The sequence below is a fragment of the Manihot esculenta genome, chromosome 13 (assembly GCF_001659605.2).
Source record: "Manihot esculenta cultivar AM560-2 chromosome 13, M.esculenta_v8, whole genome shotgun sequence".
Lineage (NCBI taxonomy): Eukaryota > Viridiplantae > Streptophyta > Magnoliopsida > Malpighiales > Euphorbiaceae > Manihot > Manihot esculenta.
This window is the reverse complement of record NC_035173.2, coordinates 17,837,109-17,909,197: the sequence shown is the minus strand read 5'-3', so window position 1 is coordinate 17,909,197 and position 72,089 is coordinate 17,837,109. Positions and strand designations below refer to the sequence as shown.

Here is a 72,089-nt window from a genome sequence, read left to right as displayed (position 1 = left end):
CGGCGGCCGAAGGTTCCTTCCAGAGACGAAACTCATGCATGTTCGGCGGCACCTTCGGCGGCCAAAAATCCCTTCCAGAGCCGAAAGTCCACTTTCGGGCGCAGGGTTCGACAGCCAAAGGCTGGCCTCCACAGGCAGGTTCGGCGGCCGAAAGTCCCTTCGGCTGCCGAACCTAAGTTCTTCCAAATGGCAGAACTCAGCCTCTTCAATGCACAATTGCCTCCCAAACCTCACAACTCAAAACAACACTTTCACAACATGCATACACACATACATAAGCTTCTAGGGGCTTCAAACTATCCTAAACCCCAACTACAACACATCAAACATGCATAAACAACCCACATTGCTCAAAACTCAACATAAATCCATAAACTCCATGAAAATCTAAACATGCATTTCTACCCCATAAACTTTCATAAAACTCATTTAAAACATAAAAGAAAGGTGGGATCTAAGCTTACCTCTTGAAGATCGAGAGGAAAGACGATCCAACTCGGAGATGGGAGAAATCTCACTCCTTGGGTCTCCAAGCTCCAAAACTTGCTCTTTTGCTCAAATATCTTCAAACCAAGGTAAAACTTGTTAAAACTTGAAAGATTGGAGGAAAAATCATCAAAAACGACCGTGGGAGAGCATGAACTCACCGTTGGCTAAAAATGGGGAGAAAACTCGCCCGTTTAGGCCATGGGGTCCTTATATAGGGGCTGGCCAGACCACCTTCAGCAGCCTAAGGTGCCTCCAAAACTCATGCAAGTTCGGCAGCCGAACATGAGGTTCGGCGGCCGAACCTGAGCCACTTTCGGAAGCCTAACTTGCCCCCCTAAACTATCCAATGTTCGGCGGCCGAACTTGAGGTTCGGCGGTCGAACCTGGAAATGCCTCCATGGCCTTTTTCATTCAAAACTCAGCTTCTTTCTTACTTAAAATCATAAAATACATTAAAACATTATCTTACCCTTCTAGAGGTTTCCGACACCCGAGATTCCACCGGACGGTAGGAATTTCGATACCGGAGTCTAGCCGGGTATTACACACCTTGAGGAGATGGTGAAATCATTGGCAAATTCTGTGCAAAGCCTCCAACAGCAAATGGATCAAATAGCCACCTCAGTAAGTGCAATAATGTTAAGAAGTGAGGAAGAGCTTCAAGATGTCATGACTGATGATGAAAGTTTGCAAGTACAAGGACAAGCCGCTAAAGAAAAACAGCCAGAAAACTGTTTGTCCAAACAAACTGGTCAAACAGAACCTGTTGATGGTTTAGATATCATTGATTGTTTGAGCCAAGAAGATTTTTATATAAATCAAAAGGATATGCTAAACAATGATTTTTGCAGGGAGGCTAGCCAAAAAGATGAAGAAAGCCAAAAAGAGCCAAAACTGAAAGATAAAGTTTGCAGCATTCAGCAAGTGGACTGCGACCAAACGCAGAAAGACGAAGGTCCACCCGCACCTCTTCAGCTCAGTTCGCAGACAGGCCATGCGCACAAGAAACAAATGGAATTCCAAGCGCCCAAACCAAAAGAGCTTGCAGAACAATGCCTGCCCAAACCATCAGATAAGGTAGAATTTGTTTTGCCCAAATTCAATACCAAATTGCAGCCACCTATGGAGAAATATGAAGTGGAGTTCGAAGTGCTGCTCAATCATCTCAAAAATGCAAACATAAGGGCTAGAGACACACCTCACCTGAAAGAGGAGAAGCTAATCATGTTACTTCATGAGTACATGAAAGAAATAGGATGTGTTATGACCAAATTAAAAGGCGTGCTACACTTTTTACTTAATTCAGTTGGGACCCTTTTTCCTCCCCCAATTACTTGAGCCTTGATCAAGTAGAAAAGGTCCAGCCTGTGACCTTAAACTAGGGCGCTACTGGGAGGCAACCCAGCAGAGGCAACTTGCCTAGTGGATCGCTGTGACGACCCGAAAATCGAACCGCTACCGGCGCTAGGATCCAGATCGGCTTAAGGCCGCCGGGACTCGTAGCAAGCCTGACATATAACCTGTAAACTTGTATAATCACATACATGATCAACAACATACATAAAAATTAAAACTTTTCTTTCCATTCATACACCAAACTCAACCTGTGCAAGTACTATATATAACATTGATCCCTCTGTGGGATCTCATCAATGCCCCCAATGGGTGACATAACGTATGCTGAGTTGGTTAACATAAACATCATATAAAAATCTCTAAGATCATGTATAAAAAGGGATACAACAATCTATGGTCAAGCACACCTCTAACATCCATAAACATCATCTCATTACATATCTAAACTGTACTTTGACATTACATCATAATCATTTATCATGTCCACACTAGCAATTACATAACTAAGACTTCATTACTCTATCCGGACTCCTGCTCTATCCTGTACCTGCAAGCTTGGGGCTAAAAGGGAGAGGGGTGAGCTAAAAGCCCAGTGAGCAGAACTATAAAACATATTAACACTATGCTCTATGAAATGCATCATAACACAGACAATTCACATAAGGGCTGGGTGAACTTGTCACCAATTAGTCCAAGCTAACTCTGTGCCAGGCCGTAGCATGGGGTCCTGGTCTTCCTGTCATAACATACATTACTTACCATTGTCCCAGGGCCTCCTCTGGGCTCCTGGTCTTCGAGTCCCATAACCGTGCCAGGCCGTAGAATGGGGTCCTGGTCTTTCCTTACTCTGTGCCAGGCCGTAGACTAGGGTCCTGGTCTTCCTGTCATGGACTAATTGGGTCATCCAACATTCACCCACATCAACAACAATCGATGCAATGCGGCATATTCGTGAAAACTAATGCAATCATCCTATTGTATAATCATGATGCATGAAACATGATAAAACATTTAATTTCTCAATTTAAAAGATTAAGTTTAGTTCCACTCACCTCTGGCTGACTCTGACAACACCGAAGCAGCTGAACTCACTGCTGGGGTCCTCGGTTCCTTGGGTCCGAACCTACACAGGTGGACTCAAATGTGGGACCAAACATACTAGAACATAACTATAAACTACTCCCCAAAAACCCCCTAAAACATCAAGAAACAACCATAGAAAAACATGCAAAGGAGGCCTGGACAGGGCACTTTCGGCGGCAGGTTCGGCGGCCGAAAGTCCCTCCAGAGCCGAAAGTCAGTCAGGTTCGACGGCACCTTCGGCGGCCGAAACTCCCAGACAGAGACGAAACTCATGCATGTTCGGCGGCACTTTCGGCGGTCGAAACTGCCAGACAGAGACGAAAGTCTCCTTTCGGGGGCAGGCTTCGGCAGCCGAAAGGCTTGCCTCCTCAGCCATGTTCGGCGGCCGAAAGTCCTTCGGCTGCCGAACCTGGTTTTTGCCAAAGGGCTGAAACTTGGCTCCTTTTGCACATTTTGCCTCCAAACCTTCCAAACATGCATTAAACCTATTCTACAACACACAAACACAAGCATACATGTTCCTAGGGGCCTCAAACCATCATAAACCCCATCTACAACACATCAAGCATCCACATTGTTCATGAACATACATTTATACCCATAACATAACCTAAACATGCATTCTACCCCATAAATCTACTTAAAACTTACTTAAAACATGCAATGAGCTTAAGATCGGCTCTTACCTCTTGAAGATCGAGAGAGAGACGACCTAAAACTCGGAGGTGGGAGACATTGGGTTCTTAAACCTCCAAGCTCTAAAACTTTGCTCAAAAGCTCAAAATCTTCAAAACAAAGTTAAAGCTAATGAAAATCTTGAAAGATCTAGAGGAAGAACATCAAAGATTGGTGAGGGACGGTGGAGAACTCACCTTGGCCGAAAATGGGGAAAAAGCTTGCCCGTTTTCGGCTAAGGGACCCTTTTATAGTGGCTGGCCAGGCCACATTCGGGGGCCGAATGTGCCTCCGCATGCATGCCATGTTCGGCGGTCGAACTTGAGGTTCGGCGGCCGAACATGGACTTTCCTCACTTATGCCTTCGGGGGCCTAAAGCACTCCCGAAGTGCATGCATGTTCGGCGGCCGAACCTGAGTTTTCCTCCAATGCTATTTTCATGCAAAACTCATTTTCTTTCATGCTTAAAACATAAAACACATTAAAACATTTTATAAAAACATGGTTTTACCCTTTTAGAGGCCTCCGACATCCAAGATTCCACCGGACGGTAGGAATCCCGATACCGGAGTCTAGCCGGGTATTACATTCTCCCCCCCTTAAGAACATTCGTCCCCGAATGTTCCTCAACTAGCACATGCAAGGCATACAACATAACATACACATAAAACTCATAAGAAACTAACCTTAGAAAAGATAAGGGTACTGCTGGAGCATAGACTCCCATGTCTCCCAGGTGCATTCTTCCATATTGTGGTGGTTCCACAGGACTTTCACCATCGGGATTTCCTTGTTTCTCAGCTTCCTGATTTGAGTGTCCAGAATCCGTACCGGCTGCTCAACATAGGTGAGATCCTCTTGGATCTCCACATCAGGTTCACTAAGAACCTTGCCCGGATCTGACACGAACTTTCTCAACATAGAAACATGGAAAACCGGATGGATTCTCTCCATTGAAGCAGGTAAATCCAGCTTGTACGATACATTCCCAATCTTTTGCAAGACTTCAAAGGGTCCGATGTACCGCGGAGCCAGCTTACCTTTCTTCCCAAACCGAACCACTCCTTTCATTGGAGACACCTTGAGCAATACCAGATCCCCCTCCTGGAACTCTACTTGCCTTCTGCGGATGTCTGCATAACTCTTTTGTCTGCTTGCAGCCGTCTTGATTCTTTCTCTGATTAAGGGTACCACCCTGCTGGTGATCTCTACTAACTCAGGCCCTGCCAAGGCCTTTTCTCCAACTTCTTCCCAGCAAAGAGGGGACCTGCACTTCCTTCCATATAAAGCTTCATATGGAGCCATCCCGATGCTAGCATGATGGCTATTATTGTAGGCAAACTCCACCAAAGGTAGATGCTGCCTCCAAGAACTGCCAAAGTCCAGCACACACATTCTTAGCATATCTTCTATGGTCTGGATGGTCCTCTCTGACTGTCCGTCTGTCTGTGGATGGAAGGCAGTACTGAAATCCAACCTGGTACCCATGGCATCCTGCAGACTCCGCCAAAACCTGGAGGTGAACTGGGGTCCTCTATCTGACACTATAGAAACAGGAACCCCATGCAGTCTGACAATCTCATCAACATACACCTGCGCCAACTTGTTCACAGAATAGCCACTCCTGACAGGGATGAAGTGAGCAGAATTGGTGAGTCTGTCCACAATCACCCATATGGAGTCCAATCTGTTGGACGTCGCCGGTAACCCCACAACGAAGTCCATAGCTATATTCTCTCATTTCCACTCTGGAATAGGTAGCGGGTTAAGCATTCCAGCCGGCTTATGATGTTCCAGTTTCACCCTCTGACACACTTCGCAGGCTGACACAAACTGTGCCACTTCTCTCTTCATAGCTGGCCACCAATAAACCTTTTTCAGATCTTGATACATCTTGGTGGCTCCGGGGTGAACGTTGTATCTCGCATTATGAGCCTCTCTCATAATGTCTCCTTTTAGCCCTATGTCATCTGGTACACATAAACGACTCCCATAGCGGAGGATCCCCTTGTTGTCGAATTTGAACTCGCTGTCTTTGCCTGACTGAACAGTCCTGGCAATCTTCACTAACTCTGGGTCCTTATGCTGTTTCTGAGCCACTTGCTCTAGAAACACAGGTGTCACTCTCATCTGGGCCACTAAAGCACCTGTACCAGACAACTCCAACTGTAGACCTTCATCAATGAGCTTGTAAAACTCCTTCACCACTGGTCTCCTCTCTGCCGTGATGTGGGATAGACTGCCTAGTGACTTCCGGCTTAGGGCGTCTGCCACGACATTCACCTTACCCGGATGATACTGAATCTTGCAATCATAGTCACTCAGCAGCTCTACCCATCTCCTCTGTCTCAAGTTCAAATCTCTTTGACTTAGGATGTACTGCAGGCTTTTATGATCTATGAAGATCTCACATTTTACCCCATAGAGGTAGTGCCTCCACATCTTGAATGCAAAGATTACTGCTGCCATCTCAAGGTCGTGTGTGGGGTAATTCAACTCATGCTTCTTTAGCTGTCTAGAAGCATAAGCAATCACCCTCTCATTCTGCATTAGTACACAACCCAGTCCCACACGGAACGCATCACAAAAGACTGTAAAGTCTGCATCACTAGATGGCAGAGCTAACACTGGCGCTGAAGTCAACCTCTTCTTAAGCTCTTCAAAACTCTCTTCGCACTGGTCAGTCCACATGAACTTCTTATTCTTCCTGGTCAGTCTGGTCAGAGGAGCTGCTATTTTCGAGAAGTCCTGAACGAACCTCCTGTAGTAACTTGCCAGACCCAAGAAACTTCTAATCTCTGCCACTGAAGTGGGTCTAGGCCAGTTAGCCACAGCTTCTACCTTCTTGGGGTCTACCTCTATACCATTTTTTGACACCACATGCCCCAAGAATGAAATGCTCCTCAACCAGAACTCACACTTGGAGAACTTGGCATACAAGCCATGCTCCCTCAAGGTCTGTAGAACTAACCTCAGATGATGGGCATGCTCCTCTGCGTTCCTGGAATACACTAAGATATCATCTATGAAGATAATAACGAAGTGATCCAGGTACTGACTAAACACTCTGTTCATGAGATCCATGAATGCTGCAGGAGCGTTGGTTAACCTGAACGGCATCACAAGGAACTCAAAATGCCCATATCTGGTCCTGAAAGCTGTCTTCGGCACATCCTCTTCCCTTATCCTCAGTTGATGATACCCAGATCTCAGATCTATTTTGGAGAAACAACCCGCTCCTGCTAGCTGGTCGAATAGATCGTCGATCTTTGGCAGTGGGTACCTGTTTTTGGTAGTGACTTTGTTCAACTGCCTGTAGTCGATACAAAGTCTGAGGGATCCATCCTTCTTTCTTACAAACAAAACTGGAGCACCCCAGGGTGAGGTACTCGGTCGGATGAAGCCCTTGTCTACCAGCTCCTGTAACTGGTCCTTCAACTCTTTCAATTCTGCTGGCGCCATCCTGTAAGGAGGGATAGAGATCGGTCGGGATCCAGGCATCAATTCTATCTCGAACTCTATCTCCCTAGCAGGTGGTAAACCTGGCAGCTCGTCTGGGAACACATCTAAGAACTCTCTAACCACTAGCACCGAGGCGGGCTCTCTAACCTGACTGCTAAGCTCTCTCACATGAGCCAAATACCCCTGACATCCCCTCCTAAGCAACCTTCGAGCCTGAAGAGCTGATATCAGACCTCTAGGTGTACCCCTCCTGTCTCCCCTGAAGACGACCTCTGACCCATCCTGACCTCTGAACCTGACTACCTTGTCCCTGCAGTCCAAGGTAGCACCATGGGTAGATAACCAGTCCATCCCTAGAATGATGTCAAAATCTGTCAAATCTAGAACCACTAGGTCGGCGGACAAGCATCTTCCCTCAACAAACACAGGACTACACTGGCAGACTGACTCTGCCACGGATGGATCACACTTGGGTCCACTGACCCAGAGAGGACACTCTAACTTAGAGGTCATCAACCCCAACCTCTGGACGGCTCTCGAAGCAATAAAAGAATGAGATGCACCAGGGTCCATCAAGGCATACACATCTGAAAAACCAATGACTAAGTTACCTGCCACCACGGTGTTAGATGCATCTGCCTCCTGCTGTGTCATTGTGAAGATCCGTGCTGGAGCCGATGGACCTTCACCTCTGAAACCCGCTGAAGAAGAGGCTGCCCCTCTCCCTCTGCCTCTGCCTCTGCCACTGGCCTAAGTCATGGCTGGAGCTGCTGGCTGCGCTACACTGCCTGAAGCTGTCTGCTAGGACTGAGCCATCGGGACTGCTCTTGGACATTCTCGAGCCATATGCCCCTCCTGACCACATCTGAAACAGGCGTTCGTCCCAAACCGACATACTCCCTTGTGTGGCTTACCACACCTCGCACAAACTGCATTATCCGCACCAGAGCTTAAGCCACTTCCAAATCCCAGACTAGACTTAACCTTGTTCCAGAACTTGTTCTTCTTACCCTTGGCCTTACTCCATCTCTTACTGCCTGAAGCTGCTGCACTCAAGGTAGAGGGATCTAACCTTCCCCCACCCGGAGTTTTAGAACCAGAAGGCTGTGCCACTGTCTGTTTAACTGTCCCCTGAATGATGGCACTGGCCTCCATTTTCCTGGCCATATCTACTATGGCATGGAAGCTCTCCCTGTCCACTGACTGAATCAAGGAGGAATACCTGGAATGAAGTTTCATGACATACCTCCTTGACTTCTTCGAATCTGTATCCAGACTCTGCCCAGCAAAAGGCAACAGCTCCAAGAATCTGTCGGTGTACTCCTCTACACTCATATCATCTGTCTGCCTCAACTGCTTAAACTCTATCATCTTCAGCTCCCTTGAACTATCGGGAAAAGCCCATCCTGCAAACTCGTTTGCAAACTCTTCCCAAGACATGTTGTCCACCCTCGGGTTCACATAATTCTTAAACCACTCGCGGGCCTTCTTGCATTTAAGTGTGAACCCAGCCATCTGAATGGCTCTACTGTCATCAGCCCCAATCTCATCTGTGATCACCTTAACCCTTTCAAGATACACAAACGGGTCATCCCCTTTTTCATACTGAGGAGCACCCAGTTTCGTGTAGTCGATCATCTTGACCTTGCTCCCACTGGCTGAGCTATGTCTCGAAGGTTGAGTAATTGGGGCTGCTGGTTCTGTAGGTGGTGGAGGTGGTGCAACATTTTCTGAGGTAGGGTTTGCTGGATTTGGATAGTAAGGTGGGGGTGGATACATTGGGTATTGTGAATATGGTGGGTAGTATGGTGGGTATGGCATCTGTGTGGGATAAGGGGTGAAGCTAGGGTAATCCGATGTACCTCCCATCGAATACCCGGGATGTTGTGAGAAGTGTGGGTAGTGGGGTGGCTGAACAAATCCCGAGGCCTGAGTGCCTCCTTGGGACTCTCCCATACCTTCTTCTGACATGCTAACTCCCAAACTGCCATCCCTTCTTTGCTCTACATCCATATCATCCCCCATGTCCTCTGACATTCCTCCCTGAACTGTTCCCCTCACTGATCTGCTTCTACCCAGATCCAGAGACCTTCTAGGGTCTCTTACTGCTCTTTCTCGGTTAGACCTACTAGACATTGCCCTAGGCAATGTAGGAGGACAGGCACTCATGCCCTCATCCTCATATGGCACTCCAGTCAATCGTGTAGATCGACGAGTTCCTCTCATCCTGTTTTCTGAAAAACAGTACACATCACAAACAAACATTAGCATCATATGGTTCATGTGGGCACACATGAACCCGCATCACATACATCACATATCATAGCATATCACTAATGCACATGCATATTATCATGGCATTTCACATCATCATACAAGACAGGACTCCACATCCTATCCTAGTGGACATGATCTTTCCTATTGTGCTTGACCTTCTATAACATCTATGAGCCTGACACTCTAGGTCCGACCATATGAACCTAGGGCTCTGATACCACTCTATGACGACCCGAAAACCGGACCGCTACCGGCGCTAGGATCCAGATCGACTTAAGGCCGTCGGGACCCGTAGCAAGCCTGACATATAACCTGTAAACCTGTATAATCCCATACATGATCAACAACATACATAAAAATTAAAAGTTTTCTTTCCATTCATACACCAAACTCAACCTGTGCATGCACTATATATAACATTGATCCCTCTGTGGGATCTCATCAATGCCCCCAATGGGTGACATAACGTATGCTGAGTTGGTTAACATAAACATCATATAAAAATCTCTAAGATCATGTATAAAAAGGGATACAACAATCTATGGTCAAGCACACCTCTAACATCCATAAACATCATCTCATTACATATCTAAACTGTACTTTGACATTACATCATAATCATTTATCATGTCCACACTAGCTATTACATAACTAAGACTTCATTACTCTATCCAGACTCCTGCTCTATCCTGTACCTGCAAGCCTGGGGGTAAAAGGGAGAGGGGTGAGCTAAAAGCCCAGTGAGCAGAACTATAAAATATATTAACACTATGCTCTATGAAATGCATCATAACACAGACAATTTACATAAGGGCTGGGTGAACTTGTCACCAATTAGTCCAAGCTAACTCTGTGTCAGGCCATAGCATGGGGTCCTGGTCTTCCTGTCATAACATACATTACTTACCATTGTCCCAGGGCCTCCTCTGGGCTCCTGGTCTTCGAGTCCCATAACCGTGCCAGGCCGTAGAATGGGGTCCTGGTCTTTCCTTACTCTGTGCCAGGCCGTAGACTGGGGTCCTGGTCTTCCTGTCATGGACTAATTGGGTCATCCAACATTCACCCACATCAACAACAATCGATGTAATGCGGCATATTCGTGAAAACTAATGCAATCATCCTATTGCATAATCATGATATATGAAACATGATAAAACATTTAATTTCTCAATTTAAAAGATTAAGTTTAGTTCCACTCACCTCTGGCTGACTCTGACAACACCGAAGCAGCTGAACTCACTGTTGGGGTACTCGGTTCCTTGGGTCCGAACCTACACAGGTGGACTCAAATGAGGGACCAAACATACTAGAACATAACTATAAACTACTCCCCAAAAACCCCCTAAAACATCAAGAAACAACCATAGAAAAACATGCAAAGGAGGCCTGGACAGGGCACTTTCGGCGGCAGGTTCGGCAGCCGAAAGTCCCTCCAGAGCCGAAAGTCAGTCAGGTTCGGCGGCACCTTCGGCGGCCGAAACTCCCAGACAGAGACGAAACTCATGCATGTTCGGCGGCACTTTCAGCGGCCGAAACTGCCAGACAGAGACGAAAGTCTCCTTTCGGGGGCAGGCTTCGGCAGCCGAAAGGCTTGCCTCCCCAGCCATGTTCAGCGGCCGAAAGTCCTTCGGCTGCCGAACCTGGTTTTTGCCAAAGGGCAGAAACTTGGCTCCTTTTGCACATTTTGCCTCCAAACCTTCCAAACATGCATTAAACCTATTCTACAACACACAAACACAAGCATACATGTTCCTAGGGGCCTCAAACCATCATAAACCCCATCTACAACACATCAAGCATCCACATTGTTCATGAACATACATTTATACCCATAACATAACCTAAACATGCATTCTACCCCATAAATCTACTTAAAACTTACTTAAAACATGCAATGAGCTTAAGATCGGCTCTTACCTCTTGAAGATCGAGAGAGAGACGACCTAAAACTCGGAGGTGGGAGAGATTGGGTTCTTGAACCTCCAAGCTCCAAAACTTTGCTCAAAAGCTCAAAATCTTCAAAACAAAGTTAAAGCTAATGAAAATCTTGAAAGATCTAGAGGAAGAACATCAAAGATTGGTGAAGGACGGCGGAGAACTCACCTTGGCCGAAAATGGAGAAAAAGCTCGCCCGTTTTCGGCTAAGGGACCCTTTTATAGTGGCTGGCCAGGCCACGTTCGGGGGCCGAATGTGCCTCCGCATGCATGCCATGTTCGGCGACCGAACCTGAGGTTCGGCGGCCGAACCTGGACTTTCCTCACTTATGCCTTCGGGGGCCTAAAGCACTCCCGAAGTGCATGCATGTTCGGCGGCCGAACCTGAGTTTTCCTCCAATGCTATTTTCCTGCAAAACTCATTTTCTTTCATGCTTAAAACATAAAACACATTAAAACATTTTATAAAAACATGGTTTTACCCTTCTAGAGGCCTCCGACATCCAAGATTCCACCGGACGGTAGGAATCCCGATACCGGAGTCTAGCCGGGTATTACAATCGCACCATACAAACCACATCAGGAGAGTACTCAGTTTCCTTTGAACTTTAATTTTTCCAATACATTGAGGAAAATGCATGAATTAGGTGTGGGGGTGCATATCTCTGAACTTTTATTTTTAGTCCATTTTTGCTTTAATTCTTAGTTTGAATAGCCACAGTTTGATTTTTTTTTTTTTCTTTCTATACACACACATGTAGCCACAGTTTTTTTTCTTTTTTTTTTTCTGTTTTGATATGCTTACTCAAACACATAGGCTATGCTGGATGAGCTTTCTTTCCATGACCCCATTGATGTGATGACTCTTTAAACTTAAGTTGAATCAATTGCAGTGAGTTGTATTCATTTTTGGAAATTTCCTTTTGAATTGAATCTTTGAGCTTGCCATGGTGAAAAATATATATTACTCGTTAGAGAGAATAAATTGAAAGATGTGTGAATAATGAGATATGACTTGTTTTAGCAATTGGTATTGATTTGCCCAACTCGTTGAGATGAGAAATTCAATAAAGGCAAAGACTTCAAAAGCACAAATTTAAAATTGTTCCAATGGTTGAAAGACTATGAACAGAGCTAGTAGCCACTTGAACAGGTGACCAACTGAGTAACTGGGGGTGGATATCACCAATATGTACTTTCACGTTAAAAGGATGGTGACTTTTTCAAGCAAGATTAAAGTGCAAAATGCTGAATAAAGTTCTTCAAGGTAAGGGCAAGTTATTCTGGAAGCTAAAAAAAGTCTTAACTGAACAAGAACATGTGCATGTATAATCTCTTTCTTGAGTAAAATAAATACTAGCACAAATACTAGCCATGGTAGGTAAAGGGAGACAATAAAAGAAGGTGAGTAACCTTGGTGCATACATTCTTCACTGCAATGCTTCAAAGTAGGGATCTAGAGTAAGAGCTTAAATGGAAGTAAAGGATCAAGTAGTAAAGAGAGCTTGTTTGACTAAGTTTATTTGCTTGAGGACAAGCAAAAGGCTAGGTGTGGGGGTATTTGATCAGTCCAAATTTAGACCATTTTATCATAATGCTATTGATGTTAATTTACATTTTTTCTGCTTAATTTTGTGATTTTGATCTTATTTTGCAGAAAATGGTGTAAAGAGGTAATTTGGAGAAAATGCCCTTAAAACTGCCTAAAATGGAACAAAGGAGAGCAAGCATGCCAGTTGCAACTGAAGAGGGGATAAACAAGGAAAGTAATTTGAAATTCAAATTTCAAATCTCCAAGAGCGTTCAAAATTCAAGATTCAGCTTATTAAGGAAAGTGGCAAATAAGAAAGTGGCAAATAAGAAAAGTGCAGTCAGCAGAGCAATTTGAAATTCAAATTTCAAATCTTCAAGAATCCCTTTCCTTATTGAGGAAGCCAAATCTCAAGAAGATGCACATTCAAAATTTGAAATTCAAAATTCAGCTTGTTAAGGAAGCCAAAGAAGACATACTTGCCCCCCAAGTCTTGCACATTCAAAATTCAAAATTCAAAAATAGGCTCCACCTCATTAATGTGCACTTGGGCGGCAAGGGTAGCAACTTGGACAGCAAGGAAGACCAACTTGGGCATCAAGGAGAGTTAGGGCAACACTTTCAACTATAAAAACACACATAAGGAGCCGCCCCATGCTTTTTCTATTCTCCCTTGGACATATATACGAGATTGCAAGTGGCCACATCTCTTCTTCATCTCTTTCTTTATTTTTGATTTTGTTTCAGCCATGAGTGGCTGAAACCTTTATTTCTAGTTGAAGATTGGTTGATACTTTAGTTGGTTTATGGATTGGGAGATCTGAACACACATTGTTTAACTTTTATTTTTCAATATTCATGCAATCTCATGATTAATTCCATTGTTGCTTTGTTATTTTGATCAATATGACCAATTGATTCTTGATTGCAAGGTAATGATTTGTTAGTTTGAATAGTTTTAAGTCCGTAATTGCTTGGATTGTTCAAACACAAGTAACTCTTGGTGTAAAAACTAAGGAAATTGCATGATCTAGTGATATCACCATGCGTTTGGGTAGCTAGAATTAGGTCTCTCTATTTCTTCATGCAATTGACAGTTGTTAGATGCCTAAGGCCCAAGGACGTTCCTTGGTAACTTGTTGATTAGTGATTGGTTAGAAGACGTTCCCTAATTAATTTATGCTTAAGGAAAGATATGGTGGTGAGAAGCGTCTTCCATCTCCATAACTAATTTATTGAATCAAACAAAGGAACCTAAGTATCAATGATCAATCCCAACAATTGAAGTGGATCCAATTCTTAAACTAGAGCTTTTCTCATATTTGAATTTCTTTATTTTGTTATTCACTTTACTTTATTGCTTTCATTATTAGTTTAATTGAATCAATCTCAAAACCCTCCCTTTATTTTACTTTCAGTTTATTTACCTTCAATTTATTTTGCTTTCAGTTTATTTTCTTGGTCTTGATAAGGAAAATAAGTAAGTATCAATTCTCTGTGGATTTGATCCTTTTGCCACTATCTACAGTTGTAAAATTGTTGATAACCAAAAAGGTTATTTTTGACCGGTTTCGACAATTGCACAGTCAGGGCCTCTCTGCTGCGGGGTTCTACTGGGGCCTCTCCCCTTCTAGTTTCTTCATAAAGTTTCGGAGGTGTCCCCTTTTTATCAGTCTCTCGATCTCACTGATCAACTGGTAGCAGTTGTTGGTGTCATGGCCATGGGTGTGGTGGTATTGGCAGTACTTGTCAGGATCTCTCCAGCTTGCGTCTGCCTTCATGGGCTTAGGCCATTGGAGGAAATCTTTATCTTGTACTACCATGGACACTTCGGCTCTGGACGCGTTGAGGGGAGTTATTGCATCAGGGACCCGAGGTGGGTATGGCCTCTGCTCCCTCCTGTCCCAAGGCTGTCTATACGCCTCTGGACCTTTATTCTGTCTTCTTTCAGGTCTTTCCAACCTCCTTTCTTCTGATGCTTTCCCTCTGTCTGCAGCCTCCCTGGCGAATTTGCTGGTTGTCAAGGCGTCATCTTACCTTATATATTTCTCCACTCTCTTCATCAGTTTGGCCAGGGTTGTGGGTGGCTTTCTGCACAGCGACCCAAAGAACTCAGGGGATGTGGTCCCCCTTTTGCATGGCCTCCACAGCCTGGCTTTCATCCAGCTCCGGGATCTGCAGGGCTTCTGTATTAAAACGGGCCGCGTACTCTCTTAGGGACTCGTTCTTCCTCTGCCTGACCGTCTCCAAATAGCTGGTCTTCCATTCAGTCGGGACTCCTGCTATGAACCGACTGATGAAGATATTAGCGAGATCCCCGAAGCTCTTAATGCTTCTAGTCTCCAGACTATTGAACCAGACTCTCGCTGGTCCTGTGAGCGTTGTGGGAAATACCTTGCACATCAAGGTATCCGACAAAGTTTGGAGCTCCATGAATATTTTATAGGTAAGAATATGCTCCCTTGGTTCCCCGCTTCGTCGTACATTTCCATAGGTGGCATCATAAACTTCTTAGGGATGGTTTCCTATTGGATCCACCCTGAAAATGGTGAGGATGTGGGCAAGAGGGTCTGGCTATAGTCTTTTGCCCCCAACTCGGCTAAGAGCTGCTCCTTCATTTTCTACAGTTTCTGATCTACGTCTGCCTCTTCTTGTCTCGGCCTCTCTCCAAGTGATACTCATCCCTCCATTCTTCACTCTCTGTCCTCCTAGTTGTTCCTGTAGAGTAGCTCTCTGCCTCATCATTCTCGATGAGCTCTCTCACCCTTCTCCCTCGGGCCTTGGCTGCTGGCTCTTCTTCTCTATCAGCTCCTCTGCTCCCTTCTCCGGTCCTCTGGCTACTTTGCTGAGGGATTTGATAGTTAAAGGTGGGTTGAGACTCGATGGTGTGGACCCCTTCAGCTACAGGGGGTATATTTAATGGGGTATTGAGACCCCTCTGCTGCAGCATCTGCTCCAGCCAGTGGGCAGTATTTTGTAGCTAAAGTGCCATGGTTTGAAGTTCTTAGTTGGATATGGTGGTTCTGGGTACATTCCCTGCCGAGCACGGCAAGGGATTAAACAACACTGGTGGTTGGTTGGAGGGGGTCGTAGGACTGGAAAAAGAGAACTGCTGCCCTTCTTGAGTAGAGCTCAGGTTGTTTGGGGTGTTATTGATGTGGTTTTCGTTATGGTTTGCCATGTAGATCTCAGTGGGTATTAGGAGAACAAAACTTCGGTAATGAAAAGGTCTCCTTTGTCCCCACAGACAGCGCCAAATGATGTTCTGAGATCCAGAAAGTAGGGTTTACAGTGGTTGTGTAAACTTAGATGGAGAGGAAGACGTCCCTCCCCTTTTATCCCTTTCCCTTTTGTCCTCTAGTAATGTCTAACTATCTCTCTATAATGACGCCACCCGTCTCAGCCACTTAGATCCGTACGTTTGGATGTGTCAGAGCCCCTCTACATGCCAGACGGCCATTTAATTTCTCCCGGCGCACATGCGAGCAGGGCTGCAAAGTGACTAGGTCTGCCCTCCTTACCTCCTGTCACGTCACCGGGCTAAACTTCCAGAGAATGGATTTGTGCACGTGCCTGATCCGACCTGCCTCATGTTACCGGATTGGAGCGCTTCATGTGGGCTGGTTTGTTTATGAGAAAAGCCTGATAGGTCTTAAGTCTGAATCTTTCCCTAAAGCTTGGCCTTACTCCAATAGTAGAATGTTTGGCAGTCATCACCATTTAATCATAATAATTATTATTATATTTTAAAATATAATATAAATAATATTAAATTATTGGTGATAAAAGTTTAAAAATTTTTGTTTTTTATTTTTTATAATTATACTCTGACTTTTTAATTTTGCATGATAAGACTCATCATTTCAATTTTGTTTTAATTAGACAAATACTTAAATTATATATTTTTTTAACCAAAGCTGAATCATGCCACATGCCATATCCAAGTGGGCTTTTCTTTAATTTTTAATAACTAAAAATTTCACAACATTAACTTGGTTAACCATAGTTAAAGGATTATCCGAATACACTTAAATCAGCCAAAACCACCCCTTCCCCCAATTTGAAAACCTAAATCCCTAAATCATATTTGATAGAAACCCAAAAAAGGTTGTTGATGAGAAATTTAATTGTTTAATGAAAAATGTTGTTGACGAGAAAAATGAAGGAAATATCTCTCTTTCTAAACTTACTTTTATGTATTGACTCAGTTGGAGTCACGAGGAGGTGTCAATTTTATTACCATGGAATAGAAAATTTCAAGGGAAATGGCAGAAGAATTTCATCCAATCCTTATGTCAGTATATATACAAGAAAGGAGATTAAAAATCATAAATTTCATGATTTGAACGTGTTTAATATATCACGAAGAAAAATTAAATAGTACATATGTATAAATATATATTTAATCACATTAAAATATTATTCTTCAGTAAAATATAAACCAATCCAATCCAATCCAAAAAAATATGAATTAGTAATTATTTTGATAACTTAGAAAATATGAAAGATGTTAACGTTTAGCGTGGCCATGGCATTGGAGTGTGGTTTTTTTGTCAATATAATTAAGGGATTCAAATTAGGATTTTGGATGAGTTTTAGATAATATTTTAAATTAATGATATGAAATTATTAGGTATTAAAAAATTAAAGAAAAGTTTTTTACAAAATTAATTTTAACCAAAGCTGAATAGGCTTAGTCATCGGAAATTAGAAAATCAGATTATAATTATAAAAAATATAATATTTTGTACTTTTACATTGACTATAATATAATTATTATCTTTTTATTATTAGAAAAATATTTTATCATTAATTTGGAAATAATTATTATGGTCGTTGGATTCTGATTTTGATACTATTCTTGTTAAGGACTAAAATCAAAATCAGATCTTCGACTCTTTCATTTTAGAAATCATATTTAAATTAGATTTTACAGTTATAATTCTAACTAATATAGTTTCACTTCGATTCTCGTTTTTATTTTAATTTTTTTAATTTTAATTTTTATAAATAAAATTATAATATTATTACATTTATTTTAAAATAATAAATAACTAATATTGAAATAATAATAAAAATAATAATATTAATATTTAAATAATAATAATATCAATATTAATATATATTCTATATAATTCTGAATCAAAATATTATATTATTTTATATATAATTATTAATTATATATTTTTAATATAAATATATATATATATTCTATTTAGATAGCATAAATTATTATTAACTAATTAAATGTATTGTTAAAAATTTTTACTAACTAATTAAATTATATAATTATTTTATAATATTTTTAATAATTATTTAATAATTAAAAAAATTATATTTAAATTATATGAATAAGTTAATTTATAAAAATAGTTACGTAATATTAAATATAAAAATAATAAAAAGTATATATACACATGAGAAACTAAACTTTATTAAATTTAAAATGATTATTAATTAACTATTTTATTTATATTTTTATTTATTTATAATTTTTTATTATATATTATTTAATAATTTATAAAATTAATACTTAAATTTATTAAATAAACTCCTATAATTTTAATAATATAAATTATAAAATCATATTAAAAATATACAAAATATAAAATATATTACTGAAATTATATAATATAACCATAATATTACTAAAATTATTTAAAATATATATATACAATATTAATTTTTCGATATAATTTCGATTCAGTTCGGTTTTAGTATAGTTCTTGACAAAAAATTAAAATTAAAATTAAAACTAAATATAAATAGATAAATAAATTCAGTTCAATATAATTTAATTCCTATAATACCAATTTTTTTTACAGTTGAATATGATTATTCAGTTTGATTCGAGATTAAAAACTGTGCAGTCCTAATAATTATAACAACTTTATCTAATTTTATTATTGTTTTACTAAAATCAACCAAACAGTTCTTTTTTTTTTTTTAAAAAAAATGGTAACATAATTTTAATGCCAATAGATTTAATATGTTTTTTTTTTAAAATGCCAACATTTTTATCCTTCTTTAAATAAATAAGCTTTATAAGTCTGAAAGCAAATTGTCATTCCGAACTTTAAATAATACAATCCAACTAATAGCACTTATGTGAGAATATGTGATCCAAGCCAAGTTAGGAGCCATGTTATAGTCCCAGATTATGGATCTGGTTATGGGTCCGTGGACTAAGAGTATGGCAGGAGTTTGAGTGTTTGAGTTAAGAGTCTTTTTACGACCTCTGGTCATTAACAGTTCAGGTTTTAAAAGAGGGAACCTGAAACCTCTGGGACTTAAAACGCTCAAGACTTAACTGATTTTGAAAGTTATCATTCTTCATTGATGTTATTGCTTAAATACAGAAAATAAGTATAAATGCTTCCTACATCAAAGGAGCACTACTTCAACATGGAGGAACACCCTCCTCAACTAACCACATGAAATAAAAAGTGGAGGAATACAATCCTACAAACAGGAAATCATTAAAACAATTAACTAAAAGATATCTGAAAGATAGCTGAAAGATAACTGAAATATTTGACTAATTCAGAGACTCAATATGTGGCTGCTTTGACTTGGATCCATGACTGAATCGGGTGTAGACTTGCAGTGGTTTGGTAACATTACTTTTTGGCCCCAAAGGAAGCTTGTCCTCAAGCTGAATATCTAAATATTTGGCGGAGAATGCCTGTACCTTCTCCCATAAAGCATCGACAGGAGAAGAATGATTCCAGTGGACGAGAACCTCCTGACTTCCTGCTTTAATACGGTGGTCTAGAATGGCCAAAGGATGAACAAGTGCTGGCAGCGGAAAAGATGGCAGCAATGGTGTAAGAGCAGACTGACCTTCATGATAAGGTTTTAGACTTGAAATATGAAACACTAGATGGAGCTTTGAATCGGCAGGAAGATCCAACTTATAGGCCATGGAACTGACACGTTCCACTATCACAAAGGGGCCATAGAATCGTGCCGAAAGTTTATGATTCCTCCTTTTAGCAATTGAAGTTTGACGATAAGGCTGTAAACGTAGTAGAATCTTATCCCCCATCTTAAACTCCAAGGGCGATGAGATTGATCATATGTATGCTTCATTTTTTGCTGGGCCTACAGTAGGTTTTCACGAAATGAGAGCAGCATCTCATCTCTTATCCTTAAAACAGTATCGACAGCTTCAATGATGGAACTACCAAGTAGATATGAAAATAATATGGGAGGAGCACGGCCATAAACCATTTCGAAAGCAGTAGTTTTAAGATAAGAATGGTAGCTGGTGTTGTAACAGAACTCAGCCTAGGACAACCAATCAATCCATTTGTTCGGAGTAGAACTTGTGAAACAGCGAAGATACATTTCAATGGTGCAGTTTACCACCTCCGTTTGGCCATCCGACCATGGGTGATAAGAGGAACTGAAACATAGCTTGGTACCACTCAAACGGAAAAGTTCTTTCCAAAAGAAACTTGTAAATGTCACATCTCTATCATTGACCACAGTTTCTAGCAAGCCATGTAATTTAAAAATGTTGTCAAAGAAAGAGCGAGCAACACTTACAGCTGTATATGGATGAGACAAAGCCAGAAAATGCCTGACTCGCGGTTGTCGAAGCCGGTCAAAAATAACCTTCCTGGTTATCAACAATTTTACAACTGCAGATAGTGGTGAAAGGATCGAATCCACAGAGAATTGATTACTTATTTATTTTTCTTAACAAGACCAATAAAATGAACTGAAACAATAATAAATTAAAGATGAGATAAAAGACTGAAAGTGGGATCAAATGAGATAAATTGGGAACATAATAAAAATAAATTGCAATAAAAGTAAAATGGGGGGTTTGAGATTGATTGTAATAACTAATAATGAGAGTAATAATAGAAAGCAAATAATTAAAATAAAAGAGTAAATCAATATGAAAAAAGCCTAGTTGAAGATATGGATCCACTTTGGTTGTTTGGGTTGATCATTGAAACTTAAATTATCTTGATTGGTTCAATAGATTAGTTATGGGGGTGGAAGACGCTTCTCACCACCATGTCTCTCCTTATGATTAAATTAATTAGGGAACGTCCTCTAATTAATTACTAATTAACAAATTGCCAAGGAACGTCCTTGGGCCCTAGGCATCAAACAATTGTCAATTGCATAAAGAAATAGAGAGATCCAATCCTAGCTACCCAAACGTATGGAGATAACGCTAGATCATGCAATTTTCTTGGGTTTTATCCCAAGTGTTCTAAGGTCAGAATATTTCCAGCAATTACGGACTAAAAATAATCCCAACTAACAATCAATTAACTTTGCAATTAAAATCAAGTGGCCAATTTGATCAAAACAACAAAGTAATCATGTAATTAAAGCATCAATTGCATAAATATTGAACAAAACCAAAGACAATAATTTATGTTCAGATCTCACAACCCATTAAACAACCTTAGTTTCAACCAATCTTCAACTAGAATTAAGAAATTAGCCACTCATTGGCTAAATTAAAAACAGAAAATTAAAAGGAAAAGAAAACGAAACCGAAGACAGGAATCTGCCCTGTGCGCCGAACTTGCCGAATTTGAAGATTGGAGAGAGTTTGTTTGTCTGCGCTTGAGTGTCCCTTAAATAGTGAGAGACGTGCGCCCTAGGTTTCAATTGCCTCCCACGTGTGCGTGACTTCGTGAGGCGCGGGCCCTGTGCGTGAGATTGCGAAGGCGGGTCATGTGCTGGTCTTGCGTGAGAAAGTGGTGAAGCGTGGCCCACGATGGATTGGTCCGCGTGTGGATGATCGGGCCACGTGAAGAGACGTGTGGGAGTTGCGTTGTTTTGAGCTTGGAGTTGATGACGCGAGCGACCCATGTGCTGGAGTTGAAGCCCGTGAGTGCTGGCATGTGCGGTCCACGGGAGATGAGCGCTGGGCTTGATTGTACGTGGACCGGTCCACTGGAGGGGTTGGTGGACTTGCGGCCATTTGCTGTCCGCTGCTTGGTCCATATGCCTTGGCGGGACCATGTGCTGGAGTGGGCTGTCCTCGCGCAAGAATTGAGCTTGGCCATTTGGGCGAGTGATCCATATGTGCGAGGTCCATTTGCGTCAATATTTCAGCTTCAAAATATTTTCCTCATTCTTTGCTCCAATAAGGCAGTTTTAGGGGGATTTTCTCCAAATTGTCCTTTTACACTATTTTCTGCAAAATAATATTAAAAACACTAAATTAGGCAGAAATCATGTAAATATTTATTAATAATATTAATATAAAATGGACTAAATTATGCTCTATCAATGCCCATACTTTGAAAATCTGTCGACGACTACCAGCAGTACATTTTTTCCATGCAAAGTTGGAATCCCCTCGATGAAGTCAATAGAGGTATCAACCCAAACTTGCATTGGAATGGGGAGAGGATGAAGGAGTCCCGCCGATTGCAAAGTCTCTGTTTTATGCCTCTGACATATATCACAAGAGCGCACAAAATCTCTCACACATTACTTCATTCCAAACAAAATAAAATCCCTTGTAATTCTATACAGGGTTTTTTGGTATCTTCATGACCCTAGTTATGGAGAGCACTAACCACTAGTTGAATAGATGGGGAGTTATGAGGAAGGTAAACTCTGTTGTTGTAAAAGAGCAAACCATTCTTAAAACTCTATTTGGAAGTGGTTGCTCCAGTATGAATCGCAGCGATTCATTTCTGAACTTCTTCTTAATCATGCTGCTCTTTCTGAATATCGTCAAATAGACTTGTTGGAGCATAGAAACTGCCAAGATGGCAGATTGATCAGCATCCCATCGAAAGAGTGCGTCAGCAACTATATTGGATTTTCTAGCTGTGTATTCAACTGTAAAACAAAAGCCCATAAGTTTACTGACCCAGTGTTGCTGAGAAGAAGAGAGATGACGCTGCTCTAACAACTATTTGAGTGTGTAGTGGTCCGTTCAAACAGTAAATTCCCGACCCCAGAGATAAGAATCCCAATGTTTGATTGCCTTCACCAATCCAATCATCTCTCTTTCATACGCCGAAAGATTCTGATGGCGTACTGCCATTGAATGGCTAAAGTATGCCACTGGTTTGTTTTGCTGTAATAGAACAGCTCCGATTCTTGTACCCGAGGCATCACATTCTATGACAAAGGTTAGTTCAAAATCAGGGAGAACCAAGATTGGAGTTGTTGTCATTGCCTCTTTCAATTTGTTGAATGCCACCTCAGCCTCTTTAGTCCAACGAAAATTGTTTTTCCGCAACATAGCTATGAGTGGAGCAGCGATGATTCCGTAGTTTTGGATAAATTTGTGGTAGTAACCCGTAAGCCTTAAGAATCCTCTCAAACTACAAATTGTGTTGGGCTTGGGCCAATCTAGGACTGATAATATTTTGGACTGATCCACCTGGACTCCATTATGAGAAATAATATGACTCAAATATGAAACTTGAGTTTGGCAAAAAATGCACTTGAAGCATTTGAGGAATAATTTATTCTTCACCAACAATTGAAAAGCCAGTCGTAAATGGTGGAGGTGTTCTGTCTAAGATTGACTAAAAATCAAGATGTCGTCAAAAAAAAGAGAACAAATTTCCTCAAGTATGATTGAAATACCTCATTCATTAAGGCCTAGAAGGTTGAAAGTGCGTTGGTCAAACCAAACGGCATTATCAGGAATTCAAAATGGCCGTGATGCGTCCGAAAAGCTGTTTTCTCGACATCAGAAGGATGCATGCCCACTTGAAAATAACCAGCAAGCAGATCCAGCTTTGTGAAGTATCTAGCACCACCCAGTTCTTCTAATAATTCATTTATCACAGGAATTGAGAATTTATCTTTAATGGTTTTGGCGTTTAATTCTCTGTAATCAACACATAAACACCAAGAACCGTCTGCTTTTGGTACTAGGATCACCAGAGAAGAGAATGGTGATCGGCTTGGGCAGATTATACCTTGTTGCAACATGGCTGCACACTGCTTTTCGATTTCATCCTTCTACCTATATGGATAGCGGTATGGTCGAATAACCACCGGTTTTGCTCCTGGTTCCAAAGGAATATGGTAGTCATAGGCCTTGCTAGGAGGTAATCTAGTTGGCACACTGAATAAAGAGGCAAATTCTACCAACAATTTCTATAGTTGAATTTTGTAATTTGGGGAAAGCAGCAAATTGCGGAGATCAGACTGCTTTGTATAGAAAATTGAAGTCATGCCTTGCAATTCGATCAAGGTTCCCTATTGAAAGAAACACATTCTCATGATAGCAAAATCTCACAGAATGGGTCCTAAAGTCCGAAGCCAGTTAACTCCCAAAACCACATCAAAACTGGTTAGTGGCAGAACAAATAATTCCACAAAAAAGAGCGGGAATCCAATAGAATTGGGTTTCCCTTGCATATACCTGGGCTGTCCAACTGCTCACTATTAGCGACATTAACTTTCAAGCCATCCTGCTCGTTTACTTTAGCACCAAGTCCCTTGACTTTTATTGCAGACACAAAACTGTGAGTGCTACCAGAATCAATTAGAATTAAGACTTGTTCTCCCTTCCAATATCCCTGTAGTCGCATAGATTGAGGATTTCGAATTTCAGTGATGGCGTTAAATAAAATCTCCGGTTGTTCTAGCTCCGGATCAGAATTTGTATCCTCTATTTCTTCGATCTCCATCAAGTCTATCCAGAAAAACTTTGTACATTGGTGGTCGTGAACAAATTGTTCATCGCAGTTAAAACACAATCCCTTTTTCCGTCTTTCTACTATCTCCTCACGGTTCAATTGCTTCACCAATCGGTTGACACGAAGTGCAGATATGAAGGCAGCGCGACGAGTGTCTCTCACAGCCGGAGAACTTGGAAAATGTAACGACCCGAAAATCGGACCGCTACCGGCGCTAGGATCCAGATCGGCTTAAGGTTGCCGGGACCCGTAGCAAGCCTGACATGCAACCTGTAAACCTGTTTAATCCCATACATGATCAACAACATACATAAAAATTAAAACTTTCTTTCATACATTCTATCATACACCAAACTCAACCTGTGCATGCACTGAACATAGTCATAATCATAAACTTGACCCCTCTGTGGGATCTCATAAATGCCCCATGGGCGATACATCATAAGTTGAGTTGGTTAAACATAATCATCAGTAAACATCTAAGATCATGTATTAAAAGGGATAACAACATCTATAGGGTCAAGCACAACTTCTAATCCTCAATACCATTATACATAACATGACTATTCAACTTTACATCATCTTACAATTTTTCATGTCCACTTTCTAACTATTACAATTACAAGACTTTACTCTTCTTGACTTCTCTTTCTAGCCCGTACCTGCAATCCTGGGGGATTAGGGAAAAGGGGTGAGCTACTAGAGCCCAGTGAGCAGAATAATAGAAAACAACATTTAAAATCTCATGCCATCATGTAATGCAACACATCACAACTAATCACATCTCGGATGGTATTGTCACCAATAGTCCTCTACATTCCAAAGTGTCGGGACGTAGAATGGGTACAATCGGTCTTTCTCTTAACATAACATATCATAACATTCCAATGTGCCAGGGACGTAGAATGGGTACAACCTGGACTTTCTCTTACATAGTGCCAGGGACGTAGAATGGGTACAACCTGGACTTCCATACCATACCATGCCGTAACATCATCATATCATATGAGGACTAAAGGATCATCCAATAACCAATCCACATCAACATCATAAATGCAATGCAACATATTCGTGAATTCTAATGCAAACAACCTAATTCATCACATGGTATTCATGATGCATGAACATGCTCAACTGTATAATTCATTTGCTTTAAAACATAAGGTTTATTCTACTCACCTCTGGCTGAAGCTCTACTGACTCAGAAGCAGCTGAACTCACTGCTGGGGTCCTCGGTTCCTCAGGTCCGAACCTACACAGGTGGACTCAAATGAGGGACCAAACAACTAGAACATAACTCTAAAAACATCCCCCCAAAACCCCCTAAAACACCTCAAAACAATCATGCAAAAACATGCAAAGGAAGGCTGGACAGGGCAGGTTCGGCGGCACCTTCGGCGGCCGAAAGTCCCTCCAGAGCCGAAAGTCTCTTTTCGGGGGCAACTTCGGCAGCCGAAAGGCCTGCCTCCCAGGCAGGTTCGGCGGCCGAAAGTCCTTCGGTTGCCGAACCTGGTTTCTGCCAAAGGGCAGAAACTTGGTTCCCTTTGCACAAAAACCTTTCCTTCTCATTCCAACATGTATATAACTCATTCAAATCATGCAAAAATACAAACATTGTCTCCTAGGGGCCTCAAACTACCTTAAACCCCAACTACAACACACAACAACAACACATTGCTCAAAAACACAACATAAGCTCATAAACCTAACTATAAGCTAAACATGCATTCTACCCCATAGATCTTCATAAAACTTACTTAAAACATTCAATGAGCTTAAGATCGGCTCTTACCTCTTGAAGATCGAGAGAGAGACGACCTAAACTCGGAGATGGGAGAGATTTGAGTTCTTGAACCTCAAAGCTCCAAAACTTGCTCAAAACTTGCAAATCTTCAAAACAAAGCAAAAACTTGTGAAAATCTTGAAAGATCTGAAGGAAAGGACTCAAGATTGGTGAGGAACGGCGGAGAGCTCACCTTGGCCGAAAATGGGGAAAAAAGCTCGCCCGTTTTCGGCTAAGGGACCCTTTTATAGTGGCTAGCCAGGCCACGTTCGGGGGCCGAACGTGCCTCCGCATGCATGCCATGTTCGGCGGCCGAACTTGAGGTTCGGCTGCCGAACTTGGACTTCCCTCACTTATGCCTTCGGAGGCCTAAGGCACACCCGAAATGCCTGCATGTTCGGCGGCCGAACCTGGGTTTTCCTCCAAGGTTGTTTTCATGCAAAAACTCATTTCCATCTTGCTTAAAACCATAAAACACATTAAAACATTTTATGAAAGCATGGTTTTACCCTTCTAAAGGTCTCTGACATCCGAGATTCCACCAGACGGTAGGAATTCCGATACCGGAGTCTAGCCGGGTATTACAGAAAAAGTTTCCGTTTATACAACCGGGAGATGCTCATTGCATTCACCAAATCTTTTTGGATGATGTAGCTCGACCTCAACAGCAATGGAGTCCTGCAATCCACTGAGGTACAACTGAACCTTTTGATCCTGCGTGAGGGTGCCAGCGCGTGATACCAAGACTTCAAAACGGTTTTGATATTCTGCAACAGAATCAGTTTGTTTTAGCTTCGCCAATTCGCCTAATTTGTTGCTACGAATTGGAGGCCCAAAACGAAGATTGCATTGATGTGTGAACTCATCCCAATTGGGATATGGAATGTCATCCAGCAGCTGCATATACCACAGCTGAGCAATTCCCTCCAAATGGTATGAAGCTAAACTCACATTCTCCTCTTCGAGTGTTTGTTGGTGCCTAAAAAAATGCTGGCATCGGGCAAGCCACCCCAAAGGGTCTTCCAGCCCATCATAACGAGGAAAATCAAGATTTGTGAATTTCAGTACTATTAAACTTCCTCCCGAACTTTCGAAAACTGAAGCACTCGAAATTCTCTTATATCTCCTTGATTTTGTTTGACTGCCAGTGCTGTTAGATTGCAACCCTTTCTTAGTCGATTCCAATTCTTGAGACATTGCATCCAATTTGGCATGCAATTGCTCAACTTTTTCATTTCGGTCTTTGTTTGCTTACTGCTCGGCCAACAACAATTCAAAGAGCTTGGCGAGTTGATCTTGAACAGAGTCCTCTATAACTGCAGGCTCTGATACCAAACTGTTATGGTCCCGGGTTGTGGATCTAGTTATGGGTCTGTGGGCTAAGGGTATGGCGGGAGTTTGAGTGATTGGGTTAAGAGTCTTTTTAGGACCTTTGGTCATTAACAATTCAGACTCTAAAAGAGGGAATCTGAAACCTCTTACACTTAAAGCGCTCAAGACTTAACTGATTTTGGAAACTGTCACTCTTCATTGATGTTATTGCTTAAATACAGAAAGGAAGTATAACTGCTTCCTATATCAAAGGAGCACTACTTCAACATGGAGGAACACCCTCTTCAACTAACCACATGAAATAAAAAGTAGAGGAATACTCTCATACAAACAGGAAATCATTAAAACAATTAACTAAAAGATAGCTGAAAGATAACTAAAATATTTGACTGATTCAGAGGCTAATATGTGGCTGCTTTGACTTGATCCATGACTGAATCGGGTATAGACTTGCGTGGTTTGGTAACAAGCCACCATAATAGCTTGCTTATATATCCATTAAACAAACAAATTTCCACCCGGCTAAAAAAAAAAAAAGTTAAGTTTTATAATCAAAACCAACTTTTGAGTGATCAACACTAATAGAATTCATAGCACTAGACACCATATGAGGATCAACCTCCATGTCAATAAACAAAAAATGCATTGAAATCAACCAAGACAATGCTTAAAGCTTCAGCAATAGAAGGAGAGCAAACACAATGCCCTCAATTATTTTAGTTATTCATTCAACAAAGAGATGGGTAATTTTTGGAAGGAAAAATTTATTTCTCTCCTTTTAGTGTTCAACATCATAATATTTGCTTAAACTCTAATGTAGATATTCACCGTATACTCTTTAAAAAAATATTTTAATATATTTTTTAAAATTAAAAAATTAAATAATAAATTTAAATAATAATTTCTTCTTTTAATAATCGTTTTACACCATTATTTATAAGTAATTAACTCTTGTTTGAAATGCCTAATTTTAAAAAAATAAATTCTTTTTATTAAATTTTTGTGTTCAGCACAATTAATTATGTAAGAATTCAAATCTCTTAAATTTTTATGAAAATTGATTTTAAATTAAAAATAAACTTCCCAAAATTATTAGATTTTTATAAAAAATGATTTCACTTGAATCTATTTACATCAAAATTATTTAATTAGTCCTTTTTTATTTTTTTTTAATTTTAAATTTATTTCTTATCTTTTAATTAATAATTGCTCCTTAAAAATTATTTTAATTTAATATCAACTATTAGTATTAAATACATTTATAATTAGTATTAAAAAAATTATTATATTATTTTATTAATTTTAATAATGATTTTTCAATGAATATAATAAAAGTGATTTTTATTTATAAGAATAAACAATTATTTTTAGTTTAAAATAATAAGAATGATGAATATTAAATCAATTTAAATTTATTATTAATTTATCTAATATAAAAGAGATTAATTAAATTTTATTATATTTAAATTGATTTTAAAGAAATGAATTTTTTTTTTTATAAAAAAAATGCATATCAAATAAGGGGATAATGCCTTTTTATTATTATTATTATTGTTGATAATTTACAACAACAACATGGTTATATTGCAAAATTAATAGCTAAATTTTCTTCTGTTAAAAAATATATATCCATTAATTACTGAGTCCTTGTTATTAATATTAAAGACCAAGTAAATGATGTCTTCTTTGTTAAATATTTAATTGTTAATTCTCTTTCTCTCGTTAAATACATTTTTCTATAACAAGTTCCAAAGTCTATTATGCACGCCAACTCATGTTCTCCATTCTTCTTTAGGCAATATAAAAAGAATTTTAAAAAAATCTTTATATCACTTGTGAGTAATTCATTTGAAAATATTACATAAAAAACAAAAAATTCAATATCAAACTGAAGTGCTATTCTTATTAAGATAATTTTCTGAAAGAATAAACATAAACAATATGAAATATATTGTACACTAATAATTTAAAAAATTAAACAATATGTAATTTTTTTTTTTTTAGAAAGTGAAGATGTAGTTTTTATTTCACTTGTCAGCTCTATGAGGTTGAAGAGCATGATTTACTGAGATATAGCAGCTATATACAATAATTTAATAATATTAAAATATGTGAAATAAAATAAAATAAAATAGCATAACATAGAGCACTATAGTCAAAAGAAAACAAACAAGTCATGCGACAATTGCAAACTCATTCCCCAATACACAAAACAAACTCTCCTCATTTCCCCATAAAAACGAGTTTTAAGTTAAAAGAATATAATTATGGAGAGCAACTCAAGAGTCAATCATCTGCATTAAATAGAGGTCAGAAATTCTGCAGTACAACAGCTTTTGGCCTCTCCACTCAATCATGTGCATTAAGTACAAAATCGGTGGCAAGGATACAGAAATGATCTTTCCATTCACCAGGACTGGCAAATGGCAAAAGACCACAACACAATGGCAGAAACAAGAGCATAACAGCATAGAAAAGAATTTGCCGGAACCAGTACGGACACATTGCATTGGATTTTATCCCTTGGGAAACGGTGACAGGCCCGTGAAGTATGCGGAACAACAGCGGTGTGAAAACATTTGAGAAGAAGTGCAGAAAGCACATAGTCTCCCAATACAGTAGCCAATGCAATCCACTTCCTCCCAATGTGTCCACACAAAATTTGCCAGCATAACCACATACAGCTCCTAAAAGAAGCAGGATGAAAGTTACTGGCATTGTCTGATGGGAGGTTGCTGATCGTTGAATAAGTAAATAAGCAACTGCCAGAATTATTAACATGCCAAACAGCATTCGGCTCCAAACCTGAACATGACACTGAAGAGTATGCAGCCCTGAGTTCAAAGACGAAACTGGCCTTGGCAACCACCATGATTTGGATTCCTGAATTAAATTAACAAAACATGTTTGTAGGTATCTCATATGACTTGAATAAAAGTTGGAAGAATACAGCTAAGAAAATGAAACTGCAACCAAAGATGTCATATGAAAATTCTTTGACATTACATAAACTGACAAGACATTGAATAAAAATGATCCTATATAACCCATACAAAATAAGTCCAAAACAAAAATTCACTGCTCAACAACATTAAACATTTTGAAGAGATGAGAATAAAAGCTAATTAACATCACGTTCAACTTTCAAACTTAAATTTGAGACTCCCTCCAGAGGAAATGGGAAATTTTTCCTATATATCTACTTCAATTTTATTGAACATTTGAAGTATGATTTGAACAAAAATTCTGCCTTAGTTCTATACAGCAAGGTCAAAGGAAAATACGCTGTCCTCTTCACAGTTTCTCTATAGAATCTCTATAGTTCCAAGGAAAATAGGACTAAAGTGATAGCACACAAAATTCAGATCCTTAGACCAATTCTAATGGTGATCATACAAATTGAAGAAAATCAATTGAAGCTACAAAGAAGATCCATTACCTCAACTGAAGGATTACAGGATGCAGTTGCATCAGTGATCCTTTGGTATGAAAAAGCATATGCGCCATATAAAAGGGAGATAGACATGATGAACAAACCAGCTACAAGACAGTCTAAGCAATTCCTAAGCAGTTCAGCATGCTTTGTATCTTCCACTTGGTTCTTGAATTTTTCAGCTTTAAAAGATGCCTTTGACATGCCCATTGCTAATTTTGATCTCTCAAGATGATTTGAATCAAAGCTAAGAGCCAGTTGTGCCTCTTTCAACTTCAACTTTTTCATTGTAAGACCAATCTCCATTGTCTTCAGGTCATTGGAACGCGCTTGCTCCATGACAGATTTCTTAATAATGCTTTGGTTGATGATCACAGAACCTAATGAGCTTGGAACACAGACCCGTTGAATTAATTGTGCATTCAAATTAAGTTCCTGATTTAAGCAAGGAACACTCTCTTCTACTTCTTCAGCAACATGCATTTGATTCTGAACTGAGACAGAAGGCACCTCATTTTCTGAGTGATAACCAGAGTTGCTTGTACAACCAACCCTATTATTAAGATCCAAGTCTGAATCCCAATTTTCTATATTCAGGTGGCTCAAGTTATACGCATCTTTGTTATTGGATGCTTCATTAATTAATCTAAGGGTCCTTAATGTACTCCCAAATGATCTCTCAAAGTTCCTTGCAAAGATATCAAATTTATCTCCAAAGACCTGTTTTCAGAAGGGAAGTAAAAAAACATGCCATAAATATCACATTAGCATTTTGGGCTTGTCTGACATTGATAGAACTAATGAAGAAACTTAACTTGAAAAACCAGAATCCTTGGATGAGTCAGCATTTAATATGGCTTACATTAGCTAGAGCTTCTCTGACAGCTGAGGCACAAATCTGCAAATGACCAGAAAAATAATACACTGTAATGCCAATTGATGTGGAAGTGAAACAAGCTTTGATGCCAAATTGAAGTAGAACCAAAAAAAAAAAAAAAAAAAAGGCAAGAACCAAGACAAACAAATTCTCTAGATAAACTAATTCTAGAAATTTTAATTAATTCTCAATAATAATCATAATAACATTCTCATAGAATCCCTAGATGACATATGTAATTATAGTTATTCCTCAAACAACTAAATTTATAGTACTTACTACTAGAAATAGGAACCCAAAACAATTCAATTTCCCAAATAAAATAAACTATTAATTCCTAAATAATAAAAACTTCCCATATTTCATAATCAATTAAAATGAGAACCAATTGGTACTATGACCACCTTCCAGCACGCTTGCCTTTCATTTGTCAGACTTGGATGTTTTGCTAAGAAAATTCTACAAGATGAATGATTTGAATAATCTCATGTCACAGTCTTTTAGATAAGAACTAATAAAGGAAGAATCCAACAGAATTTTCATGGTAAATACTTTTTTCCACATTCCTAACCTATAGATGTGAATGGGTTGAAAAAACAAGCTCAATAACCATTTCTCAGAGCATCACTCCTCTTGCAAGAGGATCAACAATAAAGTACCTTCGAAAGATGGTCAACAGACATCTTTTCACAAGCCACATCTTTTCTCTCCAGAACCTACAGTCAAGAAGCAACCATGCAGAGTATCAGATAATGGACACCCGACAGAATCCAAGGAAAGAAAAGCATGATATATATTTCATCTGCCAGGATAAAAATATAACATTGGCTAGCATCTGGGAGTCATATGCAGCTAAAAAGAGAATAATTCTAGAGTGATTCTATTAGATGCATATAGGACAACTTGAGCATGATTCCTAAAGCTAAATCCTTAGGGGTATATCACAGTCAAGTGCATAGAGATAAAACATACTTTTATTTATTTTTATTTTTCAGATGAGTTTTTTTTTTTTTAACTATTGATGGATGAGTAAAAATGGAATGATATGCAAATCTGATCTTATGGGATTTTCTCAGAAATTTGCATATGGCTACCTTTATGTAACTTTAAGTAAAAGCACACAATCATATATCATAAAAGTTCTACGCCAGGCGCGCCATTAAGGTATTATCTCAATCTACACAATTAAGAAGTACTGCATATATTTCAAGAATCAAGAACAAAATTTTACTAGCTATTTATTACTTACAATGATCCCCATAACAGGAAGCCAGCAGTTGATCACCAAATTCAAAACATAACACAGATAATCAGACTATCACAAGTTCGTAACCTTCCTCTGAATTTGCAAATCGTTTCAATTACCAAGTAAAGTTCAAGATAAAACTAACCCAACACTCATTATGGAGAACTTCACTGCAAATATCTGCAACCCATAAAAATCCCTCATAAAAAAAATCCCCAGCCCCCAACCAAAAAAAAAAAAAAAGGACCGGCATAAGGAAAGATCAAATCTTTTAACGAATACTAAAAACCATATAACTAAGAATGCATTTCAACATGCAAACCAAAATAGTTTAAACCTCAAGCAAACGACCGCAAAATCCAGACAAGAGGCACCAAAACCCTAGCTACAGTAAAAGGTAAAGATTCAAAATTTACCAAAAAATCAACATTAAGAATAAGAACTTTACATATTCTGAAAAAGTCAAGACTCAAAATTTACCAAAAATCAACATGAAAAATAAAAACTTTACATATTCTGTGGATATTATACCAAAAATTAAAGCTTTCAACGAACCTGAGCAACAACAGCAGCAAACGACATTCCAAGCGGGAGAACAACGGCCTCCAAATTGCTATCCTCTAATCGACCAACACGTCGGATCGGAGCTATTACCAACTTAGGGTTCCTGCGCTTATAAGACAGGCGAATACTTCTCTGCATAGAAGGAAAAGGAGAAGATGATGATGATGAAGACGCCAATATAACGCCTTCACAGGCATTCTTATTCTTCTTCTGCTGCTGCTTCTTCTTCTGCTGCTGCTGCTTCTTCTTCTTCTTCTTCTTCTTCTCATCGTTCTCCTTGTAATGGGTCATATTCAGGTTTCCGTTGTCAAACAATTCTGGGAATGGAGGATCACTATCCACCGCCGGAATTGAATCGCCGGTGGCGTAGGACTCTGGGGGAGGCGGAGTAGAAGAAGAAGGGCTCTCCATGTGACAGAACAGCAGAGGAGTGCGGACTGCGGAGGGAGAAGAGGGAGGGGATTTTGAAATCGAGAGAAATACTTGGGGGATTATTAATTTGTTTTAGTCGGCCTCACTCGATTTTACTAGCCTTCCTCATTTTATTTCTTAATTTCTATTTATTTTAATTATGTGCATCAATTTTTTTTTTTTTATAGAATATGAATAATATTAACCTTTTGATAGAATATGAATTTTCAGTTAAAAAAATAATATTAAAAAATTAAATATTTTACATTGATAAATATATTTAAATAAATTTAAGAATTTTCAGAACTTCACCCTTCAATTTTTAATTTCTATTTAAAAAAAATTAAATATTTTATATTATTTATATTATTAATAAAATAAAATAATTATGAGAACTTTTTTAGGAGGGTTGGAGGATATGGCCCCACTTGCCCTCGTTCACTCCGCCCCCGCCTTTGTCCATATAAATACAGAAATACTCGTGCTATACACTACTAATATATATTTTTATTTGGATTTTATTCTAAAATTTATTTGACTTTAATTATTTATATTATCAAATTAATTTTTATTTAAACTTTTCCTTGATTTGATTAATTGAGCTAAAATTATAAACTTGAACTGTTTTAAAATTTAATTAATTAATTTAATAAAATATTATAGAATTAATTAATAATAATTTTTATAATCACTATTTAAATATTTTGCACACAACACAGAGGTTATGATAAGGAGAGATTGTTTCCTTTTTTAAGAGCAGCAATGAAAGAAAAATTATCGAATTCCACGTTAACCAATTAAAATTATATTAACTAGTAAAAATAAATTCATAATAAATTTTATAAATAGAGTTTAAACTGCTCGTAAACGATTTAAATTTAGAATTACTTATCATTTTAAATTTTCATTTTTTGAGCCATCATAAACTCTCCACATTAGGCTTATTGATCCTTAGCATACACTCTGCTTCACTACGTATACCTTTGCTGATCGCTAAGAGAAGTATCTAATATTCCACAAGATGGAAAGTAACTTGCCACCTTTTCAAGCTCATCACAATTGTAGTGGGAAATAAAAAGTGGGGATAGCCTGCTTTACAGATTTCAGAAAGGGTCTCCTTGCCAGCTATTAAGAGAATTATTATTATTATTTTTCCCCTTTTCCTTGACCATTTTTTAGAATAACTACTTTTTTGTGGTGGAAACGCAGATACTTAGAAGGTATTGCACCAACGCTTACTCTCAAAAGTGTTGGAAATTCATTTTGGAGAAAATGGGGAACATGGAGACTTCTCCAAATTTATCTATTGCCTAGAGGCCATCTCCCTTAGGTTACTAATCTCTTGCACAATAGCCCATCCAAATATCAGTGAAAGAAAACAAATGACTGACCGACGGTACATCCTTTGCAATCCCAATATCATGCATTAGTCGATAAATTAATTGAACTCTTTAAATTAGAAAAAAAAATAAGCAGTTACTTCTAATTCATATATAAATTCATATTTTCTGGATAATAGGCTTTTTGCCTATAAGGGAACATTGTTTATGCCCATTTTTGAAACACTTTTTTTTTTTTTTTAAAAAATAGGAATTGGAGAAGTCGAACCTTAGACCTTTCAAGGCTACAGGATGCACTTTCCACCAGGCTAAGCCTTGGAGTGCGAAACACTTTTATTTTTGTGATAATAGACCCATTAAAAATAAAATTTAATTAAAGATTGAGACTCTATTTACTTGTGAAAAAAAAAATATATTTAGAAAATGTTTTTTATATTTTATGCGAAATTTTTTAATAAAATAATTTATTTTTATTATTTAATTAAAATAAGTATATATATATATATATATATATATATATATATATATTAATAAAATTTTGAAAGAAAAAATATCTTTTTTAAAGTGATTTAATTTTTTTTATTCTGTTTCCATTATCTTTTTCTCTTTTCTTTATCTTTTTCTCTTTTCTTTATTCTCTTTCCATTATCTTTTTCCATTATTTTTTGAAAGAAAAAATAAGGATTCCTTTTATTCTCTTTCCATTATCTTTTCTCTTTTCTTTATGTTTGTGATAAGATACTAACTTTATTCAACATTCCCAAATTACATTAATTTTACCTTAAAATAGAGGTAAATTGAATGGTATAATCTAAACATTTATTCATTTACGGGAGTATAGCTAAAAATATATCTTGAATAATTAATAAAATTTGTATGTTTAAAATTACAATTTAAATGTTTAAAGGTGCAATTATAGTCCAAGCGTAAAATCGAATTTTAAATTTTGACAAAATCTATAACTTAATAATTTATTTTTAAAAATTAAATAGTTTAGTTTCTTATTTTCTATCATACATGGAAATTGATTCCTTCATCTAATTTTACGTCCAAATTACTATTAATTTAACATAAATGAGAAAATCTCATATTTTTTAAAATAAAATAATCAAATGTCTGAGATTTTGTTTTATTAACAAAAAAATTTGTTAATAATATATTTATATTTTATAAATATAAAGTTTGAAAGATACACGAACTTAAAACTTAATTAAAAACTAAAATTTTATTAAATTTTATCTTTGATTTCGTCAATTTTGTGTTTTAGCCTCTATATTCTTTGTTGAATGCACTATAAGAAAATATTGAATTAATAACAAAAATTTTAGTTACTAATTATTAAAAATTCATTATTAAAAATATTTTATAATGAAAATTTTTTGTTACAGTAAATCTCATTGCTGATACATTAATAACAGATTTTGTAATCTGTTACTAATTTAGTACTGGATTTGTAACGAAATATATGTTACTAAATTTAATTTCCTTTTATTTAGAAATGACAAATTTCTTTAGTAACATATTTTCTTTACAGAAATCCATTATTAATTTTGAAAAAGCAATAACAATTTTATCTGTTACTATTTTTAATGAATCAATAACAACTTTATGCATTACTAATCTATTATTATTTATAAAATTACAATAAAATATTACAAATTATGTACTCTAATCGGATAATTTAACCTGTGAACACACTCAACTATTACAACTCATCTCAATAACAAATGTGAAAACCAATGTCATACATGAACTCAAATCCAATATCATATATAATGTAAATCAAATCAAACATATATCCAAGTATCAAGTTGAGTAATTTTAAACTAAAAAAATTAACAAATTATGTATTATTCTAGTATATATGGGTAATGAAAAAAAGAAACTATAAATATATAGTGTTCTCGTCCTCATCATTAGCTTCATCTGCTTGATCAGGAGGCTGTGCAGAAGTTCCCTCACCAGTAGTGGGAGCTGAAGGCTGGCTACCTTGTCTTTGACTCACGAGCTGTATAAGTAAATCCTTCACCTGTGAGAGCTCAGAGGTAATCCGTACATTTTGCTCATACAATACTTGTTCATTATCCTCGTGCTCCTATAACTTGCATCTGAGATCAGCCATTTCATCATGAAAATTCTGATTTTGCTGAGCTGATGTGAAGGATGTACTAGCAGAAGACTTGTTTGAGAAGAAAACTGAAGCCTGTGATCCAAGATCGCACACCCTTCTTTTTTTTTCTCTCCACCTACTGCCTCAAAGTATAATTGAGTCTCATCAATGCGAGATGTCTCAGTAATGTTATTATCTGTCTATGATGCTTGCTCTTTTAAAGTCAGAAAGCGGTCCTTCAAAAAATAAATACCACGTAATATAATAGTATAAACTATAAATCAAATAATTTATTACAAATTTATTTAACTTCTCACATGAATGACTTTTAAGAGTGCATCAACAAACTCTAAGGTACCCTTCTTCTTATGAGTAGTCTTAAATAACTCATGAGGTAGAGGATCTCTGCCTAGTCTTTCACGCTGCAAATTAAATATAAATAGTAATAACATGCTTGAATATAAATTCATAATAAATTGGATAAAATTTAAAGCTTTTGAAAAAATTTAAGTGAAAATGAATACTACATACTGATACGGATCCAATAGGGTAAATTTCTAACAATGGTATGGAGCAAACTTATGTCATTCAAATGGATCTAAAAGGAGTTCAAAATCATATTCATATGATCCATATATATTTAGGGCGTGCTTCAACTCATATGGGACAGATTTGGTGCAACACTTGCAATCATAGGCTTAGGGAGCTTAATCAAACCTATGGGCTAAAACTACATAAAGGGAAGCCTAAAGTGAAGATCAAGTAAGGTTTTTGTGAAGATTCAGCTTTGTTATGATGGGCTTGCTATGTTTTATTATTTGAACTCTTATTTTATTTTAACTTTGTTTGGGCTTGTATTCTGGCCATATTTTATCTTTTAAGTTTTAGAGTGTTGGGCCATGTTTTGGACTTATGTTTTAATACTTATGTGTTATTTTAGTGTGTGATTGGGTTTGGGCCTTATGTGTTTAAGTCAGGCCCAAAAAGAGTGTCTTAGGATTTTATTTATTTTTCTCCTTACTATATAAGGATAAGAAACAATTGTAAGAGACAACTTTTAATCAAAATTTGAGAATTCTTCTTATGCCTTTGGCGTGTATTGCTTTGAGTGAGAGTGAGGATTTGCTTTCATCAATTGCACCAGGAATCTTGGCTTACTTATCAACTATTCGTTGTGGCGTTTGTCAGATTCTCATCTAAATCCTTCGATCATTGGTGTTTCAGCTTCTCTAAGTGTGGGGTGCCATAGGAGGTGGGTTTATCAAATCTTTGGATTCCATATCTACTTGTGCGTGTGGGTTTGAGGCTTATGCCATAGAGTTCCGCGTCAGTTAGTATCAGAGCCAAAGTGAGGTAAATTCTTATTTATCTCAGGATCTAGAGTTATTTTTTTGAGTTTTCTTTTCTTCGTTATTGATTTCGGTGAAAGCTTTTGTATTCATGGCTACACCTTCTTGATAAATTATTGCATAATCTCTTTTTGGAAGAAAAAATTTGAAATAAAAAAAAAACGAAAAAAAAATCACCTTTGCCATATTTATCTTGATCTGGCCGAAATTGTGATATGCTTCCTTTTTCATCTATATTTCCTTACCTATCTCAATTGATTGCTGTAGTTTATGGGAATCAATTTTGAATTTTGAATTGGGTTGAATCCAGATTAGGAGACAAAATAAATCTTCCTATTCCTTAAGGTGCACATTGAAGACAACTGCATCTAAATCGATTTGGTGTCAAATCCTTCTTTTAATGCCCATTTTCGTCCATGATGCTGCACTAAGTGAAATTTATTTTTTTTTCTATTTATGGGATTTTGATACTTGCCTTTTTGGGTAGATTTAAATAGATCCGTATTTAATTTGCGTTGAAGTGAATTAAATTCAAATTTTTGTCCAGATTCGTTTTTATTTGAATTCAAAGTTTCTTTTTTGGTTTAAGCTTACTTTTACTTCCTTGACATTGCTGGAGTATTATTTGCTTTTGTCTATACTCTAGGTGATATTTTTCAAGTAGCACAAAACCTAGTTCATGTGTTACTTTCCAAATTGTCAGTGTCTTCTTTCAAGTTTTTGCGCGCTTCCTTCTTTCTTTAGGATTTCTTCTTTGTTTCATTAAACGCACCTTGTGGTTAGTTGGTTGACCTTAGTTTCTGAAGTGCAATTGAAGAATCAGCAACAGAATGGTAAGAGTGCAAACACTTGAGTACTTTCTTTTTTTAACACAATATTTGCTAGTCCTTTTTGTTCTTTGTTGATTTAAGGTAGGATGAGTAAAGACAAGAATGTGGTGGATCGTACTGATGAAAGTGAATCGAATATGGGTAACGATTATAAGCTCTTTAAGAAGTCAGTCAGTGGTGAGTTACAAAGGCTCAATAAGACTCTTGAGAGGTTAACTGAAACTATGGAGAGTTTGAATGTCTCATAAGCTTCCACTTCTACAAGAATACCTCAAAGAACTCTTAATTGTAATAATGACTATGATGATTCGGATGTGTTGGTTAATAATTTGTTGCTTGCTGTACATTGTGAGATGCTTGTTGCTAGGCGTGCTCTGAATATGCAGGTTAAGGAAGAAAGCCTAGAACAACGGAAAAACATATTTCACACTAGGTGTTTGGTTAATAGAAAAGTGTGTACTCTCATTATTGATGGAGGTAGTTGCACAAATGTGGCTAGTGTGTATATGGTGGAAAAATTGGGCTTGGCTTCTATTAAACACCCTAAGCCATATAGATTGCAATGGTTGAATGATTGTGGAGACGTTAGGGTTACACGCCAGGTGGTTATACCATTTTCTATTGGTAGGTACAAGGATGAGATATTATGTGATGTGATACCTATGCAGGCAAGCCATATGTTGTTAGGTAGACCGTGGCAACATGATAGAAAGGTGCAATATGATGGGTTTAATAACAAGTACTCCTTCACTCATAAAGGACAGAAGGTTATACTCGCTCCTTTATCACCCAAAGAGGTATATATTGATTAAATAAAGATGCTGGAGAGGGAGAGGGAGACTTCGGCCTTGGCCACAAAAGGGAGTGAGAGCTTAAATTCTACGGAAAAGATGAGAGAAAAGAGTGAGTTTGAGGGTAAAGAGGCTGGAAAAGAATCAAGACTAGTTCAAGGAGGGAAGGTGGAGAAAGAAAAGGAGGAAGAAGAGGCTAAAGTTCCAATCTCAACTTTCATAGAGATTGAAATTGAAGAGGAAGTTGTAATGCATGAATCTAATGTAGTTGTTGTTGAGAATTCCATCAATGAACTTATAGAAGAGGTTGTGAATGATGAAGGACATGGGGAGCACGTGATTGATGAGGTGGAGGAGGCGAATGAGACTGTTTTGGAAGTTGTAGAGAAGAATGGGTCACATCCACAAGATCTATCTATGACTAATATTTTTATGCCTAGTTCATTTGTTCTTGATGTGCAGGTTGTTGATGAAAACAGTCATAACAAAAGTTTTATCCTATTTCCACCTATTCAAAAGGAGGTCTTTGAAGATACATGGGTTCCTAAAGCTTCTCTTTTTGACATAAATATCAGCAATATTTGAGAACGAATCTTTTCTAAAGAAGGAGAGAATGATACGGATCCAATAGGGCAAATTTCTAACAATGGTGTGGAGCAAACTTATGTCATTCAAATGGATCTAAAAGGAGTTCAAAATCATATTCATATGATCCATATATATTTGGGGCGTGCTTCAACTCATATGGGACAGATTTGGTGCAACACTTGCAATCATAGGCTTAGGGAGCCTAATCAAACCTATGGGCTAAAACTACATAAAGAGAAGTCTAAAGTGAAGATCAAGTAAGGTTTTTGTGAAGATTCAGCTTTGTTATGATGGGCTTACTATGTTTTATTATTTGAACTCTTATTTTATTTTAGCTTTGTTTGGGCTTGTATTCTGGCCATATTTTATCTTTTAAGTTTTAGAGTGTTGGACCATGTTTTGGGCTTATGTTTTAATACTTATGTGTTATTTTAGTGTGTGATTGGACTTGGGCCTTATGTGTTTAAGTCAGGTCCAAAAAGAGTGTCTTAGGGTTTTATTTGTTTTTCTCCTTACTATATAAGGATAAGAAACAATTGTAAGAGGCAGCTTTTAATCAAAATTTGAGAATTCTTCTTATGCCTTTGGCGTGTATTGCTTTGAGTGAGAGTGAGGATTTGCTTTCATCAATTGCACCAGGAATCTTGGCTTACTTATCAACTATTCATTGTGGCGTTTGTCAGATTCTCATCTAAATCCTTCGATCATTGGTGTTTCAGCTTCTCTAAGTGTGGGGTGCCATAAGAGGTGGGTTTATCAAATCTTTGGATTCCATATCTACTTGTGCGTGTGGGTTTGAGGCTTGTGCCATAGGGTTCCGCGTCACATACAATCTGTTATTGATGCCTATACTGAGATATGGATCCTTCATAATGTCTTGATGGGCTAGCGCCTTGTCCACCTATTTCATTCTTTCTCTTATTTGAGAATTTTTTGCATTGTCTTGATACTCAGCGGCACCCCAAGCGGATTGCCATGCATCTATTACTCCTTCTGACTGTAATACCTAGCTAGACCCCAGCATCGGAATTCCCACTTTTCGGTGGAATCTCGGATGTCGGAACCCTCTAGAAGGGTAGAATATGGTTTTCTAAAGTGTTTTCATGTGTTTTTATGATTTTAATAAAGAAATAAATTGAGTTTTGAAAGAAAAAGACCAAGGAAGAAAACCCAGGTTCGACCGCCGAACCTCAAATTCGGCCGTCGAACATAGGGAGTTTGCGGAAGCACCTTTGGCCCCCGAAGGTGGTCTGGCCAGCCACCTATAAAAGGCCCCTTGTCCGAAAATGGGTGAGTTTTCTCTCTCTATTTTCGGGCATAGGTGAGATTTCATCCTTCCATGGTCGATTTGTTGTTTTTCTTCAATCCCTTCATGTTTTTGATGAGTTTTTACTTTGTTTTGAAGATTTTGAGCTAAGATTAGAGTTTTGAAGCTTGGAGACCCCCGGAGCTCGTTTTCTCCCAATCTCAAAGTTTGGATCACCTCTCCTCTTGATCTTCAAGAGGTAAGTGTCGATCCACGCCTTTTATGATGTTTTTAGTAAGTTTTATGAAGGGGTTAAGGGTTTTGATGCATGATTAGGTTAGTTGTAAAAAATAGTTAGGCTTTATGTGTGGTTATTGATAAATGTATGTTTATGTGATGTTTGTTGGGGTTTAGGCTAGTTTTATGCCCCTATATGCTTGAAAATGTGTTTATGCATGTTTTAGAATGGTTGAATGCATGTTGTGAAGTTTTTGGGTGGCTGAATGTATGAGGCGGAATCGGGTTCTGCCATTTTGGAGAACCCAGGTTCGGCTGCCGAAGCCATGTTCGACAGCCGAACCTATCTGTGGAGGCAGTTTGGCCGCCTAAACTCGCCTCCAAAAGTTTGGACTTTCAGCTCTGGAGGGGAGTTTCGACCGCCGAACCTGCCCCCGAAAGTGGGTGACTTTTGGCTCTGAAAGGACTTTCGGCCGTCGAACCCTGCCCCTGAAAGTGCCTGACTTTCGACTCTGGAGGGACTTTCGGCCGCCGAACCTGCCGCCGAAAGTGCCCTGTCCAGCCTTCCTTTGCATGTTTTCTATGCATATTTTGGTGATGTTTTAGGGGGTTTTTGGGGAGTTGTTTAGAGTTATGTTAGAGTTTGTTCGGTCCCTCATTTGAGTCCACCTGTGTAGGATCGGACCCGAGGAACCGAGGAGGCCAGCAGTGCTAGCTGTTTCAGAGTCAGCCAGAGGTGAGTAGAACAGAACTACTTTCTATTTTAAAAGTAATTGAACTCCTAAGCATGTTCATGCATCACGATTGCCATGTTTATAGGTTGTTGCATTAGAAATCACGAATATGATGCATTGCATAATTTGCTGTTGATGTGGATGGATAATGGATGATCCATTAGCCCTCGATATGATATGCTATGTTATGATATGAAAGACCAGGTGTGGCCTGCACTACGCCCCTAGCACTATGAAGAGAAAGTCCGGGTGTGGCCTGCACTACGCCCCCGACATGGTTGGATAATGTTATGATATGTATATGTAAGAGAAAGACCAGGTGTGGCCTGTACTACACCCCTGGCACAATTGGATTATGCAGAGGGTTATTGGTGACAAATCCATCTGTGATGTGGATTGTTTGTAATGTGATGCATTTCATGATGGCATGTGTTTATAAATAGTTTTGTTGTTCTGCTCACTGGGCTCTTGTAGCTCACCCCTTTTCCCTAACCCCTAGGTTTGCAGGTTCATGATAGATCAGGAAGTCGTCAAGGGTAAAAGCTTTGTTCATGTAATAGATTAGTAGTGGACATGATATGTGAAATAATGTAATGTAATGTAATGTAAAGTATATGTACAGTGATGTAATGAGGATTAGAATTGTGCTTGGCCGTAATGTACGGTTAATCCCTTTTTGTACATGATCTATATGAAATGTTTTAATGCTGAATTATGTTGAACCAGGCTTGATATATGATATGTGACCCAACTAGAGCATTTGATGAGGGCTCTAGTATGGGGTTTGTATGTTTTCAGTTTTAGTGCATGCATGACTCACGGTTGTCGAAACCGGTAAAAAATAACCTTCTTGGTTATCAACAATTTACAACTGCAGATAGTGGTGAAGGATCGAATCCACAGAGAATTGAGTACTTATCTATTTTTCACAAACAAGATCAATCAGAATCATCTGAAAGCACAATTGAAAGCAAGTAGAGCAAAAGTAAAATGCAATAAAGTAAAAAAGGGGGGGTTTTGAGATTGTTTGGACTAACAACTATTGAAAGCAATTAAAACAGCAAGTAATCAAAATAAAAGAAGAAATAAATATGAGAAAAGTCTAGTTGAAGATATGGATCCACTTTGGTTGTTTGGGTTGATAATTGAAACTTAGGTTTTCTTGACTCATTCAATAGATTAGTTATGGGGGTGGAAAACGCTTCTCACCACCATGTCTCTCCTTATGATTAAATCAATTAGGGAACGTCCTCTAATCAATTACTAATTAACAAATTGCCAAGGAACGTCATTGGACCATAGGCATCAAAACAATTGTCAATTGCATAAAGAATGAGAGAGATCCAATCCTAGCTACTCAAACGCATGAGATGTTGCTAGATCATGCAATTCCTTAGTTTTTACACCAAGTGTTCTTAGTTCAGAATATTTCCAGCAATTACGGACTAACAAATATCCCAACTAACAATCAATTAACTTTGCAATCAAGAATCAAGTGGCCAATTTGATCAAAACAACAAAGCAATCTTAGAATTAAGCACACAATTGCATGAATATTGAACTAATAAAAAACAAACACTTTATGTTCAGATCTCACAACCCTTTAAACAACCTTAGTTTTAACCAAACTTCAACTAGAATTAAGGGTTTCAGCCACTCATGGCTGAACCAAAATAGAAAATAAAAGAAGAGAAAGCAAGAAGATGAAGAACCAAAGTGGGGAGGAGGAAAGATGGGGCTGCCGAATCCTTCAAGGAGTGGTGTGGATCAAATCTGCCTCTTCATGTCTTCTTGAAGCCTTTAAATAGGTCTTGGGAGGCTGCCTAGGGTTTCTTGGATGTCCATGCATCTTTTGGAGGCTGCCCAAAGTGCCCTTGTGTCTTCTATGTGCATGTGAAGAGTTGTAAGGGCGTTTTGGTCTTTTAATTATTGTCCAAGTGTGTCCAAGAAGCCTTCTTCACATTATTCATGCATTAAAGAGGAAGGTGGAGCCTTGATTTGAATTTTGAATGTGTATGGCATAAAGTGAGAAACATGTGATCTTCAAGATTTGGCTTATTGAACAAGGAGGAGGCTATTCGGGGGCACTTTCGGCCGCCTAAGGTAAGTTTCGGAGGCTAGACTTTCGGCTCTGGACGGAAGGTTCGGCAGCCGAAGGAGCTGCCGAAGATAGGTGACTTTCGGCTCTGGAGTGAAGGTTCGGCCGCCGAAAGTGCTTCCGAAGGTGGCTGAGTTTCGGCTTCCGAAAGTGGCTTTTCTATTTTTGGCACTTTTTTGGCATTTTTAAGAGCATTTTCTCCGGATTGTTTCTTTACACCTAATACCTGTAAAACATGATTAAAACCACAAAATTAGGTAGAATAGGTGCAAATAAACATCAATAAGATCATGATAATATGGGCTAAAATATGCTCTATCAAATACCCCCACACTTAGCCTTTTGCATGTCCTCAAGCAAATAAACATAGTCAAATAAGTTTTCTTTGCTCTAGATCCTTATTTCTACTTAAGCTCTTACTCTAGACCCCTATTTTGAATCATTGCAGTGAAGAATATATGCATGAAGATTACTTACCCTCTTTCCTTGTTTCCCTTTGCTTACCATGGCTAGGATTTGTTTTCCTCAAGAGAGACCATACATGCACATTTTTGTTAAGACTTTTTCTAACTTTTGGATTGACTTGCCCTTACCTTTAAGTACTTTATTCAGGCTTTTTGTACTTTTAATTTTGCTTGAAAAAGTCACCAACCTTTTGACGTGAAGGTACATATTTGTGATACCCACCCTCAGTTACTCAGTTGGTCACCTTTCCAAGTGGCTACTAGCTTTGTTCTTAGTCTTTTGACCATTGAAACAGTTTTTGATTTTGTGCTTTTGAGGTCTTTGCCTTTGCTGAATTTTCTTTCTCTCAATGATTTGGGCAAATCAACACCAATTGCTAAATCAAGTCATGTTAAGTTCATTCACACAACTTTCAATTTATTCTCATCAATTGAGGGTCATCAATATATTTTTCACCATGGCAAGCTCAAAGATTCAATTCAAAAGGCAATTCTCAAACATGAATACAACTCACTGCAATTGATTCAACATAAGTTTAAAGAGTTATCACATTAATGGGGTCATGGAAAGAAAAACTCATCCAACATAGTTCATCAGTTTAAGTAGAGCAAAACAAAAAGAAGAAGAAGGTTGTGGTTGTGTGTGTTTTATTGAAAGCATAAACTAAAATTAAACTGTGGCTAATTAACTGAAGGAAACGCAAAACTGAAAGGAGAGAAAAATTTTTTTTTGCATTCTGAAAGCAATTCGTAGAAGAAAGAAAGGGAGAAGAAGAAGAGAAGAAGAGAGAGAGAGAGAAAGAAGAAGTATGCACCCCCACACTTAAATCATGCATTGTCCTCAATGTAAAAGAAAAGAAGAGAACAAAGGAATCTGAATACTCCCCTGGGGTGTAGTGTGCATGGTGTGATCACTTAGGCAGAGTGAGTGAGTGGAATTTCTTCCACTATTTGCACTGCGAATCCTTCATAGTATGGCTTCAGTCGATGCCCATTTACTTTGAAGATCTTTCCAGTTTCTATGCTTTTGATGTCTACAGCTCCATGGGGATAGGCATGTTCCACAATGAATGGTCCAATCCACCTAGACCGTAGTTTTCTTGGAAACAACTTCAAACGGGAATTAAAGAGTAAGACTTTATCACCAACCTCAAATTGTTTTCTTGAAACATGACTATCATGGGAGGCTTTGGTTTTGCTTTGTAGTTCCAAGAATTCTCATATGCATCTCGTCTTATTTCCTCTAGCTCTTGCAGTTGCAACTTGTGATGTTGTCTAGCTTCTTTAAGGTCCATGTTGCAATTCTTTACAGCCCAATATGCCTTGTGTTCAAGCTCAACTGGAAGGTGGCAAGCTTTTCCATAGACTAATATGTAAGGAGATATACCTATGGGAGTCTTGTAGGCTGTTCTGTAGGCCCATAAAGCATCTTCTAATCTGGTGCTCCAATCCTTTCGGTTAGGAGAGACTGTCTTTTCAAGGCTGGCCTTGATTTCTCTATTAGATACTTCAGCTTGCCCATTTGTTTGAGGGTGGTAGGCTGTGGATGTCCTATGTATCACGTTGTGTTTTCTGAGAAGGCCTTCCACTACCCTACTGCAAAAATGGGTCCCTCTGTCACTGACGATTGCCTTTGGTACTCCATGTCTAGCAAAGATGTTTGTCTTCACAAAGTCTACTACTGCCTTGGCATCATCAGTCTTAGTTGCTCTAGCTTCCACCCACTTGGACACATAATCTACTGCAAGGATGATATAAGTGTATCCAAAGGATGGTGGGAATGGGCCCATGAAGTCTATGCCCCAAACATCAAATACCTCACAGACCATGATGGGGTTTTGTGGCATTTGATTTCTTTTGCTCAGATTTCCAGTCTGTTGACACCTAGTACATGATTTGCAAAACAGAAAAGCATCTCGAAACATGGTGGGCCAAAATAGACCACTTTCAAGTATCTTATGAGCAGTTTTCCTTGGACCAAAGTGTCCTCCACAACTATATGAATGACAAAAAGTAAGTACAGAAGCTATTTCTTGATCAGGAATGCATCTCCTTATCATTTGGTCAGCACAATATTTCCACAAATATGGCTCATCCCAAACATAGTATTTGGCATCTTTATTTATCTTATCTTTAGTGTGCTTTGGCATGTCAGAAGGCAAGTTACCTGTGGCCAAGTAGTTTACTATATCTGCGTACCATGGCTCATTAGACTGAGCAAGGAAGATTTGTTCAAGGAGATCATGCTTACACTCTTCAGAATCTGGAAGGTACTGTTCTTGGCTTGACTGCAAAGAAGGTGAGCTGGAAGAGCTTGCTTGCATTGGATTCTGTGGAACAAGGTTCGGCGGCCGAAGAATGTCTATATTCGGCGGTCGAAAGTCAGCTGAGTTTGGAGGCCGAGAGCTCATGGCTTCAGTCTGCGCTGTAGGCGGAGAGGAAAAATTCGGCGTCTAAAAGGTAGTCAGATTCGGCGGCCGAAGATTGCCTGTGTTCGGCGGCCGAAAAGTGTCTTTAGTCGGTGCGTCGATCTTAGTTTGCGAAGCAGAATTCGGTGTTTGCAAGTCAGTAGGATTCGGCGGCCGAAAGGGGACTGGATTCGGCGGCCGAAAGTTGGCTTCAGCTTGCGCAATATCAATCTGCTGGATGCTGCAGACAGTCTCTTTCTGGCTCTCAATCTGCATCTGATCAGTTTCTTGGCAGAAATCATTGTTAAGAATATCGTCTTGATTTTCATCAAAAACCTCCTGGCTCAAACAGTCAACAATATTAAGACCATAGACAGGTGACATATCATGTGGATATTTCATGGCATCATAGACATTGTATTTAATTACTTCTCCCTCAAACTCCATGGTTAAAGTACCATCATGCACATCTATTTTAGTCCTAGCAGTGCTCAAGAAAGGACGCCCAAGAAGGATATCAGAACTAGTATTGCAACTATCTTCCTTAGTATCAATCACATAAAAATCAGCAGGGAAGACAAGTTCATCCACTTGAACTAACACATCTTCTAGAACACCTATGGGATATACCACAGATCTATCAGCTAATTGAATTACAACTCTTGTGTCTTTCAGTGCACATGCATTTAGAGATTTATAGATGGAGAGAGGCATGACATTAATAGATGCACCAAGATCACACATGGCTTTCTTGATTCCAACATTCCCAATCTTACAAGAGATAGCAAACATACCTTTGTCCTTGCACTTAGTAGGGAGCTCTCTTTTAATCACAGCAGTGACAACCTCACCTACACTTACTTTCTCTCTTGCAGCTAGCTTTCTTCTATTTGTACACAACTCTTTCAGAAATTTTGCGTACCTTGGGATTTGCTTGACAGCGTCTAGCAAAGGTATGTTGATTTCTACCTTTCTGAAAGTCTCAAGGATCTCCTTTTCTTCTTTTTCTTTTTGTGTTCTTTCAAATCTCTTTGGAAAAGGAGGTGGAATGTGAAAATGTACCTCTGAATCAGTCTTTTGCACAGGTAGTGTTTCAGATTGCGCTAGAGGGGCTTCTGAATTAATTGGTTCTTGCGCAACTTGCTCTTCTTGCTCATGACTAGCATCTTGAAGCTCTTTTCCACTTCTCAAAGTAATAGCACTGACATTCTGTCTTGGGTTAGTTTTAGTTTGAGAAGGGAGTTTACCTTGGGATTGCTGTTGGCTTAGAGAGGTGGCCATTTGTCCTATGTCTTGTCGCACGCCTTGCATGGTGTTTATCAATGTTTCCATCATCTTTTCAAGGCTCTGGTTGGAGTTCTGAGGTGCTGGTTGGGCTTGATTTCTTTGGTAGTTCTGGGTGTTGTTGGCCCTTCCATAGCTGAAATTGGGGTGGTCTCTCCAACCTGGGTTGTAAGTGTTTGAGTATGGATCATGTCTAGGTTGGTTGTACCCTCCAATTGTACTGACTTGTTGGCTATCTTCTTGCAGTGTAGGACATTGATCAGTGGGGTGTCCTACATAAGAGCAGATCCCACATGGCCTAGGTGGCTGGACTGCTTGCATCTGTTGAACCAATCCTATAGCAAAATCTTTCATAACAGTTGATAGTTCAGAAATAGTAGAGGAACTTACCTCATTAGCTCTTTGCAGTTGTTTTTCTTCTCCATATTGCCTAGATCAGGCTGCAAGTGTGGAGATCAATTCTTTCATCTCTCTTGGTGTCTTGTCTGCAATGGACCCTCCACAAGCTACATTTATGAATTTTCTTTCTGATGGGAGCAATCCTCCATAGAAGAACTGTATGAGAGACCTGTCTGACATATCATGTTGTGGACAACCTGTACATAGTCTTTCAAACCTTTCCCAATAATCATATAAGTCCTCAGTTTGTTTCTGTCTTATGCTAGTAATTTCTCTTATTATGCCAATTGATTTAGATGGTGGGAAGTATTTGTCCAGAAAGGTTTGGACCATATCATCCCAAGAAGTTATAGATCCAGGTGGCAAATAAAATAACCAATCTTTAGCAAAGTCATCTAATGAAAAGGGAAAAACTCTTAATTTAACATGATCTTCAGAGATCCCTTGAGGTCTCATGGATGAGCAGACAATGTTGAATTCTTTCAAGTGTTTGTGGATTTTCATTCTCTCTACCTCTAAATTTAGAAAGAAGATGAATCAAACATGTATTAAGTTCAAAGGGAACTGTAAGAGGTGGATAGGTGATGCAAAGAGGTGCTTGATCACCTATAGGTGTTGCTAACTCTCTCATGGTTCTTTTCCTTGGCACTTGAGGTCTCATGACTGGATTTTCTTGAATGATTTGGTTCTGGACAGCAGGTCCATTGGGGGCAGCAGCTTGTGCATTAGGTTCTGCCATTGGTGCAAGATTCGGTTGCTGGGGCAGGGAAGGTTCGGCGGCCGAATGTTGGGATGGTTCGGCAGCTGAATGTTAGGCAGAAGGTTCTGCGATTGAGGCTTGCTTTCCTAGCCTCCTGATTATGCGTTCAATTTCTGGATCAAAGGGTAGAGTGTCCCTATGCTTAGATCTGGTCATGAAAAGAAAAATAAACAAGTTAAATCAATTCCCCGGCAACGGCGCCAATTTTTGACTCGCGGTTGTCGAAGCCGGTAAAAAATAACCTTCTTGGTTATCAACAATTTACAACTGCAGATAGTGGTGAAGGATTGAATCCACAGAGAATTGAGTACTTATCTATTTTTCACAAACAAGATCAATCAGAATCAACTGAAAGCACAATTGAAAGCAAGTAGAGCAAAAGTAAAATGCAATAAAGTAAAAATGTGGGGGTTTTGAGATTGTTTGGACTAACAACTATTGAAAGCAATTAAAATAGCAAGTAATCAAAATAAAAGAAGAAATCAATATGAGAAAAGTCTAGTTGAAGATATGGATCCACTTTGGTTGTTTGGGTTGATCATTGAAACTTAGGTTTTCTTGATTCATTCAATAGATTAGTTATGGGGGTGGAAAACGCTTCTCACCACCATGTCTCTCCTTATGATTAAATCAATTAGGGAACGTCCTCTAATCAATTACTAATTAACAAATTGCCAAGGAACGTCATTGGACCATAGGCATCAAAACAATTGTCAATTGCATAAAGAATGAGAGAGATCCAATCCTAGCTACTCAAACGCATGAGATGTTGCTAGATCATGCAATTCCTTAGTTTTTACACCAAGTGTTCTTAGTTCAGAATATTTCCAGCAATTACGGACTAACAAATATCCCAACTAATAATCAATTAACTTTGCAATCAAGAATCAAGTGGCCAATTTGATCAAAACAACAAAGCAATCTTAGAATTAAGCACACAATTGCATGAATATTGAACTAATCAAAAGCAAACACTTTATGTTCAGATCTCACAACCCTTTAAACAACCTTAGTTTCAACCAAACTTCAACTAGAATTAAGGGTTTCAGCCACTCATGGCTGAACCAAAATAGAAAATAAAAGAAGAGAAAGCAAGAAGATGAAGAACCAAAGTGGGGAGGAGGAAAGATGGGGCTGCCGAATCCTTCAAGGAGTGGTGTGGATCAAATCTGCCTCTTCATGTCTTCTTGAAGCCTTTAAATAGGTCTTGGGAGGCTGCCTAGGGTTTCTTGGATGTCCATGCATCTTTTGGAGGCTGCCCAAAGTGCCCTTGTGTCTTCTATATGCATGTGAAGAGTTGTAAGGGCTTTTTGGTCTTTTAATTGTTGTCCAAGTGTGTCCAAGAAGCCTTCTTCACATTATTCATGCACTAAAGAGGAAGGTGGAGCCTTGATTTGAATTTTGAATGTGCATGGCATAAAGTGGGAAACATGTGATCTTCAAGATTTGGCTTATTGAACAAGGAGGAGGCTGTTCGGGGGCACTTTCGGCCACCTAAGGTAAGTTTCGGAGGCTGAACTTTCGGCTCTGGACGGAAGGTTCGGAGGCTGAACTTTCGGCTCTGGACGGAAGGTTCAGTGGCCGAAGGAGCTGCCGAAAATAGGTGACTTTCGGCTCTGGAGTGAAGGTTCGACTGCCGTAAGTGCTTCTGAAGGTGGCTGAGTTTCGGCTTCCGAACTTCACTTTCGGCTTCCGAAAGTGGCTTTTCTGTTTTTGGCACTTTTTTGGCATTTTTAAGGGCATTTTCTCCGGATTGTTTCTTTACACCTAATACCTGTTGATGACCGCTGGATTTCTCCATCCTGGCCCAGGGCCTTGATCATAGCCAAAAGCCCATCTTGCAGAGGCCCACACACCTGATACACGAGACAAGCCTGGTTCGTGCCACCTTCAAGGTCGGGCTCAACCAAGCTTCTTCACTTAGATCGGCCCAGTCCGTGACTAGCAGGCCCTCTCCTCTCAGACTCAGCGTCCGGCCCGACTCTCGGCCCAGCCCAGTATCCAGAGCCATACCAAGACAGCCTAGCAATCCGCTCGAACGTACGCACGAGGAGAATCAGAGGCCGTTACGCATGGAGCAGGCTGCTGATACCCTCGTACACCCGAATCTGTATGTCAGAGACGCGTGTCCCAATCATGGAAAGGCCTTTACACGTCACCAGCAAGCATAGCGAAATGGATAAAAGGGGAACCCCCTCCCCAGAAAGTTTAAGTTTATTTTTCAATACCAAAACCTTTGTAAAACCCTATTCTACTGGATCTCAGATCATCAATTGGCGCCGTTTGTGGGAAACGAAGGAGATCTTTTCATCACCGGAGTTTTCACTTTCAAAACCCACTGAGATCCACGATGGCAAATCACCAAGAAAGTAACCTTAACATTCCAAATGACCTGAGCTCTGCCCAAGATGGGCAGCAGTTCTCCTTCTCTAGCCCTACAACGTTGAATAACCAAACGCCTATTCCTCTTAATCCCTCGCCAAGCTTGGCAGGGAATACTCCCACCATGACTCTGTCTAACCAGGACATTCAAACTATGGCTCTCCAGCTACAGACTACTGCTCACTGGTTGGGACAGATAATGCAATAGAGGGGCCTTAGCACCCCAGTAAATGCACTCCCAGTAGTGGAGGAACCCAGAACCAATGAACCCCGACCTACCTCTGACCGCCTCCAAACTAACAGCCACGATGCCGGGGAAGAGGAAGAACCGGAGGCCCGAATCCATGGGAGAAGGGCAAGAGAGTTGATAGAAAATGAGGAGGCGGACAACTATTCTGCCGGAACAACCAGGGAAACGAGAACTGAAACAGAGGAGGAGGAATACAGCTGGGGCAAAGGATCCAGCCCGGAAGACGAGAAAATGAACCACAAGCTGAAAAGGTTGAAAGAGCAGCTCTTAGCCGAGCTAGGTAAGAAAGATCAGAGCCAAACCTCTTTGCCCACTTCTTCTCCTTTCTCAAAGATAGTGCAGCAGGAGACCGTTCCCAAGAAGTTTATGATGCCGCCGATGGTGGCCTATAACGGAGCTGGTAACCCGAGGGAGCACGTTATGAACTACAAGACCTTCACGGAGTTGCAAACTCTGTCAGATGCCTTAATGTGTAAGGTGTTCCCAACAACGCTCTCGGGACCAGCGCGGGCGTGGTTCAACAGCCTGGAGGCCGGAAGCATTAAAAGTTTTGGAGATCTTGCCACCCGCTTCATCAGCCGGTTCATAGCCGGAGTGCCAGCAGATAGGAAGACGAGCTATCTAGAAACAGTGAAACAGAAAGAAGGAGAATCACTTAGAGAGTATGTCGCCCGCTTCAATACGGAGGCCCTGCAGATTTCCGAGTTGGATGAAGGAAGGGCGGTGGAGGCCATGCAAAAGGGAACAACCTCTGCCGAGTTCTTTGGTTCTTTGAGCAGGAAACCTCCGACCTCACTGGCTGAGTTGATGACGAGGGCGGAGAAGTATATAAGGCAGGATGACGCCTTAGTGACGAGTAGATTTGCTAAAGGAATGGCAGGAAAAGAGAAGGCCCCGGAGGAGAGGAGGCCGGAGAGACACGAGAAGAAACATGGAAAGAGACCTGAGCCGTACAAACAGGCCTGGGAGAGAAGGGATCAAAGGCCTCCTCCTCCTCCTCGGGCTCTTGAACCAAGAGTGCTCCCTCCTTGGGTTCCCGAGAAACCAACCCCCCTCAACGCTTCCAGAGCCGAAGTGCTCATGGCAGTCCAGGATAAGGAGTTCCTCCAGTGGCCCAAACCCATGAAGTCGGAAGCAGATCAAAGAAATCCTGACAAGTATTGTCAATATCACCGGAGCCATGGGCACGATACGAATAACTGTTTTCAGTTAATCGCGGAGATTGAGAGGCTGATCAAAAGGGGGCACCTAAAAAATTTTGTGAAGAAACCAGAGGGACAGAGGCCTCAGCCTGGTTCGACAACTCAAACGCCTAGGAGAATAGGAGCTGGACCAGTGAATGATGGGTCCAGTGGGACCATCAACATGATTGTTGGAGGAACGGGAGGACGGATGAGCCGTCGAGGAAAGAAGAGAAACCGGGAAGGGGAGACCAGCAATAGTGAAGTCATGCAGATCGTTGAGCACTCTCCCATGACTATCGCTTTCTCTCCGGAAGATGCACAAGGCATTCAGATGCCCCATGATGATGCGCTCGTCATTGAGGCTGTCATTAATAATTTTCGGGTAAAGAAGGTTCTGGTAGATGACGGGAGTAAGGTCAACTTGCTGCCATATCGGGTTTTCCAGCAGATGAGAATCCCAGAAGAACAACGGGTTCGGGACCAGTCACCAATCAAGGGGATCGGAGGAGCACCAGTACTTGTAGAAGGAAAGGTGAAGCTGGCTCTTACCCTGGGAGAAGCACCCAGAGCTCGCACCCATCATGAGGTGTTTTTGGTGGTCAAACTCCCACTGAGCTACAATGCGATTTTGGGGAGACCGGCGTTGTTCGACTTTGAAGCTGTCACCAGCATCAAGTATTTGGCACTCAAGTTCCCAACGGAAGAAGGAGTGGGAATGGTTCGGGGCAGCCAGGAAGAAGCAAGGGCGGTATACTTGGCCACAGTAACAGAGCCGAGCTCAACTGGAGAAGCACTCGACTCGGAGGTTCTGGAGGTCAGAGATGAAACAAAAGAAGCCCGGACAGAGCCAGTTGGAGAGTTGGAAACCTTCCCCTTATCAGAAGCAGATGCAAACAAGGTTTTCAGTCTTAATGCCAGCCTCACCAAACAACAAAAAGGCGAAGTCATGGCCCTGATCCGAAGTCACGCGCCGACCTTCGCATGGAAGCCCTCAGACATGCCGGGAATTGACCCCAAAGTAATGACACACCGATTGAATGTTCTCACCGAGGCCAGACCGGTGAAGCAAAAGAAGAGAGTAGTGGGAAAAGAGAAGCAGCAGGCCACCCGGGAAGAAGTGCAGAAGCTAGAAGAGGCAGGCTTTATTAGGGAAGTCATGTACCCACAATGGTTTGCACTTGCTTATGGCACAGAAGCCGTAGTTCCAGTTGAATTGCAGATCCCCACTCATCGAGTCCAATTCGTCAGTGAGAATACTAATGAGGATAAGTTAAGAAGCAACCTGGATGCCCTTGAGGAAGTCAGGGAAGAAGCCCAAGTCCGAACTGCCGCTTATCAACAACGAGCAGCGAGATATTACAACCAAAAGGTCAGAGAAAGAAGCTTAAAAGTGGGAGATCTGACCTTAAGAAACCTGGAAGCTACAGGAAAAAGAGCGGCCGCGGGCAAGTTAGCACCGACCTGGGAAGGTCCTTTCAAGGTGACAAAAGTGGTCAAGCCAGGGGTATACCGAATTGAAGATATGCAAGGAAACCCTGAGCCCCACGCTTGGAACATCCAGCACCTAAAACGGTATTTCCCTTGAAATATTTGTAAAGAAAAACATTGTATTTTGACAACTATGAGTAAATAAAAATTCTTTATACAATATGAATTATCTTTATAAATAACATTCTTCCATGAAAAAGAAAGAATAGGGCTCAGAAAGATCCCTTGAAACAAGACCTCAGTTAGGCACAAAATCAGCTGAGATAACAAAGCGACAGTAAGGCCAATGAGCCTGAATCTTGTGCAAAAACCTCAAGAAGGCACAAAAAACTGCCGGCGGGCCCCGAGGTCACCCCGGAACGGCCGGTGAGGATCATAAAGATGCCTCCCGGAGCATGAAGACCGGGATCCCCTAGAACTCCCGGGAAAACAAAACAAAAAACTGCCGGCGGGCCCCGAGGTCACCCCGGAACGGCCGGTGAGGATCATAAAGATGCCTCCCGGAGCATGAAGACCGGGATCCCCTAGAACTCCCGGGTAAACAAAGAAGACCGGGATCCCCTAGAACTCAAGGGAAAACAAAACAAAAAACTGCCGGCGGGGCCCCGAGGTCACCCCGGAACGGCCGGTGAGGATCATAAAGATGCCTCCCGGAGCATGAAGACCGAGATCCCCTAGAACTCCCGGGCAAACAAAGAAGACCGGGATCCCCTAGAACTCCCGGGAAAACAAAACAAAAACTGCCGGCGGGGCCCCGAGGTCACCCCGAAACGGCCAGTGAGGATCATAAAGATGCCTCCCGGAGCATGAAGACCGGGATCCCCTAGAACTCCCGGGTAAACAAAGAAGACCGGGATCCCCTAGAACTCCCGGGAAAACAAAACAAAAAACTACCGGCGGGGCCCCGAGGTCACCCCGGAATGGCCGGTGAGGATCATAAAGATGCCTCCCGGAGCATGAAGACCGGGATCCCCTAGAACTCCCGGGTAAACAAAGAAGACCGGGATCCCCTAGAACTCCCGGGAAAACAAAACAAAAACTGTCGGCGGGGCCCCGAGGTCACCCCGGAACGGCCGGTGAGGATCATAAAGATGCCTCCCGGAGCATGAAGACCGGGATCCCCTAGAACTCCCGGGTAAACAAAGAAGACCGGGATCCCCTAGAACTCCCGGGTAAACAAAGAAGACCGGGATCCCCTAGAACTCCCGGGAAAACAAAACAAAAACTGCCGGCGGGGCCCCGAGGTCACCCCGGAACAAAAACAGTCAGGATCTCGTAAGATCTCCTAAAAACAAAAAATAGTCGGTGAAGGACTTAAGAGCTTCCCGAAATGAAAATTCCCCATATCATATGCAGGGACAACTTAACACACAGTTCCGACCTCACAAGAAGAGAGGAGCCCGGAACTACCAAAGAAAAATCAGGTTCCGACCTCCTGAAGAGGCACGATAGCTAAGAAGCGCCGACCTCAAAACAGATGCTAACGCTAAAAGTTTGACTATAGGACAAAAAGCCGAGCTCCTAGCCCGGAAGAACTTATATCCTCAAAAGCTCAAAGATATAAAGGCCAAAGAAAAAGGCCGAGTTCCTTCTCTAAAAAGGGCTCATAAATGAAGAAACCTTCAGAAGGATAAATAAGGGAGAAAATGGCTATACTCCAAAATCAGTTTATCAGGAACAGACATCCAAATTCACAACCAAGAAGGAAAGGCTAAAAGCAAAAAACAGACATGCTAGGTATGAGATTTGATCTCTCAGACCATTAGCTAAGAGCTGAGCTTGCAACTCAAAAGCAATCCAGAGCTTATGAATGAGAACATAGTGTACAAATATGAGAAAAAGATAGAGTACTTTGAGGAAAAAGAAAACTGATATTTCATTACAAATAACTATTACAAATTATCCGTCTGACGAGGTGGGGGGATAAATAGTCCTTAAAGGACTTACATCAGTAAGGACATCCTCGCCTACATTATTTCTACTTGCAGTCATATCTGAAGGAAGCTTGGAATCCCTTGGATCAGAGCCCTCAACGTTTACAACAGGAGCTATCTCTGACTCAAGGTGGAGATCCTCCTTCTCAGGATTAAGGTAATCCTTCTCTGACTCAAGGACTTCCACGTCCTCCCCCTCTAGCTCGGATCCCTCTGAAGAAGACTCAGCTGGCCGGCATATGTTCCTCCGGCAATCTCCTCGGGGCATAGGGAAATCATCCTCCCCATACAGCACTAGCTCGCCATCTGAGTCCTCTTCGTACCTGCGAAGCTTGGCCAAAGGAGTATCAGGAGTGTGTCTGGCTTCTCTTAAGCCGCGATTGTAGCCGGTCACATACATACAGAAGGCTTTCTTAAGAATAGCCGCTTTCATTTCACCAGAAGCTTTATATTCATTGAGATGCGCTTCACAGGCCTCAGCTACAAATTCCTTAAACTCAGAAGAGTCCTTGTAGTCCTGAAGGTGAGCCTCACAGGCCTGCTCGATCTTCCTTTTCAGCTCGTCAGACTCCTGATACTCCGCCATACATTGTTCGCGCACCAGCGAAGCCTTGTCCTCAACGTGTTTTACTACCTTGAGTAGGGCTAAGCACTTATTTTCCAGGGCTCTGACTTCATGGTTGAGCTGTTGATGGCGAAGCTTGAACTCTTCAGCCGATGAAGCCAGGTCTCTAATATGATCAGAGCTGGTACTCAATTCCTGCTCAAGGACCTTCACCCGAGCTAGGGCCATTTCCTCCTGAGTCTTCACTTCCTTCAGCTGAGCTTGAAGCTCTTCAAAATCAGCCTTTAAGGCCCCATATTGTTGCTGGACCTCAGCTTTTTGCTTCTCGACCTCATCCCTTTCGCTAAGGGCCTCTATCATAGAAGACAGCTGCTTTAAAACTCCTTCGCAGCGAACCTCCAAGGCAGCTGCCCTCTCATCAGACACTTTGAGAACTTCGCGAGTCTGAGACAGCTCTGCTTCTAAAGACTTGGTATGCCCTGCTGTCTCAGCCGCCTTCTCATCAGCCTTTTTAAGGGCCTCTAGCGCCGAATGCAGCTCCACTTGGAGGGACTGGATTTGCTCTCGAGCAGCTACCAGATTACCCCTTGCGTCACTGGTTGCAGATAAGTTCTCTTCCAGACGCGCCTCCTCAATCCGGCAGTCTATAGACTCCTGGAGGGAGCGATCACGAGCATCCACCTCCATAAAGAGGCCCGTCGCCTAAAAAGGAAGAACAACTGTCAGAAAAAGAAATGAAGCAAAACTAAAGAGAGGTGAAAAAATAACCTACCATCAGAAGCATCTCTCTAATCGAAGACCCGAGCTCCTCACGATAGCGAGATCGGAAGGACACATGCTCCTTGGTAGAACTGGCTAAGAGACCAGTCAGAGCAAGAAGACGAGGATCTGAAGCCTCTGTAGTTCCGCTGAACATTCGCTCTCTGAGAAGGTCAGCAACAGCATTAGTCGGAGATTCAGGAGTAATATCTGACGCGTTCAGAGAGTTGTCAGAAGAAGACATCGAAGGCTCGACAGGAACACTTTTCCCCTTCCCAATGGAAGGAAGAGCTGGAGAAGATCCTGCGGCAGCCCTGGATTTCTTCCGAGCAGGAGATGGGGCAGATATTCCAGGGGAAGCTGGACGCTTGTCCCCGGTCTTTGATGGAATGCCCTCAGAACCCTCAGGTTCGGTCCTCACAGGGGCAGGAGCATCCCGGGTAAAAACCTCTAGAATTGGGTCCTCTATAAGGACGATCTCCAGCCCTGTCCCAGAGGCCTCCTTATCTTTAGCAACAGGGGATTTAGACTTTCCCCCTAATACCCTTTCAGGAGAATGGGCAATACCCTGCTCCACTTGTTCAGCACCTTGGGTCTGCTCCACAATAGCTACGGAGGCTTCCCTCACTGTAACAGCCCCGAAATCCGGACCGCTACCGGCGCTAGGATCCAGATCGGCGTAAGGCCGCCGGGACCCGTAGCAAGCCTAACATAACCTGTAATCCTGCTTAATCCCATACATGATCAACAGTACTCATAAACCTGTAAACATTTTCATATAACAACCAAGCTCAACCTGTACATAAACATAAACATATCATAAACCTCCACTGGAGCCCTCATCAAATGCTCCAATGGGGTAACTCATCATACATAAGCTTGGTTGAAACATAAACTCATATCTCATATCATAAGGACCATGTACATACAAGTGGGATTAACAATCTGTATTGGTCAAGCACAACTCTATCCTCAATATTCAAATTACATATCATAACTTAAAACACTTTTACATTGCATCAATATACAATTGTCATGTCCACAATCTAACTATTACATAACATCACTTCATACTCTGGCTAACCTCCTGGTCTACCCTGTACCTGCACATCTGGGGTTAGGGGAGAGGGGTGAGCTACAAAGCCCAGTGAGCAGAATAGAGAAAAACATCTATTAATTATTTCATGCTTCCATGAAATGCAACACATCACAAACATATCACATAAGGATGGTATTGTCACCTATAGTCCTCAACATAGTCCAATCGTGCCAGGGGCGTAGAATGGGCCTCACTGGTCTTTCTCTTACATACATAACATAACATAACATTCCAATATGCCAGGGGCGTAGAATGGGCCTCACTGGTCTTTCTCTTAACATAGTCCAGGGGCGTAGAATGGGCCTCACTGGCAATCCATACCGTATCATCATCATATCATACCATAGGAGGACTAGAGGATCATCCAATAGCCAATCCGCATCCACATCATATTATGCAATGCAACATATTCGTGAATACTAATGCAAACAACCTAGAATATCACATGGCATATATGATGCATGAACATGCTCCAAAAAGTTATATTTCATTTATTTAATAACTTAAGGTTCATTCCACTCACCTCTTAGCTGAAGCTCAACAGACTCTGAAGCAGCTATCTCACTGCTGGGGTCCCTGATTTCTCGGGTCCGAACCTACACAGGTGGACTCAAATGAGGGACCGAACATACATAAACATGACTCTAAAAATACTCCCCAAAAACCCCCTAGAACATCATGAAAACACCACATAGAAATATGCATGAAATGGCTGAACAGGGCACTTTCGGCGGCACCTTCGGCGGCCGAAAGTCCTGGACAGAGACGAAACTCAGGTAGGTTCGGCGGCACCTTCGGCGGCCGAAAGTCCCAGACAGAGACGAAAGTCTCTTTTCGGGGGCAACTTCGGCAGCCGAAAGGCCTGCCTCCCCAGCCATGTTCGGCGGCCGAAAGTGCCTTCGGCTGCCGAACCTGGTTTCTGCCAAAAGGGCAGAAACTTGGCTCCTTTGTGCATTTTCGCCTCCAAACCCATAAATCATGCATACCACTCAACCAAAACATGCATACAAGCTCCTAGGGGCCTCAAACAAGCATATACCCCAACTATAACAATTCAAACATACTCATAACAAGCTACATTGTTCAAAAATCACATAAAACCTAACATAGCTCAACTAACTTAAACATGCATTTCTACCCCATAAAACTTCTTAAAACTTCTTTAAAACATATGAGGAGTTTAAGATCGGCCCTTACCTCTTGAAGATCGAGGGTTGAGGAGATCTAAACTTGGAGATGGGAGAAGTTCCAACTTTTGGTCTCCAAGCTCCAAAACTCGTTCTAAGCTCAAAGATCTTCAAAACCAAAGTTATAAACTTGTAAAGATCATGGAAAAAGGAAGGAAAAACTCAAGATTGGGGAAAGATGGCGGAATGCTCACCTTGGCCGAAATGGGGAGAAAAAGCTCGCCCATTTTCGGCTAAGGGACCCTTTTATAGGTGGCTGGCCAGGCCACGTTCGGGGGCCGAATGTGCCTCCGCATCCATGCAATGTTCGGCGGCCGAACTTGACTTTCGGCGGCCGAACCTTGACTTCCCTCACTCATGCTTTCGGGGGCCTAACGTGCCTCCAAAACGCATGCATGTTCGGCGGCCGAACTTGCCTTTCGGCGGCCGAACCTGGGTTTTCCTCCAAAGCTATTTTCATTCAAAAACTCATTTTCTTCCATACTTAAAACATTAAAATACATGAAAACATTTTATAAAACATGTTCTTACCCTTCTAGAGATTTCCGACGTTCGAGATCCCACCGGACGGTAGGGATTCCGATACCGGAGTCTAGCCGGGTATTACATTCTCCCCCCCTTAAGAACATTCGTCCCCGAATGTTCCTCGACTAGTACATAGCATAACAAACAACATAACATACATACATATAAAACACATAGGGACTAACCTTAAAAGAGGTGGGGATATTGCTGGAGCATGGACTCCCGTGTCTCCCAGGTACATTCCTCCAAATTGTGGTGGTTCCACATGACTTTCACCATCGGGATTTCCTTGTTTCTCAACTTTCTGATCTGAGTGTCAAGAATCCGCACTGGCTGCTCTACATAGGTGAGATCCTCTTGGATCTCTACATCAGGCTCACTAAGAACCTTGCTCGGATTTGACACGAACTTCCTCAACATAGAAACATGGAAAACCGGATGGATTCTTTCCATAGAGGCAGGCAAGTCTAGCTTGTACGACACATTCCCAATCCTTTGTAGGACTTCAAAGGGTCCGATGTACCGTGGAGCCAGCTTACCTTTCTTCCCGAAGCGAACCACTCCCTTCGTTGGAGACACCTTGAGCAATACCAGATCCCCCTCCTGAAACTCTAACTGTCTCCTGCGGACGTCTGCATAACTTTTCTGTCTGCTTGCAGCTGTCTTGATTCTCTCTCTGATGATGGGTACCATTCTGCTGGTGATCTCAACTAACTCTGGCCCTGCTAAAGCCTTCTCTCCAACTTCCTCCCAGCAAACAGGGGACCTGCACTTCCTTCCATACAAAGCTTCATATGGAGCCATCCCGATGCTAGCATGATGGCTGTTATTGTAGGCAAACTCCACCAAAGGTAGATGCTGCCTCCAAGAACCGCCAAAGTCCAGCACACACATCCTAAGCATATCCTCGATGGTCTGGATGGTCCTTTCTGACTGTCCGTCCGTCTGTGGATGGAAGGCAGTACTGAAATCCAACCTGGTACCCATGGCATCCTGCAGACTCCGCCGAAACCTGGAGGTGAACTGGGGCCCTCTATCTGACACTATAGAAACGGGAACCCCATGCAGTCTGACTATCTCATCTACATATACCTGCGCCAACTTGTCCACAGAATAGCCACTCCTGACAGGGATGAAGTGAGCAGATTTGGTGAGTCTGTCCACAATCACCCATATGGAGTCCAATCTGTTGGACGTCGCCGGTAACCCCACTACGAAGTCCATAGCTATATTCTCCCATTTCCACTCTGGAATAGGTAGCGGGTTCAGCATTCCAGCCGGCTTCTGATGTTCCAGCTTCACCCTCTGACATACTTCGCAGGCGGACACAAACTGTGCCACTTCTTTCTTCATCGCTGGCCACCAATAAACCTTCTTTAAATCTTGATACATCTTGGTGGCTCCGGGGTGAACGCTGTATCTTGCATTATGAGCTTCTCTCATAATGTCTCCTTTTAGTCCGATGTCATCTGGTACACATAATCTGTTCCCATAGCGGAGGATCCCCTTACTGTCAAATCTGTACTCGCTATCATTGCCTGACTGAACAGTCCTGGCAATCTTCACTAACTCCGGGTCCTCATGCTGTTTCTGAGCCACCTGCTCCAGAAACACGGGTGTCACTCTCATCTGTGCAATCAAAGCACCTGTACCAGACAACTCTAACTGTAGACCTTCATTCATGAGCTTGTAAAACTCCTTCACCACCGGTCTCCTCTCTGCCGTGATGTGGGATAAACTGCCTAGTGACTTCCGGCTTAGGGCGTCTGCCACAACATTCGCCTTACCCGGATGGTACTGGATTCTGCAATCATAGTCACTGAGCAGTTCTACCCATCTCCTCTGTCTCAAATTCAAATCTCTCTGACTCAAGATGTGCTGCAGGCTCTTATGATCTGTGAAGATCTCACATTTTACCCCATAGAGGTAATGCCTCCACATCTTGAGTGCAAAGATGACTGCTGCCATCTCAAGATCGTGTGTGGGGTAATTCAACTCATGCCTCTTCAGCTGTCTAGAAGCATAAGCGATTACCTTGCCATTCTGCATCAACACACAACCCAAACCTACTCTGGATGCATCACAGAACACTGTGAAGTCCTCATTGCTAGTTGGCAGAGCTAACACTGGTGCTGAAGTCAACCTTTTCTTAAGCTCCTCGAAACTCTCTTCACACTGGTCGGTCCATACGAACCTCTGGTTCTTTCTGGTCAATCTGGTTAGAGGAGCTGCAATCTTTGAGAAGTCCTGAACGAACCTCCTATAATAACCAGCCAAACCCAAGAAGCTTCTGATCTCAGTCACTGTGGTGGGTCTAGGCCAGTTAGTCACAGCCTCCACTTTCTTGGGGTCTACCTCTATTCCATTCTCTGACACTACATGCCCCAAGAATGAGATGCTCCTCAACCAGAACTCACACTTGGAGAACTTGGCATACAAGCCATGTTCCCTCAAGGTCTGCAGAACTATCCTCAGATGATGGGCATGCTCCTCTGCATTCCTGGAATACACTAAGATATCATCTATGAAGACAATAACAAAGTGGTCCAGGTACTGTCTAAACACTCTGTTCATGAGGTCCATGAATGCTGCAGGGGCGTTAGTTAACCCAAACGGCATCACAAGGAACTCATAGTGCCCATATCTGGTCCTGAAAGCTGTCTTCGGTACGTCCTCTTCCCTTATCCTCAGCTGATGGTACCCTGATCTCAGATCTATCTTGGAGAAACAACCCGCTCCTGCTAGCTGGTCGAATAGATCATCGATCCTTGGCAATGGGTACTTGTTCTTGATAGTGACTTTGTTCAACTGCCTGTAGTCGATACAAAGTCTAAGGGATCCATCCTTCTTTTTCACAAACAGCACTGGAGCACCCCAAGGTGAGGTACTCGGTCGGATGAAGCCCTTATCTACCAGATCTTGCAACTGTTCTTTTAACTCTTTCAACTCAGCTGGGGCCATCCTGTAGGGAGGGATAGAGATCGGTCTCGTTCCAGGCATTAACTCTATCTCGAACTCTATCTCCCTAGCAGGTGGTAAACCTGGAAGCTCGTCTGGGAACACATCTAAAAACTCATTAACCACTGGCACTGCGGCGGGCTTTGTAACCTGACTGTCTAGCTCTCTCACGTGAGCTAGAAAACCTTGACAACCCCTCCTGAGCAGCCTACGAGCTTGTAGGGCCGATATCATACCTCTAGGTGTACCCCTTTTGTCTCCTCTGAAGACGACTTCTGACCCGTCCTGACATCTGAACTTAACTACCTTGTCCCTGCAGTCCAAGGTAGCACCATGGGTAGATAACCAGTCCATCCCTAGAATGACGTCAAAATCAGTCAACTCTAGAACCACAAGGTCGGCGGACATGCATCTTCCCTCCACAAAAACTGGACTACATTGGCAGACTGACTCTGCCACTGACGGGTCACACTTGGGTCCACTGACCCATAGGGGACACTCTAACTCAGAGACCATCAACCCTAACCTCTGCACGGCTCTCGGAGCGATGAAAGAATGAGATGCACCAGGGTCCATCAATGCATACACATCAGAACAACCAATGATGAGATTACCTGCCACCACGGTGTTGGATGTGTTAGCCTCTTGCTGCGTCATTGTGAAGATCCTCGCTGGAGCTGACGGACCTTCACCTCTGAAACCCGCTGAGGAAGAGGCTGCTCCTCTCCCTCTACCTCTGCCACTGGCTTGAGTTAGTGCTGGAGCTACTGGCTGAGCTACACTGCCTGAACCTGTCTGCTGGGGCTGTGCCATAACAGCTGCTCTAGGACAATCCTGAGCCATATGTCCCTCCTGCCCACATCTGAAGCAGGCTCTGGACCCATAGAGGCACACTCCCCTGTGTGGCTTACCACACTTCACACATGCTACATTGTCTGCACCTGAGCTCGAGCCACTTCCTAATCCCAGACCTGACTTGATCTTGCTCCAGAACTTGTTCTTCTTCTGCTTCTTGGTGGTACTGCTCCACCTCTTACTGCCTGAGCTTAAGGAAGAAGGATCCTCTTTCCCCCTACCTGGGGTTCTGGAACCGGAAGGCTGTGCTGCTGACTGTTTGACTTTTCCCTCGACGATAGCACTAGCCTCCATTCTCCTAGCCATATCGACTATGGTGTGAAAACTCTCTCTATCTGCTGACTGTACCAAGGAGGAATACCTGGGATGGAGCTTCATGATATACCTCCTTGACTTCTTCTGGTCTGTGCTAAGGTCCTGCCCAGCAAATGGCAGCAACTCCATAAACCTGTCAGTATATTCATCTACACTCATGTCATCAGTCTGCCTCAACTGCTCGAATTCTACTATCTTCAATTCCCTTGAACTATCAGGGAAAGCCCATCCTGCAAACTCATTTGCGAAATCCTCCCATGGAAGACTGTCCACCCTCGGTTTAATGTAGTTCTTGAACCACTCACAGGCCTTCTTGCATTTTAGGGTGAACCCAGCCATCTGAATGGCTCTACTGTCATCCGCCCCTATCTCGTCTGTTATCATTTTGACCCTCTCCAGATACATAAATGGGTCATCACCACTATCATATTGGGGAGCACCCAGCTTCATGTAGTCGGTCATCTTGACCTTGCTCCCTCTGGATGAGCTAGGGTTAGGAGGTTGAGTAACTGGGGCTGCTGGTTCTGCAGGTGGTGGAGGTGGTGCAACATTTTCTGAGGTAGGATTTGCTGGATTTGGATAGTAGGGTGGTGGATACACAGGATACTGTGGGTATGGTGGGTAGTATGGTGGGTATGGCATCTGTGTGGGGTAAGGGCTAAAACTAGGGTAATCCGATGTACCTCCCATCGAATACCCGGGATTCTGTGATAAAGGTGGGTAATGAGGTGGCTGAACAAAACCCGAGGCCTGAGTGCCTCCTTGGGACTCTCCCATACCTTCCTCTGGCATACTCATCCCCAAACTGCCATCCCTCCTCTGTTCTACGTCCATATCATCCCCCATATCCTCTGACGCTCCTCCCTGAACTGTCCCTCTGACTGATCTGCTCCTACCCAGATCCAGAGACCTTCTAGGGTCTCTTGCTACTCTGTCCCTGTTGGACCTGCTAGACATTGCCCTAGGCAATGCTGGAGGACGGGCGCTCATGCCCTCATCCTCTGGTGGCACTCCAGTCAATCTTGCTGATCGACGAGTTCCTCTCATCCTGTCTTCTGAAAACAGCACATAACACATAGAACATCAGCATCATATGGTTCATGTGGGCACACATGAACCCTCATCACATACATCGCATACATAACATATCATTCATGCACATGCATATAATCATGGCATATCACATCATCAATCAAGACAGGACTCCGCATCCTATCCTAGTGGACATGACCTTTCTTATTGTGCTTGACCTTCTAGAACATCTATGAACCCGACACTCTAGGTCCGATCATATGAACCTAGGGCTCTGATACCATTCTGTAACAGCCCGGAAATCCAGACCGCTACCGGCGCTAGGATCCAGATCGGCGTAAGGCCGCTGGGACCCGTAGCAAGCCTAACATAACCTGTAATCCTACTTAATCCCATACATGATCAACAGTACTCATAAACCTGTAAACATTTTCATATAACAACCAAGCTCAACCTGTACATAAACATAAACATATCATAAACCTCCACTGGAGCCCTCATCAAATGCTCCAATGGGGTAACTCATCATACATAAGCTTGGTTGAAACATAAACTCATATCTCATATCATAAGGACCATGTACATACAAGTGGGATTAACAATCTGTATTGGTCAAGCACAACTCTATCCTCAATATTCAAATTACATATCATAACTTAAAACACTTTTACATTGCATCAATATACAATTGTCATGTCCACAATCTAACTATTACATAACATCACTTCATACTCTGGCTAACCTCCTGGTCTACCCTGTACCTGCACATCTGGGGTTAGGGGAGAGGGGTGAGCTACAAAGCCCAGTGAGCAGAATAGAGAAAAACATCTATTAATTATTTCATGCTTCCATGAAATGCAACACATCACAAACATATCACATAAGGATGGTATTGTCACCTATAGTCCTCAACATAGTCCAATCGTGCCAGGGGCGTAGAATGGGCCTCACTGGTCTTTCTCTTACATACATAACATAACATAACATTCCAATATGCCAGGGGCGTAGAATGGGCCTCACTGGTCTTTCTCTTAACATAGTCCAGGGGCGTAGAATGGGCCTCACTGGCAATCCATACCGTATCATCATCATATCATACCATAGGAGGACTAGAGGATCATCCAATAGCCAATCCGCATCCACATCATATTATGCAATGCAACATATTCGTGAATACTAATGCAAACAACCTAGAATATCACATGGCATATATGATGCATGAACATGCTCCAAAAAGTTATATTTCATTTATTTAATAACTTAAGGTTCATTCCACTCACCTCTTAGCTGAAGCTCAACAGACTCTGAAGCAGCTATCTCACTGCTGGGGTCCCTGATTTCTCGGGTCCGAACCTACACAGGTGGACTCAAATGAGGGACCGAACATACATAAACATGACTCTAAAAATACTCCCCAAAAACCCCCTAGAACATCATGAAAACACCACATAGAAATATGCATGAAATGGCTGAACAGGGCACTTTCGGTGGCACCTTCGGCGGCCGAAAGTCCTGGACAGAGACGAAACTCAGGTAGGTTCGGCGGCACCTTCGGCGGCCGAAAGTCCCAGACAGAGACGAAAGTCTCTTTTCGGGGGCAACTTCGGCAGCCGAAAGGCCTGCCTCCCCAGCCATGTTCGGCGGCCGAAAGTGCCTTCGGCTGCCGAACCTGGTTTCTGCCAAAAGGGCAGAAACTTGGCTCCTTTGTGCATTTTCGCCTCCAAACCCATAAATCATGCATACCACTCAACCAAAACATGCATACAAGCTCCTAGGGGCCTCAAACAAGCATATACCCCAACTACAACAATTCAAACATACTCATAACAAGCTACATTGTTCAAAAATCACATAAAACCTAACATAGCTCAACTAACTTAAACATGCATTTCTACCCCATAAAACTTCTTAAAACTTCTTTAAAACATATGAGGAGTTTAAGATCGGCCCTTACCTCTTGAAGATCGAGGGTTGAGGAGATCTAAACTTGGAGATGGGAGAAGTTCCAACTTTTGGTCTCCAAGCTCCAAAACTCGTTCTAAGCTCAAAGATCTTCAAAACCAAAGTTATAAACTTGTAAAGATCATGGAAAAAGGAAGGAAAAACTCAAGATTGGGGAAAGATGGCGGAATGCTCACCTTGGCCGAAATGGGGAGAAAAAGCTCGCCCATTTTTGGCTAAGGGACCCTTTTATAGGTGGCTGGCCAGGCCACGTTCGGGGGCCGAATGTGCCTCCGCATCCATGCAATGTTCGGCGGCCGAACTTGACTTTCGGCGGCCGAACCTTGACTTCCCTCACTCATGCTTTCGGGGGCCTAACGTGCCTCCAAAACGCATGCATGTTCGGCGGCCGAACTTGCCTTTCGGCGGCCGAACCTGGGTTTTCCTCCAAAGCTATTTTCATGCAAAAACTCATTTTCTTCCATACTTAAAACATTAAAATACATGAAAACATTTTATAAAACATGTTCTTACCCTTCTAGAGATTTTCGACGTTCGAGATCCCACCGGACGGTAGGGATTCCGATACCGGAGTCTAGCCGGGTATTACACTCACGACCTTTGAGGAGGCTGGAGCAGATCTAGACCCTTCAGCAAGCCTCGAAGTTGAACTTGATCCACCCCGGCTAGACAGCCGAGATGACTTGGTGCCGCGAGAGCTCGGCTTCGAAGCTCTAGAAGGAGCTTTGGCGGGAGGTCGGTTAACCTTCTTGGAGGAAGCAGCTTGAACCATCTCCGCAGCAATCTCAGTCACTGAACGCCCATCCCCAAAGGCATCAAAAATGGCGTGCATATTATCCCGAGACAAGACAAAGTTCTTGGGGAACTTGGTATCATCCATTTTTACCCCAGAAGCTGCAAAAGCAACGAAATTATAAAAAATCAGCATACCTCCCGATATTATGAGCAAAGAAGAAACAGAATAGTCAGACAAGGCATTATACCCGTGCGGAAAGATCTCCCCCCAACTTAGATCCACCTCCCACGTGCGGGCGGACCCTAATTTTAGCTCCGCCACAAGGAAGTTCTCCACCCATCCCTTTATGGAGTCCTTGTACCCCGTGAAAAGAGATAACCCAGTACGGGGGGAAAAATAGTAGAAATTTTGAACCGCCCTAACCAAACGGAAAAAAGTGACAAACAGACAGGCCGTGGGAGTAAACCCCCAACTCAGGCAGATAGACTCAAAACAGGGCATGAACAAAATGGAGTTTGGGGATAGCATCCGAGGAGTCACCCCGAAATATTCAAAGACCTCAATAAAGAAAGGGGTAAAAGGAAACGGTAGACCGAATTCTCTCTGCTTCAAGAAAAACACTATACGACGACCCTCTTGGGGATCCACCAAACCCGAAGGGGGAGGGTGAGGAAGGACTATCCTTTCATTTGAAAAAGGTGCTCGAATGAAATACAACGGAGTATCTAAAAATCTTTGGGGAATATACTTAGTTATGTTGGAGGGTGTAATATGCGACTCAAGGTTAACAATATCAGGAAGCCTTGAACTGGCCATGGAAGAACAAGGAAGCGTACCTGAGAACACAATGGGGTGAAAAATGCAGAAGGAGTTGCAGGAAGACAGAGAGCAGAAAAGAGCTAGTTTCTTCAGAAGACAGAAGGAATTCGTGATGAAAGGCAATAATGAGACGGCACGCTGATCTGAACAGTTTTGTCGTGGAGCGGCGCGATCATTAATTACCCTCGAAGTTTACCCTCTCAACGGTTAGATAAATAACCGGTGAGAAGGTAAAGGGGCAAAAAGATGATCGATGGGCTTCTCCACATCCGTCAAAGGCCAGATCCGTGATTACAGCCCATCAAACAAAAGCCCATTCGCCACCTACATAATACAAAGCCCAACTCGCCAGTCAGAGCAACTTAGCCCACAGGAACAACTCAACCTGCAAAATTCACCACTCCGCCACCTCCATGGTAAATACCAAGGAAACAGAGGGGCAAGTCATGAAAAGACTCAAAAGTACAAGCAAATGGGAGCATGATAAAGGTCAGACTCGCTCATCGCTTAAAAAAGTTATAAGATTTGACTTATCGTTATTGAACAAAGGCTGCGAGATCGGAAAGAGGCGATAAGGGCACCTCGGAACTATACAGAGCTGAGAGCTCAGAAATCAAAGATTAAAGACCGAGCTCACAGGTCGGATTAGTCCAGCTCGAAAAACATAACTTGAGAGCTCGGTCGGCTAAAGGAGGCTCAAAGCTCAACCCATCAAGGATTAAAGACCGAGCTCACAGGTCGGTTAGTCAAGCTCGGAAAAGTAAACCGACCGTCCAGTTGGTTAAGTAGGCCCAGAGCTCGGCTCATCGACTAAAGGCAAGAGTTCACAAAATATGGTCAGTTCAGCTAGGAAAAAACGAAACAAAATTTAGTTGGCTAAAGCTACGAAGAAAAGCAGTATCAGTACTCCGTCCAGGACAGAGAAAGAACAAGTATGAGTAAAAAACAAGAACTTCATTAAAAGGAAAGTACATTACAGCACATTACAAAGGCCTACACTACGGGATGAAAGACTATCCTTAAAGGATTTACATAACCACATACATCATCATCTACGTTTACATCACTGACATCTGCTCTGCTATCTTAGTCTTAATTCCGGGGACTATCCCAGTACGGAAAGCGAGCTCCACAGGTCGGCTGAGCTCTGTCTTGTTATTATAGGGGAACTGAACAAGTTGATTCCCATAAGCATTTCTCACTGTTCCCCTGGGCAAACGTTCGGTTACCCAAGTGTGATGCACGGTACATTCGGACAAGCTCAGATATTATATGCCGGCCGCACACCACACGTGA

General features: G+C 41.2%; 1 protein-coding gene across 2 annotated transcripts; it reads right to left on the bottom strand.

The window, feature by feature from the left end:
- Nucleotides 1–29,666: 29,666 nt before the first annotated feature.
- On the bottom strand, nt 29,667–34,228 carry LOC110630330 (protein CPR-5). Of its 2 annotated transcripts, XM_021777773.2 has the most exons (6): nt 33,686–34,228; nt 32,544–32,600; nt 31,870–31,905; nt 31,014–31,727; nt 30,380–30,457; nt 29,667–30,261 (listed from the first exon to the last, which is right to left on the bottom strand). In XM_021777773.2, exons 1-6 carry the CDS (start codon nt 34,103–34,105, stop codon nt 30,091–30,093), a joined length of 1,476 nt encoding a protein of 491 aa, XP_021633465.1. In that variant the 5' UTR covers nt 34,106–34,228; the 3' UTR covers nt 29,667–30,090. The 2 variants fall into 2 exon arrangements, with proteins under 2 accessions (XP_021633465.1, XP_021633464.1); XM_021777772.2 differs by having other exon boundaries at nt 29,667–30,457; nt 33,686–34,227.
- Nucleotides 34,229–72,089: the final 37,861 nt, after the last annotated feature.

Excerpts from the sequence above, each read along its gene's own strand:
- LOC110630330 (XM_021777772.2), bottom strand. The coding sequence starts at position 34,105 with ATGGAGAGCCCTTCTTCTTCTACTCCGCCTCCCCCAGAGTCCTACGCC. Across the intron at positions 32,601-33,685 it reads TTGCTGCTGTTGTTGCTCAG|GTTCTGGAGAGAAAAGATGT; the intron begins GTTCGTTGAAAG and ends TCTTGACTGTAG. Across the intron at positions 31,728-31,869 it reads TCAGAGAAGCTCTAGCTAAT|GTCTTTGGAGATAAATTTGA; the intron begins GTAAGCCATATT and ends TTCTGAAAACAG.